The 71,821-nt window shown below is 41.1% G+C and overlaps 2 protein-coding genes across 3 annotated transcripts; both read left to right on the top strand.

The window, feature by feature from the left end:
* Window positions 1–21,158: 21,158 nt before the first annotated feature.
* Window positions 21,159–40,436, top strand: NMNAT3 (nicotinamide nucleotide adenylyltransferase 3). 2 transcript variants are annotated; one of them, XM_059854903.1, is made up of 5 exons: window positions 21,196–21,321; window positions 28,483–28,619; window positions 34,813–34,996; window positions 38,376–38,482; window positions 39,790–40,436. In XM_059854903.1, exons 2-5 carry the CDS (start codon window positions 28,511–28,513, stop codon window positions 40,179–40,181), a joined length of 792 nt encoding a protein of 263 aa, XP_059710886.1. In that variant the 5' UTR covers window positions 21,196–21,321; window positions 28,483–28,510; the 3' UTR covers window positions 40,182–40,436. The 2 variants fall into 2 exon arrangements, with proteins under 2 accessions (XP_059710885.1, XP_059710886.1); XM_059854902.1 differs by lacking the exon at window positions 28,483–28,619 and having other exon boundaries at window positions 21,159–21,321.
* Window positions 40,437–41,360: 924 nt separating this feature from the next.
* RBP1 (retinol binding protein 1) lies at window positions 41,361–58,281 on the top strand. The gene is made up of 4 exons (XM_059854904.1): window positions 41,361–42,676; window positions 43,294–43,472; window positions 54,729–54,830; window positions 58,008–58,281. The coding sequence occupies exons 1-4, from the start codon at window positions 42,604–42,606 to the stop codon at window positions 58,059–58,061; spliced, it is 408 nt and encodes a 135-aa protein (XP_059710887.1). The 5' UTR covers window positions 41,361–42,603; the 3' UTR covers window positions 58,062–58,281.
* Window positions 58,282–71,821: the final 13,540 nt, after the last annotated feature.

The raw sequence follows: 71,821 nt of genomic DNA on the forward strand, positions 1-71,821 counted from the left end.
TGTCTAGCTGTCCTTTATTTAGGGTTGGACTGATCCTGCTGCATCCCACACTGAGGGAATAGAGAAGACAACGGTAATCTGAACAGAGATTCAAAGTCTCTCTTACTTACAGTTATTAAGGGCAGCTACAGGAAATTCTGTCATCTGTCCTGTTAGCCTTTCATATCACCTTCCTCCACTTTCAGATTAAAAAAAAAATCCAGAATGCAAATGGATAAATTCAGTGTTATCCAGCAGATATGACAAAATGATTGGTTTTCATCTGACACAAACCACCTATGGATTATCAACATTTAGCTCCAATTGCTGAATTATACTCTGCGATTTGGAGGATGGCTTTCATCAGTCCCATCTGGTCTTCAACTTTTCTCTGTCAGAGGAATCAGGAGTTACAGACATCCTCAACAATTATCAAAAGGAACATGAGGCGTGAGTTACTTAGTGATATAAAAATAAAGGCATCTATTTCTGGGTTTGTGATAACTCCAGAGACTATTTTCCATGGCTAAGGATCCTAATTTCCAACTCGAGTGTGTTTTCTGTGTCAAACTTCACTTGCATCACCTCAGAGTATTAGAATTTTCTGTCCCACTTCTCAAAGACAGGAAATTTCCATTGTGTTCCGTAGGGGTGTGGGCACCTGACAGGGATCCTGATCCTACCTGAGTGACACCTTCCTGGGGCAACTTAAAAACAGAGGCCAGACAGAATTAAGGCAATAAAAAGCAGTTCTATTTATTGAAGGGCCTTCAGGTGCATTTCAGGCAGATGAAGCCCCCCAGGGTCTACACCCAAAAATGGATGATGGATCAAGGGGTTTCACACTTTTATAAGTTTGGTTCTTCTGCATACTGGGGGTTAATCTGACAATTCCAGCTTCAGGTAATGAAGCCATGTACCCCCAGTTTGCTCCCCCCAACTCACTTTTGTTTCCATCTCTCAGGCCTGAGGCAGTGAGGTGTCCTTGATTACCACGCCTGGAGAGGAATTGTTGTGTCTGCCCAAAATGGGAAAGCAGCAGCTCACACTGTACATGGAGTTTAGAGTTATACACTAAAGAACTGCAGGATTACAAATACACAGAAAACACTAAAGCTAAAATCCCAATGCATCATAAGGAATGAGTATTTCACTGTCAGCCCCACAGTTCTGGTGAGGACTCAGACACTTGCAGAGAGCTTCAGCCTCCTGAGGCTGAAGTAGTCTGCAGTCTGGGGTCCCCACTCCAGCCTCCCACCCAGGGAGGCCCTAGGTTTACTACAGTGGAGCTGCTGGAGCGCAGCATTCCCATCTCTCTGTCATTCAGAGAGATTTTGACACAGCCTGGTGAAAAGCAGCAGCTAACAAATGCCTGATGTTGCAGTAAGTGGAACTCTGTTTCCTGCCACCAGCTGTTCAGAGGGAAAACCCTTCCTGGCATGGCAGAGGTGGCACATACAGAGTGTAAATTAAAGCCCCAGCTTCTCCCCAGAAGGGCTGGCCCAGTGACCTGTGCCCTTGACCTGAGCACAGGAAGGAGAGAAGAGATGGGAGGGAAGGACAGGGACAGGGCACAGAGCAGGGATGAGCAGCTGGGTGTGCTGAGATGGCTCTGGAGCACCCAGGCTCTAACCTGAAAGTGAGTTGCACTTCTGAGCACAGAACCTGCCAGACTGAAATTTATTTAACCTTTTAAAATATAAGTGCTGTAGTTTTTGATTTAGCAGTATTTCAGAATCTGTAAGAGGCAAGCTATGTACATTAAAGTATGCAGCTTTGTGTTAGTATTTGGTCCCCTAAAGCAGCACAAGCCATACAGAGAGCTCTGTATACTCAATACCAATGAAAACCAACCAATATGCAAACAAGAATCAACTTCTGATTTCAGCTGCAACAGGACAACCTCACATAAGCGAGATGATGCCAGATTCATTCTGACATCAGAGATATGACAGATCAGATTTGCTGGCACAGCCCAATGGCCTGAGCCCCTGTGGCCATGCAAATCACCCCAAATCCAGAGAGGCCAGGCACGAACCAGGACTGGCTCCTCTGAACCAGGGGAGCAAAGCTGCAGCAATTTACTGGTGCCACTGAGATTACACGAATTTCCTCAAGAAACTGAAAACTATACACACTGAATGCAATATTTGCTGCAGCTTTTGTGTTTCATATTTTGGTGTAAAGCTGGAACATTTCTTGTGTTTTCCAATATAGGCTGTTCCCTTCTGCAGGCCACCTCATTATGTATTTATGAGACTGCCCTGTCTGCTTCTCCTTCATCTCTTTTGTATTAGAAGGGACTTAGTCTCAACACAGTTCTCAGGGAGAGGGAGAAAGGCACAGTGATGCATGAAGGAAGTTGAGAACAATATGTATTTTCAAAGAAAGAAAATGGAAAATATCTTTACAAAGGTCCCAAAAGACAAGCTGAAATAAGCTCTTATTTGCAGAAGACAAAATAGACTTGAAGTCCTTCCTCCTTTTATGCCATGATCAATATTATTAGTTCCTATGGATCAGAGTAGTGTTTCTTCTTCAGAGAAAATAACATGGTTCTTACAGTATTTCCAAAATTTAGAATGGAAAAATATAACTAAATGCAGGAACATCCTTAGAATTACAATAGATAATTTTTGCCTCTATCTTTATAGAAATCTAATATATTTAAATATTCCGAGTATTTTAATTTCACATACATTAATCAAAAGTACAGGTTAGCATATGACACCCTTCCTTTTACTTTTGAGTAATTTCTCAGGATATTCTGAATGTTTTCAGCCAGAAATAACCTGAACAACACATTATGTAGTGAAGAAATTCTGACTTTTAAACCCTGCAATAGACTTTAAGTACAATCAGACTTTTCCAGTCCTTGTTCTACAAAGGTCCTTCCCCACATTTATCACAGCTGCTCCAGCAAATTGCTGAGGGATGGCCTTTGAAATAAAGCTTGCAAAAAGCTCCAAGGCTGAAGCAGAAGATCTGCAGCTGAATCTGAGATCAGACAAATGCCAGAGCAGTGCTGGGAGCTCGGCTCTGTGCAGCACCCCCAGTCCAGCCACTGATCCTGGCATGCTCAACCAGCTGTGCTGAGCTTCTCAGCCTGTGGAGCAGCTTTCAGGAAGCTGCAGCAGGAAAACACTCACAGCAAAAGGGGATATTTCCACCTCGAAGTTGCTGGGTGCACACAAAAGAGGGGTAAATGATTTCCCCAGGTGACACCGCTTGTTGGGCCAGTTTGCACCCCTGCCTTTGTAAATGTAAGTGAGAATCTGTGACGAGGTCGCTGGTGTCGAGATGACTCTGAGGTGTTAGAAAGTCTCTTTTTCTCAGTCTTGAGACTGAAGAAGAAGACAGAATTCTTTGGCTTTCGTTCTCAAGGTTGTTTATTTGCTCTTATCTAGTACATTGTCTTTTTCTGACTTGCTGAGATCTGTCTAGCATGTCGGTTCATGGCACACTGACCGCCCTCGGGGCAGTGTTATCTTTTTATACTGAAAATGACGTGTACATTATTTACAATAATTTTCTAATACCTATCACCTATGTTAGACAGTTTAGTCTGTCTCTAAACTAATCTAAAAGTGCTACCATCACAGCAGAAGATGGAGGCTAAGAAGAAGAAGGAGAGAGACAGAACATACTTAGATTCTTGTATCTTGCTTCTTGAACTCTCATTTTAAAAACTCAAAAATTCTACTTTTTCATTCTGTGATAAATTCACTAACATTTTACTTAAACTTTTGTGTCTTGTAACTCTTCATACAAAGTTGGTAATTGTTTCCATGGACTAAAATCAAAGGCACAGGTGTTTTTGACTCTGTGCCAAGGTCTCTGAGCTCTTTGCTAGGGTCTTGAATCCTCCAGGGCAGTCAGAAGAATATTCTGGACTCCAACAAATCTGGATGGATAAGGCAGGAAAATCAACATATTCCAGCTTTTCAGATAGGGAAATTATATTAAATAGCTCAAAAAGGAAGAGATGAATATAGCTATAGCTCTTATGGCAGGACTGTGCCACTTGTGCCAACTCCTTTGTTACAGGAATGGGAACTTTCCAGTGTCAACTGAATATGAAGTCATTAACAGCCTGCTCACACACATTTATTAGGAGCACAACATATTATCTGCCTGGTGAAACTTATGATAGAGGGAGAAGTACATCTGTGACTCTTGTGCAAGAAAATGGCTGCTGACATCAGATCTGGAGAGAAAAAGTGGAAGACCACACATTGACAACAAAGAATCTCTAAGTTTGCTGGTGTCTTAGGAGCTCTCTCTATTTTCAGGGCAGATTAACCTTGTCCTCTCACTTTGCCTTCCTTTTCATACATTAACACAGCATATCAGCAAGGCCAGCTCTGGCACTCACACTGAGCTGCATGAGTATCTGTGTAAAATGCAAATATACTACAAAAAACCTTATCATTATTTTTTGTCCCGCTCGCTTGGGCAACAGCAGGTTTTTGCTCACTTTTAATATCATGTATTTCCAATGCAAACACCAGAAGTTGGTTATGGAACAGCACATAAGTGGCTCACAGGGGACTTCATTTTGGAGCACCAATGCAGAGCCATAAAGGGCCAAGCCCCAGACCCTGACACAGGAACCCACAGCAGGAATGTCAGCTGAGCTCTTTTCTATTTGGCAGGGAAATGCAGGCTAAACACCACATAAACACTCTCCTCCTTACAAAGTAAATGCATTTTTGCAAACCTATATTTCTCATTTATTCAGTCTTTTCTCAGAAGCAGCTTATTAGTGCTCTGTTCTCCAGTGTGTGAAATCTGGCTTTTCCCTGCTTTGGATTTCCTTTAGTTCCAGGCTTTTTGGAACAATTGTATGGATTTCTTATTAGCAGTGTCAATGTTTCCTTTAAAATATAACTAAAGCCAATTCTATTCTGAAAGTGTGAAAAATCAAGCTGTCATTTCCCTGCTAATCTAGTAAGTGTATCTGAGGAGTAAATGATCACTCACTGGACTTTCTGTGTAGGGTACACTTCTGGCACCATTTCAGTGCTAACAAGGAGTTTACTGATTTATACTGACATGTATTCCATTACAGACTCTACAGAGGCATTCATAATACTGGTAATTTTTTTTGGTTTCTTTCATTGTCACTTACAGACATATGAACAGAATTACATTTTTTAGACAGTTCGGTTTGGTAGGCAGTAGATAAAGCTGCAGAATGATACATTTCTAGGAAGTGCCTACCAATAAGTTTCATCCTACCAATCTGGTACAATTTCCTACTAATTTTTATATCAGTTGCTTTAACTTTTCATAGTTTCTCTCCCTTTTCAGTATTGATTTAAGTATGGTGCACACACAGCTTAGGGAGAGTATTGGATTGCATGGATCAAGAATTCATTGACTTATTACTGCTAAAAGGAATGGCATGACTCGGTTATTCTTCATTGTGTTCTGTACTTCTGGATCTGCTTGTCAAATCTATTTTAACCCTTTCTTTGACAAGACAAGGTCAGTCACATTTTACAATAGGTGCATTATATTTTCTGAGATTCTTTCCTGCTTCTAAGCCCATCCTGACACAGCTTATTTTACAATAGGAATTTTAAAAATCCCTCTTCGGAATTACTTTAAGAAATTATAGTTATTCTGTTCAAAAATATTTTTATCATTTGCTAAAGAAAAGCTTCATAGGAAAATGTAAAGAAAGCATTTTTTCCTGATCCTGATGGCATCAGAATCAGAAGGTGACAACCTTCCTGCAGAGAAGCCTGATACCAGACAGCTAGAGAGCTTCTGCAGGGCATGGAAAGTCCTACAGGCTTGGCCTGAGACAAAAATTTGGCATTCTACTCTTTCAAAAAATTCCTATTTTACCTTGGCCAAATAACCCAAACTCAGGCCTTCTAAATTTATTTAGATGCTTTATACTAATCCAACTTAATAGAATCTGTATCCTTCTTCTCCTCCTTCATTTCTTTTTTAAGAAGTAAATCCTTATCCCATATGAATGGAAAGCTGACATATTTTTAAGACCATCAGTTTCTCTGTAACAAGTGCCAGTGATTGATAGCAGAAAAAGTTACCCAGGTTTTTTGAAGCATGTCTTTTGAAGAATTCTTATTCTAACTTAAGGGCAAATTCATTTCTTGAATAAAGCAGTGCCAATGTCATTAACCTCACTGAATTGCAAGTCTTGGCAAAAAAGAAAACCACCTTTCCTACCACTTCTTTGAGGGTAATTATTCATGATTAAAGAAAGCCAAATTAGTAGGAAATGTGAATTCAGTTCCATGAAGCAATTTCAGAGATACAAGCAGCTGCACCTTTGCTGCAGAGAACTGTAAAAGAGAGCCCTTTACTGCCTGCTCATAATTCAGAGCTGCTGTGCACGGGCTGAGGAAGAAGAAAGGGAATGTTAATTATGTTTCTTTTAACCTAACTCTTCTTTAATATACCTTTTTCTAGGAATACCATATCCATAGATGGTTGAAGTGTTCTTGGGTTAAGAAGCTTTATTTCAGATGTGAAAAGATTGAAGCCAAGTATTTCCTAGCTATTAATTCTTTCTTGTAAATTTTTTTCCTGAGTATTTTTTGGAGTTTAATACTTCTCTTAAGGAAAGTCCATTAGCTATGTAAGGACATCAGACATACTCATCCTTCTTCAATCCTGTTCACCTCATTGGGCCATTTCCTGCAAATAGCAAAGAAATTGAGTCATTCTAAAAATGGCAGTACCAAACTCACTGCCTGCATTTCAATGTCAACATACATTCAGGTTTTCAGGGATATTTTTCCTCCTCTTTTCTGCTGGTTTACTGTCTGACTTCCCTTCCTTTCTGAAAGAGGCCAGTCCTTTCTGAAGTTGTTTAGCTGTATATCTTGTATTCATAAACAACTATTAGAGGTTAAAGACACCAATGTTTTAACCTTTCTGCATGTGCAAGTAGTCCTTCCTCCAAAGAGAGACAGGATTCCACCCTGCTCTCATCATACACTTTTAACCAGTTCTTTAATCAGTGCCATGCTTTACCTTGACAATTCATAACTTTTATCTTGCAAAGAAATCTCTCATTGTTTCCACTGGGGTTTACAGTATTAAATTCCAAAAACTGAATTGGTCCCTTATGCAACTCCAAGGGCTCTGTGTTGGAGTCACAACAAACCATCAAACTACCACTATGTGGGGAATGCAGAGAAACTGCAAACAGCAAGAAATCAAATACCAGCTTCCAGCAGTACAGAGGGGTGGAGCTTTAAAAACAAAAATCTGCTTGTGATGAGTCTCAACACATCTGCAGAAAAGTCTGGGTAGGACTGGAGAAAGATGAAGGGCTGGCTTTGCACATTCTGTTCCCCGCTTTTTCTGTAAACTGAGCAGCACAAAGAAACGACACCACAGCAAAGTTTGTATCACTCTACATAAGGCAATCCTGACTCTGCAGGCTCCAGCGAGAGGAAGACCTGGCCCTCATGGCCCTTGTGGCCCAGGGTTAGTCATGGACAGCAGCAACTGCACTGAAGCTCTGCTGAGATAGAGACACTGAAGTCTGGAAAAGCTCAGGGGATGAGGGGACAAACAGAATCACTGCTTTGGATTTTTGTTCATGTGAATTACAGATGCCTAAGGGTGAGAAAGAAACAAACAAGTGTGCTCTGCACTTCATGAATGTTTTCAGCAGAATTACTGTTTCCTTTTCCCTTCCTTTCTAACCCAAGAGGTATTTAGGAAAAATCTTTTACAATGGGCTGAACTTCCTTCTCCTGCTGCTGAAACAGCTACTAGCCAAACACAAGGCTTAGCTTTTAATTCTAACAAACAATGTATACAAATCACGATTTTGTGTCTGTATTGCTGCATTAAAAATCTCACATATTGTGATTGCCCATTTTGAGAAGTCTTCTTATTATAAACATCTCCTAGATTAGCAGAAGCAGTCATTAGAGGAAACAGTAAAAGTGCTCAGTAGAGCAGGAGGAAAGTGAACGTGAAAAGAACAGCAGAAGTAATGTCGACTGGCAAAACCATAAAGCTCAGTGAAAAGGGGGAAAAATGCAAGCACAGTGAGAGCTGAGCTAAAGAGGAGTGCTGAGAGGTCTTTTCAGACTCTCTTGGGTCCCCTGGAAACAAAGTTTTGTGCAGGGGCAGAACTCAAGCAACCACTTTGCCCAAGAACAAAAGGGGCAACAGAAAAGCACACAGATTCCTCATTAAGGTGCAGAAGGAACAGGTCACATCTTCCCTTCCACTCTCAACTGAGGCACTGAGGCCAACATCAGCACAAACACCTGAGGCTGTTCCCAAACATCTGAAGTACCTCAGGACTTGCCCAATGACTCCGTGAACTTGGGAGTGGAATTGCGTCTTTTCTTTCAGAGAACATGACAGAATATCCATGGGAAAGCTTTAGCAATAGTGTCTCCCTCCAGAATGGCTTTTATGTAAGAGACAGCCATAGCCTGAAGTACAGCTAGGCAGATGTGGCCTTATTCTGAGGTTTATACTTGCAGCTACAAGAATACAAGCAAAAAATTCTCAGAGACTGAGATTCCTTCATACCCTGATGGTTTCATACTGCAGACAGCTCCCCCTGCACTCTGATCACAACGTTAACCATAAGGGCCCCATAGCTAGCCAAATATCCTCTTCCTCCAGAGGTACAAAACAACCCTGAAAGGTCAACAGAAGGAGCAACATGAATCATGACAGCAGGGAATTACACCTGCTGCAGCATCAACAAGGTGCTCAGAAGAGCACCTTGTTGGTTGATCGATGCTGGAGCAGGGGGATGAAGGAGGTGACTGACAGCTCTGGCAAAGCCCTGGCTGCAGGTGCCTGGAGTTGATCCCTGGTAATGGCAGCTTCCCCCCACAGAATCCCAGAAGGGCCAGTGGGCAGTGACAGAGATCTCTGCTCAGAGCTCTGCTGGTACACTGGTGCACTGATGGGGTGCTTCATGTTGAGGATGGGGACTGGGAATTTTAACTGCACTCATTTGCTAAATCCTTGTTAAAATCTTTTCTTAAAGTCTGCTCCATTTGAGTTAAGTTCAAGAAGTTCTCACAAGGTGTCAGACACTGCAGGTAAGCGTTTCCAATGGCTGAGGGTGGCTGGAGCCCCCCAGAGAAACACAAGACACAGCTTTTACAGTCCCAGCCTGTGCCACTGCAGCAGAACTCCACCTGCATCATCCACCTTCAGATTCATTTACACACCCTATGCAGAAATGGAGAAATGCTATCCCACCTCCACTGCAAACTTTTCTTCTGCATCAAGTAATTCAACTAAGAATTTTTTTGCACATAAAATCCTTGTGGTCTTAAGCATCTCTCACCAAAGAACAATCCTGCAGTAAGAATTGACAAGAATCCCCCAAAGAATTACAGATTGCAAAATCAAGAACTACCTTTTGCCTTCCAATTCTAACAGAAATTCCAATTTCTAGATGAAAAGGTACCTCTGAAAGCAACATTCAGTTTTCACTTCTGAATTTCTGCCTCTCTGTGTCTCTTCTTTCATGCGGAAAAATTAACTTGTCTTTGTCATCTTATTAGCCAAGAAATCACTGCAATATCTTACATTTACACAATTTCTGCTTTTTCTTTTATGTTGGATATATCAGTTTAGACATATAAAGTCTCCATCACTCATATTTCCTGTTTAATATACATGAAGTATCAGTAATAAATGGGTGTCATCTCACATACTGTCCAAGTGTTTTTTGAAAATAAATTATTGGTGAACTGTTGAATCTCACTAAAGGGAGATGTTGCAATTTTTATTACAGCATGCAAATAACTGTAATTGCTTATGCCACAAAAAATATTAGTAAAAAGTATTTTTGGAAGTCACAGAGCAGAAAATATCTTTTTAATTTTTTTTAAATATACCATGAAAATATATACAGGAATATTGCAATCAACTATATTCATAATTACATTTAATGCAACTGAGAATGAAGTTTTCCTAAACCCCACCTGTTTGTTGATTTAAATGGTGCCTTTCACACACTGCAATAAATCTGCAGCTTTCCTAATGCCCATCAAAAATATGCAATAGATGAATGGTCCAATGCAGCAATCATGGTACATGATTGCAGAAAAATAATAGACAGCCACAGCTTGAATAATGTTTCTAGTTTGATGACAATGCAACAATCCAACAGCCAAATACTTTTTCTCCTGAACAAAATTTAGGGAAGTGAAAAATACTTAAAACCTCCTGCAGGTGACATTCATTAAGCATTTTCCTCATTGTTCAGCAATAACTTCCTTTTTTTATTTTATTCAAACAAGTCACAGTGTTGCCAGGACATTTTTGTGAAAACATTTACCTTCACATATGCTTGTCAAAAACATTATTTCTCCACAAAACAGAACATTGCAAATTGGATAGACTATTTCTTGAGGGCAAGGAAAATAATGTTGTTTACTGTTATTTTTTCTAGGTTTGTACATATAATAAGACTCTGAAATTAGCTCATTGGGATGGTTAATGAAGTCAAGTAAGCCCATTTATTGTACAGCAGAAGCAATAACTTGTTTTAATTCCATATTAAAATAATTTCGCCTGGATTTTTTTTCAAAGAGACCAATTCTTCTCCATTCTGGAGCAAATTATGTACTCTGTGCACATACTGAGCATGCCTTGATAACCAGAGATCCCATTACATGTTTAATAATTGACTATTCAATAGAGCATTGATGCATTTTTGTCTGGAACTTATTCACCTTTGTCTGTGTATCAAGAAGAAAGTACAGTGAATTACAGATACGGTCTTGAAATGTAAAGGCCATATGCTTTATTCATCTCAGGTCTTTTAAACTCCATATTCATGACAGGCACTGCTTGGGAATTAATATCCTGACTTGGATATGCCAGTATATATACAATATGATTTATTAGAGCAATGATTCATTGAAAAGCACCTTGAACCTCTCAGGTAGGCAGCACCTTCTGTAGCAGGTTTGACCTCACAAATAAATCACTCACCGCTGTATTTGCAGAGATGTGTGACGTGTCACACTTACAAATAAATCTGCGAGTTACAGTATTTAAAACATCAAGTTTAACAAACCCACCAAAAGTCTAAAAAATCCACACACAAATGTCGTTGTGGCAGAACAGTAAGCACAGGAAGATCCCCTCTGCTCATGCAGAGTTGTCATCCCATCACTGCCAGCTTAGGAAGAGAAGATCTTAACAGAGGGCTTATTCTCAAATGTAGGATGTTTCATCTCACCAAAAAATAAGCATCTCCAGCACCTCCATTCTCACCAAACAATTCTAACAAAGGTCAGTCAGCCTGGGTGGTTTCAAGCACACATTCACTGATCTAGGTCTCACAACCCCATTGAATTCAGCCCAGAATGAAAAATAAGACTGAAGAAAACAATTTCTAAAATTTTCAACAAATGGCATTCAATCTCAAGGAGAAAGAGCAGTCATTTTCCTCCATTGGTAAACATTCTCTCTTAGCTGTACAGTAACCAAACTACTTTCCATGTTTGGAGGCTGCATGTCTAAAGGTGAATTTGTTGTATATTATGCCATTTAAGCCAGCATCTTCAAGAGCAATAAATTCACATACTAATTATTTTTGTCACTTTGCCACAATTGCACTACTGCATATATCTGGATTTCCTCTGACTATAACCAATGCCGAATCCCTCCCAAGAGAAACAGGAATGCCCTGAAGTAAAGCATCTGTTACTTTTACAGGGATTTGTAAAGTCACAAATGTAGGTTTGTCACCAACCAAATCTGGTGAAGGGTTTTTTCTATCTGATAACTACTGCAGTCCAACTCGCTGTGATCCCAAATCCTGCTTGGCCGGGGAAGCATGGCATAAAATAGAGGAACGGGAATGATGAACTTGCCCAAGAAAGATTTTTAATAGCAAAATAACAAATGAAGAAACCTCATCATCTGAGGGGCAAGATCCAAAGACCTGTGGGCATGGCAAACGCAGCCAGGCACAGGGGTATCTGAAGGCAAGGGTCCAGCCACAAACTCGGAACACGACCTTATTTGTAACAGCTTCTGAACTAACTGAGAACAAGAGCCAGAAACATGACCTAATATAGAATAGTTCCATTAACATCCCATTAACATACTGACTCTCATGACCCCACTCTTCTCACCATTACCTGACTAGGTGCCTCCCCTTCAGTATCCTGTTTCCCATGGCCTGAGGTTGATGTCCTCTGTAAATGCTACTGAGGCAAAAGTCCCAGCTGGACACAGTTCCACAGATAATCTCACCTGTTACACTACCTTGTGACATATACAAACTGACATAAATCTTGTCATGGAAAAAACCTGATAATGTTCAATTTAACATTTTAAGAGATTTCAGATACAGACTCTGGTATTACTTCACCATTCTTATTCTTAGGAAGTGTTTATCTTCAGATCTCTACAAAGTAGAAAACCATTCCAGACACCTCTTTACATCTGACTTTAATTTTTGCTGTCTTTGCAGCCATTCCTCCAAATATTTGGGGTTTATCTCTAAATGTGTTCAAACCGTAACAGACTTTTCCCTGTACTTGGCAGTTGTTTTCCCTCAGAGAGTTTAAGAACACAAAGCACCCCATACATTTTTATCCACTAATACATAGCTATGTTTTGAGAGGCATTTATCAAACAAGGTCAGAGTTTTGCCACAGCCATGACCGACCCTGTCGCAGTACGACATGAAATGAATGACACACACTGAGATGTCTAAGGTAAAAAAAGGGTTAGTTTATTTCTGGACCTCGATATTTATAGAATTCCAAAAGTGACCATGGATTGGAGGATGAAATTGCTACCTCTCCAACCACACTGGTCAAACTAACAGTCCATCAATTCTGTCCTAGTCCAGAAATGAATGCTAACAATCATGATTTACATGAAAAGTGTGTGAGAAACTCCATTACAAAAATGTAAACATCAGAAGGCTTAGAAGAACTTTAGAAGAACAGGGTGACAAGACCCCACTACACTGATCACTCTGCAGAGATCCCAGATGAGTACACTGTTCCCAAAGCCCCATTCTGAGGGTGCACGATCACAGCAGTCACTCACTCACACAAACCCAGGGGATCCCCAGCATTTGTTAAATTCTGCTTGAGGAAATAGCTGCAGACACACCCTGTATTGGATAAATGACTCTTCATTGCTGCCATCAAACCCAAAAGTGAGAGTGTTCTGCTAAGTAAGTGCTTTTCTCACCCAACCACCCTGTAGATGCTGATGAGCAACAGAATTTCTTCCCATCTCAAGAAAGAATTTCAAGTCATGTCAGCTACAAACCATTGGCTCAGCTGTAAAGGTTGGGCCACTGCAAGTACCCCACTCTCCTTTAGGTCTGGAGCAAAACCAAAGTAAAACACTGCAAAGACCTGAACTATGATTTTTAGGAATCTACATTCTTTGCTTTCTAACACATTTGAAATGTCTAAATTTCATTTCCCTGTGGACTGTGGGTTTGACTGCACAGCTATCCAAGTGTTAAACAACTTCATTTGTGATTGGATGCTGGCCTGTGATTTCATTTTATCTTTTACCGATGGGGCCCTTGACAGGCAAAGTCAATTTAGTGATTTTCTGAAGCAAACAATAACTTACAAGTAGGAACTCAATTCACGGTCCAGTTCAAGTGTTGGGTGATCTCTCCACCTGTTTAATGTGGTTCTGCTGCACTTGGAAATATTTCCACTCTTTCACACTCTTCTTTGTTGAGAATACCTTTGGTAAATACCATTAATTCCCAGTGATTTATTTACTTCATGTTTATTTAACAAGATGTGCTCTTTACCCACTTGTGTGGTGTTACAGCCCTGATATGCTGCACACCCACAGCTTCACTTCTGCTTTTGTTGGGATTGTGATCACAGACACATGGGCAACAAAGACAAGGGACACTGAAGATCTTAATTACAGAGCCTGTTCTTCCTTGTTTATTTCTTCAGAACTAATAATCATTTATAACACAGACAGATGGGGTTTTTTTCTGTTCCCACATAACTGTTATGTTGTCACTGCATTCAGTAAAATACACCTAGTGGAAATGCTTTCCATTGATGAATTCAGGAGATAATGCTGGTTCTGCATTAGCTAGAAAATTACTGACATTTCACTGCATGAGGAATGCTGTTTCCTAAGTGGATACTTCACCTTTTAAAGGGCTTATTCCAAGCTTGGCTGTAGGCTGCACCATTGCACACAGTTTTTGTCTTTCATCAACAGCAATGGCAATCACCAACACTGCTGTGCAGCTCCAGAGACACTTCAGCTGCTCATGGCTTCCAAGTGGTGAAAATAACCAGCAGTTTCTTGTTCCTGAGTTATCCTGTGTTTCTCATAGCTGGCTCTCTTGGTTCTCTGGATGCTGTCAAAATAAGTCAAATGCCCCATCCAGGACTAAAATGAAAATGCACTCAGAAATATGTGGGAAATGAAGATTTTTATGAAAACATTAATATCATTAATGAAAAATAGACAAAGCTCTACTTATTTCTGTCTCTTTTTAAAATATGCATATATTGTCAACTGTTAGCACATCACAACCAGCTACACTATTTTACAGTAATAGCTAACAATGACAGTTACACAAGATTTTGTGGCTCTCCTGAAGGAAAAAATCTTGACACAGCAGTTATGAAAAGTAAAACAAAAACAAAACAAAACCAACCAAACAAAAACCAAAACCAACCAAACAAAACAAACAAACCCAAACAAAACCCCACAAAAACAAAACAAAACAAAGCAAAAAACCACCAAAAAACAACTACAAAAAAACCCCAAACAACAAAAAACCCTTATATCTCCTTTTCTCAGAGCTTCATATAAAATATTTTTCTCTGCAAGGGTTCATTTCAGCAGTGATCTCTGCAGGAAGAACAGAGCTCCAGACAAAGTCAGGCACTGCTGCTGGATTCTGAATTGCCTGAGTATGGGCAAACCAATTAGTGACTGGCAATAAGTCATCAGGTGCAATTGAAAGGAATCTGCAATCTGGCTTTCCCTTCTCAAGAGGCACTTATCTTCCCATCCATTGCTGCTAGAACTTGAAACTCCTCTGCAGCTGCCATCTGGCATGCAAGTGTGGATGTGGGCCTAAATGAGGAACAATAAAGATGGATAGAAGCCTTGATGCTTTGTACTGCACAAAAGGCTTTGTAAAAGATCCTTTATATTAATTGATACTGAAATCAAGAATTTAAGCATTATGACTATGCCTCATTGTATCATTTCAAACTTATATAACACAGATTAAATAATCTTCTAGCCAAGTCACTATAAACTAAACTGGTTAGGGATGAGAGAAAGAAATCTTCTAGCTGATGAAGATAAAAGAAACACTAGTAAAAAAATGGGTAAAATGTGATGTTTGTGGCACATTTAATTTTTACTCTCTAAAGTACGATATCACATGTCTTAAAAAACGTGTACAAATATGAACAAAAAAAATAATTTATTTCTTTTTGAAATTCAAGCCATGTTGTGCTTCAGTAGTCCTTGAGGAGGATGGCAGTACCAGGTACCCAGGGAAGGCAGGCATCTGACTGGCAGCGAGGGACCTCCTGCCATGGCCTGGTGACATTGCTGAGAGCCAAAGCACCAGCACTGTGGGACACAGAGGGAATTCCTGGTGGGAGCAGTGACCCTGCAGTGCCTCCCCAAAACACAAACCCCACACTCTCCTAACCACTTTGTTTGTCCACATAAATCCCACTGTTCTAGCTGGAGATCAGTTCTAGGACAGTAAAAATTCTCTCAATTTCCTCCTGACAACCCCAGGAGAGGAAAAGGAGGTTAAAGGGGGGGAAAACCTGTAAGTATGGTTTGCTATCAGAAAATAGCAACAAACTTGAGTATTTCAGCAAGCCTGTGTGGCTGTAGCAGCAGAATCAAAGACCGGAGCACCTCCATTTCTGAGAGTGGGGAAGTGATGTGGCTTTACAGCAATGCCTCTCAGAAAAGCAATAATGAAAGCCATATATCATACTCAGTTTTTCTACATTACACAATTCGGTTTTACAGAGAAGCTACTCTTAAATTTACAGAGCTCCCAAAAAATGCCAGCTCTGGTTCACAACAAACCTTCAAGGTTTGAAATTAGTCTTTGGTCTGCATTGAAAGAACACAAAATCCTCTCCATATCTTTCCCAAAGGAAAATGTGTCAGATATCAAATTTTATATAAACCCAAATGCTTTCCAGTCCTGGACTCTTCTCCTTTCTCTGTGCCCTACCTGTGCAAGGGATCAGTGAACACTCTGCAGTCAGGAAGTTATCAGAACAAACATGCCACCATGATACATTTCCATATTGACTCCTGCCACATTTGATCTCAATGCAATTCAATTAAAATCATCAGCACAGGGCACACAGAGATCTAGCAAGTGCCAGTGTTGGACAACACCCCAGAGAGAAGTTCTAACTCTGCTGGCTATCCATGTTCCAGCTGGAGATGTTACAGCACCTTTGCTGCACAGAAATGTATTACAGATTACGGTAGCAGTATTTTTTTATCTTGGTCCTTTCTGAATTAGAACAGAGTCATACCAAGAAAACAAGAATGGTTTCCTTTTGGTAATGGCATCATTCCCACTTTCAGCTCAGCAGAACTATTACATCTCAAACTTCCAATGATACAGAAACTTTAGGTATAGGAAAGCTGACATTTGACAAAAATGGTGTTGTGGTTGTTAGTAAAATTATTAGAAATACCTGCAGTTAAATTCCATAGGTTACAGAAGATAGCACCATGCTAATACTCACTACAGAAATCCCACAAAATGCACGAATGAAAAGCAAGGTCCCAAATACTCTCATAAAATCCACTTGAAAAAACAATATCAAACTTATTTTATTAAGAAATAGATTTTAAAATTATCTTACAAAATTTCTCTTGGTCTTGTTATATGTTGTTGTTGTTGTTGCTACCTCCAGACACAACCCTGCAAATTGTTTTATATTGTGATTAAAATACCAAACAACTGTAAGATTTTATCAGCCAGTAATACCACTTACTGTGCTGGATAGTATGGAATGGAAGCATTATGCAAACAAAATGAGCTATTTTAGCTCCACTAAAATTTAAAATATAAGCAAGTAAATGAAATGACAAAAACAATTGATACATATTGACATAACTTTACAAACAGTGGAGGATTAATGAGATGGATAAAAAAAAGAAACCAAAGCAATTTAAAATGCACATCTGAGAGACTCTCTAAAAACAGAAAGAAATGAACCAAACATTTCATTCTGTTCACCTGTGACCAAAATAAAGACTGTTTTGATGGTCATGGAACCTAAAACAAGTGAAAAATTTTGTTTATCTCCCTTTCTGTGTTTATATTTTATCTTCTAGATAAGCCTTCCTTGCAGCCAAGTGTAAAAGTTTTATGATTGTTCTTTGAGCCTTTTAAGTTGGTTTGGGTTATTTCTTGACTTTCAGACAAAGCTTTGTATTCTGCCCTGTTTCTACCTCAGCTCATTTATCTTCTGTGACTTCAGAGGAATCTGCACAATGGAGCCTGCTTTGCTTTGTTTCTGTACTGCAGTTTAGCCTTTTGATTCCTCCTGCTTGCCTCTGTAATACTGGATTTGCTAATGTTTGCCTTTAATTCCAACAGCAATCAACCAATGGAATGATTTTCATTTGCAGGAAGTCAACATTTACTTGCCCACTTGTATTTATGATATTCGATGTAATGTTCAAAGTAGCTGTAACTGCTGCACTTAAGTAAGTTCAAGATAAAAGCTGTGTATTTCCTTTACTTGTGCATGGATGAAGCCATGGGAATATCAGCAAAGCTTCAAGCTAATGCTCTCCAATCTGCTATGGAGGGGAAAGGTTAATGAACACTTCTCTCATGCCTCTGTTCTCCATCTCGTCCCAACAGAATTTTCTTCAGATCTGAACTACACAACAGAACAGAGCAGATGCCAAGAACAAAAAGATTATTTATTAATTTACAGTTACAAGCCCTAATTCTACAACCTCAGTGTGCACAAACTGTGTAAGACCCTGGGAGTTCTGCATCTCAAGAACTGCATTAAATGCCAAATTTTCTTCACAACATCTGGAACAACTTTGGCTTGGAATTCCATACTCATAGTTTCACACCTTGACATGGGTATTCTGATTTACATTTTACTTAATACTAGTGTAAGAGAAACAAAATAACATGTTGCTCCAAATTCCCCCTGAAACTAGGCCAGAAACCCATGAAAATAATTCTGTGATAAAGAGCAGAAGTCAGTCCAGTGACTACCATTCTCTTTAGGTGATTGTCAGAACATGACCTGATTCTGTACCAGTAACCAGACAGGTTTTAATTAGCCGATCTTTCACGTCGCTGGGGGACTTTCTGTGGTCATTTGTTCTTCCCTTGCAGAGAAGCATCTCAGCGCTTCAGCTCTTGGACACCTTCATGTCTGGTGCCCACATCATCCCTTTACACCACTGTACCTCAGGCATGGTTTGCAATTTCACCCACTTCCAGAGGGCTCATGGAGAACTCAGCTTAGGATCACACTCAGCTCTCTCTTTGTTACCTTCAGAAAATTACTCTCCGTTCTAAAGCATTTTATTTATGAAACATTTTCTTAAAAACTAATGTGAAGTGGAAACCTTATGTTTAAAGACAGCAAGCCAGAAGTGCACACCTGTGATGCAGTTTACAACAAAACTGGTGAAGGACAGAACCTCAGCCAGCACAGAACAGCTCCCACTGGGACCAATGGAGCCTCATTATTTTGTGCCCACTCATCCTTAGTTTTTAAACCCAAGGCACAAGATTTAACCTTTGGATTGGTTGTCTTTTCTATAAATGATATGTTTCCTTTTATAAGGAATCTTATATATTGACAAAATATGTAACAGGAATTCAAACTCTAGAAAGAGGAGCTACTACTTTTCAGGAAAAGCTTTATATGTTTAGTAAGCATGGTCAGGCAAAAGAAGTGGTCCATTATGCACAGGATGTCAGTGTCATAAAGTTTTTAAAAAGGACTTTTGTCAGTCAAAGGGAGTTGGGGAATTACTTTTTCTACTAAGTTCTAGATCCTTTTGTACGAAAGATTATTTATACACACATTAGTTCATTTCAAAACTGCTAATCTGACTTTTCAGCATTATATAATCTCACAGTTTTTAAAAGTTAAGCACCTATGGTCTGGACTCCTCACGTATAAGAAATCGCTTGTGTAGTCTCTGTCCAACACTCTCCCTGTTTTAAAAAATGACAAAAGTCACCCTGCCACTAAGAATAATAGTTCCCTAATATCACAAATTGCAAGTTGTAGAAGAATGAAACTTGATGTGAACAGAACAGGACCAACGACAAGCGTGGAAATGTCGTGGAGAAATACACAGCCACACACAATTTCAGTTCAGTTTCAGCATTTTCCACACTGCCACTTTATCCCCCTGAAGTTAAACCTCAAAAGTGCAAACTCTGCTCCCAGTCTGAAACCAAAGTTCCACTGCCAAAACAATCTCTTGGCCAGCTTTCAGCAAGGGCAACAAAAGATCTGAAGTTACATCTCATGGCCTCTGTGCCGGAGTGAAGCTTCATCATTTGCATGTGCATTTCACACAGTAGAGCTTAAAAATGCATTCCACAATCCTATTTATTACTTACCATGATGTCAGACCAGAGGAAAATTTGTGTTTCCTTTCATCAGTACAAAAACCAGGATGTTTGTGGTGGACTCTAAACCTAGCTGGTGACATTTTGATGTCTCAAGAAACTGGATTTTATATGCCTGAAAATTAAAGAAGCAAATTATTTAAAACTCTCTGGACTTCACTTTTTGCAAAATCTATTTAACACACTTTTCATTACATTGGCATATTTTGAAAAATGTTCCATAGCTGATGGAGAAGGAGATGACTTTGTGAGGCCATTGGACACAGAGAAAGCTGAGCTTCGTGAAAGGAATAAGATGACTGTGTGAAAAACGCCAATCACTTGTTTTTAAAATCTTAAAAGTTTAATGATAATAAAATTGTTTTAAAAATAGCAATATAATTAGAGTAATAATAATTTGGACAATTTGGATTAGGACAATATGAGACAATAAAAACAGAGAGTTATGGACAGTCCAGGTACCTTTTTCGCAACATAAACCCAAAGAAGGACCCACGTTAACAGAGGATTAACCCTTAAAAACAACAGCCTGCTGCATATTCATACACCTCATACATGATGCATAAATTCCCTTCAAGCACAGGATTCTGTCTGGTCAGTGTCAGCTTCTTCCTCTGAATCCTGATGGCATCTTCATGGCCGAGCAGGCGGGAAGAAGTTTGTTTCTTCTGATAAGGGAGCAATAAATTATTTTTCTCTGAAAGATTTAGGTTCCCTGTGGCTGCTGTCTCAGTGCGAGTACCTCATTCCTTTCTGAGAAAAATATCTCACATACATGGTTTCTATTTTAACATTATGTTATAACCTAAACTATATTTAACACACTACTTAAAAAAATTAATACAGCATAACTTTCTAACATAACACATATAATATTCATTTTAGTATTTGTGAAAAGCCAATCATAAAATCCACATTTTTCACAATTGTGAATTTGCAAACACGCCGTGTGAAACTCCTTGTAGACAGGACTCACACACCAGGAAGTGATGGAAGAGACTATCAACTCTAGAAAATGGTACTAATTGGCACAGACTGCTGCTCAGCCAAGGCCGTGGTAAATTCCTGAACTTAAAGAACAAAGACTTAACAGAATTATGAACATAGTTTTGTTACATAAAAGAACAAAAGAAAGGGGGGTACATAGTAGAGAGGGACATAGAGTAGGAGATGCATGAAGTGTTTTGTGAGAACCTCGGCCAATGGAGAAAGCAAGAGCGTGATGCGGATGGGAATTAGGGCAAAAATGGGGCTGTGTCCCCCAGCCATGTGAAAGATCTCATGGGAAATGCCCCATGGCCTCTCCCTTTATTCCAACGAAGTTACAGGACTCCTCTGTCTCCTTTTCGGACACAAACCTCTGGCGCTGGGAATTTTCCCACAGGTTCGCAAGCCGACCTTCCCCAGCTGTCAGCACAGCCCTGGCGCCGCAGGGCCCACCCTCAGTAACAGCGGGAAGCCGAAAGTTTGGGAGGTCACCCTCAGGTGAGAATAAAAACACACTCACTGCCGTGTAAGGAGGCGAGGCTGCCGCTGTGGAGGTCACCCTCAGGTGACAATGAAAACACACTCACTGCCGTGTAAGGAGGCGAGGCTGCCGCTGGGCAGCGGCGCTGGGGAAGGCCCGGCCGCGCGGGGCCGGCCCCGAGCCTGCCCCGAGAGCCGGGGACAGCGCTACCAACCGCGGGGACCCCGCTTGTCCTGCGGTAAGTACGGAAGGAAGGAAGCAAGGAAGGAAGGAAGCAAGGAAGGAAGGAAGGACGGACAGACGGACAGGAGGAGGGGAGTAGCCGCCCGGACCCCGCCGGGAGTCGGGAGCGGCTGCGGGCTCGGTGCGGGGGCGCGGAACGGGCACTGCGGGCATTGCGGGTAGGCCTCAAAGCCCCGGCCGCGGCTGCTGGGCTGGCCACGCCACGCACGCAATAAACGCTTATCCACCACCATACAGACATATATTATATATATGTGTGTGTGTGTTTAACACACAACGCTTTTTTCCCTTCTCCCCCCTCCCTCCCCCAACACCTAGCCAAGTGCAGTGAGGGTTAAAGAGGACAGCAGATATGGTTACTTTGTTACTTTTTGTTTATTTCAATCCATCTGGCTTTCACCGCGTAACTTACTCGTTTTTACCCCCGGCTTTAAGAGGGTGCAGCAGCTGCTGTTTGATTTTATAAACAATGCACGGTGTTTGTTTTCTTTAAGCTTTGTAGCAATACAGTCCATGTGAGCTCATTTTCCAGGTGCGATTTGCTACTGAAGTCTGGTTCCACTGTGTGTACCAGTAAACTGCCTTCGTGCCTTTAACTTCAGAAATGCCAATTTTAGGATTTAGCCTATCTGTGACAACCTAATTAGCATTGAGATTATATCAAAGACCTTTGAGAAGTCCAGAGTGGTGTGTGGGGAGCACAGAGGACACAACAGGTGACAATCCTCTCAGAGGGGAATTTGAGCTTGTGCCTTTTAAAATAATTTAATGAAACAAACTGGATTTGATAGCAGGGATGATTTCCGAGGATTTAATTCATGCAGTGTTTCAGTCGCAGGTGAAGCTGTCAAGGCGCAGCTGCCTGCCCTGGCCCAGTAGGTGCCATGGAGACCTGTGTGTGTCCCAGCAGCCAGCCCCACCGCGCTGCTCAGGGTGTGCAGTTACCACTCAAATGCTGGTGTGGATGTCACCCTCTCACCAAGCACTGTGCATTTTTCTGAACAATAATTAGCAGAAATGAAGAAATTTGCCATGCAGGGTCACGAAGTATAATGGGGAACTTCAGAAACATAAGAAATGCCATCCAGCCCAGTGATCTGGCACAGGCAGGTCTTGCTCTGTGTTCTGGAAATCCTGCCTCATGCCATGGGTGCTATATATAATTATTTTGCAATTGAGCGTTCTGCAGTAGTACTGCTAGGGATTTCATTAGCTTTCTGCCTTGTAAAACCAGCTTTATAAGAGCTGATTTTTGTGATTGAAGATGTTTTCTTTACTACTTAAATTTATCTTCCATTTGTGTGTGAGCTCAGTTTCTGAAATTTGCCTTAGGATATGCTAAGTGTGTTTTGCTAGTTGAAAGAAAATTACAGAAGTGTTGATAGACAAAAAATCACTCTGAATATCTTCTCAACAGGAACTCTTGAAGTTTTAGCAAGAGTTTGTTTTGACAGATAAGTTGGTGCTTTCACTAAATCAGCAGTTTGTTTGCTTAAAAATAGGCTCCCGGAGCTGCAGTTCGGCGTGAATCCTCTTTTTCTGTAATTCAGTATATTGTGGATTGTGGATGACTGACTCGTACATGCAAACAGAAGGAGGACTTAGAATAGTTTAGACAATTCTTCTGTAGAAGAAGAAAAATGTGATATTATTATTAATATTAGTGTGATATGGGCACAAAGAATAGGAAGGGAGTTGAGTGTCAGATGTTGAGTGATCACTAGGATTATTGGAGCAGTAATTATAAAGATCATACTGCAGGAAATACAAGATACAGGAGATGATCATATTCTCTTGAGTTGTGGAAATGCTGCAAAATGTTCAGGGAGGGGTGTTGTGTGAGGCCAGTGAGACCCTGCACTACCCAGCAAACACTGGATATGAGGTGTTGGTCAGTCTGGTCCTTTTTTACTTATTTTCTGCATGGTTCTGGCTTAGTGGAGTATCACTGGCCTTGTCACCAGATGAAACTGGTGCAGAGCTGTCTAAGTATTGCAAAATGTTTTATGAATAGTTAGAATATAATTAATGCCTTTTGTATAAAATGGGATTATTTCATTATTTTCCCTGATACAGAAAAGTAACATGAAGGACGTTATGCAGTGGTTGTCTTTACATGTTTGCTGTCTAAGGACAGCAGAAAATCTGAAATAACCTCAGAATATTTAGTAAATGCACAAATAGGGATGTTAAAAATATGGTAGTTTACTGTTGATGTGCAGGAATAGTGGTTTCTGAATTCCATGTTGCTGAGCAGTTGTATTCCTTGTTGCTGTTCAGGCAATGGGCAGCCTGTAAGCATGATTATTTTGCAGGATGATTAAGAATGTTAGTAACATATAGTATTCTTAAGAATACTCAGAAAAACATATAGGATATTATCGTGGGAGTATCTCTGTGGGTTCTTTAGTGGCTGGACTCTGGGACCCGACACTCTTGTACCCCACTGTAGTACAATTAATTCTAGTTACAAACTTGCAGCAACTCACAGGCTAAAAAATGTGTTGTTCACTTGAATTCACAAGCGCTGTTTTGTGTGTGTTGAGAATATAATCTTTGTAACCTTGTGCTAAGACATAATTCTGCTCAAATTTTTCAGAGTACAAAATTGTTGAAGGCAATGCTGTGTTCATTATTAACTGAAGGTTCAATATTTGCATGTATTTCAGACTGCATGAGTCCTGTGTTCAATTTATTATTTATATTTGTTGTGCTTTGTCAGTGTGTGCTTTTTGTGGTGAATCTTCTTCTTCAGACCCTTTAGACTGCCAATTCTCTGTAGCGGTGGAGCAGAAAGAGTTGAGATTGGAAACTGAAAACAGAGAAGTAGTTTCATTCAGAAGAAAAAACTCCAAGTAAATGGAGCCATAAGTCATGTTTAGGTTGATTTTAGAGATGTAACTGATGGAGAAGTTTTGTTGGTTCTTCTGTGGAAGGGAATGCAGCCTGAAATAAAGGAATGGTGAGAGTGAAGTGTACTGTGATTTGAAGGATTATAATCTCAGGAGAGGAGGAGACACTTCTGCTGAGTCTGCTTTCTCTGGTTGCCACCAAGGCACTTGGAATTTGGGTCACAGGCAGTTTTCAGTGAGGTGACTTGTTCACAGAGAACTTTTTTTTTTGCTGGGAAAACTGCTGCCTGGACAGAGAGGAACAAGAAATAGTGAGTATCCCCAAAGTGAGCAGGTCTGTCTCAGGCAAACCCCCCCTGTGCATTGTCAAAGGCAGCATTTGCTGTGTTTTGAGCCATCTTCTGTGTTACACATGAAAAAGCCCAGATGATTTTTATAGGCTTAGATGAGTTGCTGCTCTGGTGAATACTGCAGTGAGGGGAGCAGATCTTGGGATTTTTCTGAAGCTGCAATGGGACTTGTATTCTCTGACTAAAAGTCTGGTGTGGGGATTGGAAGGAGTAGCTTCAAGGTTCTGATATGGTGAATTTGATAGAAATTATGTATCCTGTCATGGCTTTCAGTGAAAGTCAAATGAATGGGGTCGACCTGAATCACTGGAATTTAATAATAATAATAAGACTCACCATGTGGCCTTGAAAAGCTGTTTTGGAGGGTTACAGCATCATATTGGGCTGTGTATAATATATATGCCCTCCTTGTAAAATCCTTCGTGGCTGGAGTGAGTAACTTCTTGATGAGTAAATAAAATAGTGCCCCAGATTATACATTTTCCATTTTTCCTCACCCAGGTGCATATATTCATTATTAAAGGGAAGGTGGGGATATACAGGTAAATATTTGTCACTGTTATGGAGGATTGCTTTTGGTCACAGCAAATGCTGGGAACTTACTGACTGGAGTAACTTCTCTATGGCAGCAGAGAATTATTAACAGCATGAGGAACTCTCATATCCCATCATATTTTTAGGGATATTTGTGTACTGTGGCTTGCTATGATTTGGGTCAGCTAGTAAATGTAGCTTTATTTCCTGACTTTCAAAATCTGTCTCACAGCTCTAATACTCTTAGTGTCACTTGGTGTAACTCAACTGGTCCCATTGCATCTGCATGAATTTATATGAGGGGATGATTTGGCCCAGTAAAAGAATGGAATCAGGCAGCTTTGAATTTGTTCAAATATAAATTTCATCTAAATTAATCTAGATTCACCCTCACAGGAGGAGATAATGCTTTAATCCTGTGCTAGGATTTGGTTTATTTCTGCTTTTTGTAGGAATGTTCCCTCAAGGGGGAGTGACTCATAGCATGCACGTATCAGTGTCTTGTTCTCCAGTTTACTAATTTAACAGCTCATGAATCAGACTGTGCTGCTCAGCACTCCATTCTGCTGCTGGTAATTAATCAGATACGGCTCTAATTACTGACTTTCAGCAGAACTTAACTGTTGTCATCTGTAACATCATCTTTATTGACATATTGTAGGAGTATAGGTACCAGGGAAAGAACTTGCAGGAACTATCTAATGAAAGTCATGATGCTTTGTCCATCATTAAACCTTTTTTATACAGCTTGAGTGTGGCCTCCCCATCTGGAGGTGACTGCCCTTTTCTGCATTGCCACACGATGTCCCTGTTGGAAGCTTCCCAAGCTGCAGACTGGCATTTCTGGGAATGCACTGCTTGCCTAGGGCTGCTGGAACGTGGGGCTGGAGCAGGGTGCACAGACTCTGTGTTTAAACTTTCCCCAGTGTTTGATTTCTCAAGGGAGCTTAGCTGAAAAATCAGTTAACTCTCTTTTTTTCTGTAACTTTGAGTGGTGTTCTAATTATTTGAAACCCCTCAGGTAATTAATACGAGCTGAGATATAGCAACTGAATCAAAAAGTTTTGTTTCAAAAAGTTTTGTTTCAAGTTGTCCTAGACCTGTTGAATAGGTGTAGGGTGTGCCATACTTGAAATTTTTATATATATATATATATATATATATACACACACACACACATATATAAATGAGGTGTTTGTGAGTTTATAGATGCATAATACCTTGTGAGATACTTTTTCATTATGTGTTTATTTACTATTAGTACAATCTTGGTTTGTCGTGGGGGTTTTTTTCTGTTTTCTTTTTTGCTTTTGTTTTGTTTGGTTTTTTGGTAGTGGTGGTGGTTTGATTTTTGAATTTCCATTGTCAGTATGTCAAGTTATTAAAAATCACAGGTTGAAGTCTTTCCATGGAGTTTCCAGGGTATAAATGAGTAAGAGCTGCAACAGAACTGTCCAACACCTTTGTTTCAGGTGAGGAGTAGTCTGTAGAATTAAAAGGAAAGCAAAAGAAATGATTCAGTTTAGATGGCAAATAAAGGAACAACTGTGGAAATACAAACTGCACTTGATCAGAACTGGAGGGAGCACAGGAGAGCTGTGAGCCAGCAATGAGAGCTACATCCAGATGCTGATGTTTTGCTCAGTTTCAGGGTAGAAACACCTTCCCCAACCCCATGGAGATACATTTAGAGAATTGCTGATACTGAACAAAAGAACAGTTTTGGTTTTTTCTGACTAAAGAAGCTATACATTTTGCATACAGTTTTCATGTGTAAGTTTTTGTGTCTGCACAGGGACAGTAAACCAGAGGAGAGAGCAGGGTGCAGTGAAAGGAGCTTCCTCCAGCTGCTCCCATCACAGACCATAAAACTGTTGCTGTCTTTCAGTGGCTCTACACCCAGCAAGTGTTTTCTCCCCAGTATGTCTCCCCTAGTATGATGGAAGGTATGAGAAATGAGGAAAGTAGAATAAAAACATTATAAAACAAATTTTGTATTCAGTACTAGATACTGGAGGTACAGGTAGCAATGCTTCAAAGGATTTTCTCAGTAAAAGGGTTCAAAAGTCAAAGGTTCAAAAAGTCACAAATGACAATATTAAGCAACCTTGTTGCTTGGTGCACTGAGTGTTGTTCTGTGATACAGTCCCAGTCTTCAGGTTGTAAATCCTCCATAAATTAACTGATCAGGTTGGCAGCTATAAAACATGGACTTGACATGGATTTAACCATTATTATTAAATTTTTCTAAGTCAGAGAAAGGGGGGAGGGAAAAAGGGACTGTAAGAACTGGGAACTATAAGAGGTGGACTCTGAGCTACAGCTGCAGTGCAGAAGGAGAATGAGATTTGGCTGATCAGACCACACAATCTGTGCTGGGTTTGGTCTGTTATCCCAAAACTGGGTTCTGAAGTTTGGGATGAAGGTGTCTCCTGCAGGAAGCCTGTTCTGTTAGATGGGGGAACTGGAGGCCAGGAAAGGGAGGAGAGTGGTGTTTGTATGATAACACAGGTGTGAGCAATGTAGAGATTTCAAATTCTAGGAAAAGACTTTGGATTTGCAGACATGGATGTGGGACACAGTTGTTTTTATCATGCCAGTTGTATTCTGGATTAGTTTTAAAAATAGTTATAAATAGCTCCAAGCACAGTGGATTTAAACTGATTTTTGCTACATTTTTAGTAGATGACTGACAGCTTAACCAAATTATGTCAGGGTTGTTTGTAAACACCCCTGCAAGGCTCCTCATAGCATGTCTCCCTATGCATTCCCCTGTTCACAGCTTTTTAATGCCCTGGGGATTTCCTGACACAGCTGTGCTTCCACTTCCCTGCTGCTCCCTGTTGTTGGTGCACTCTCCATTGCTCTGCAGCCCAGCAGAGAAGCCACACATGCCAATGCTGATCATCTGGCTGGAAGTGTTTGCCAGTTGGCTGATCCCCAGTGCTGCCTGTCCAGCTCCCAGGAAGTCACACCTTAGGATTGGGTGCTGCACGTGAGGTTTTGTCACGTGTTGCAAAGGTTCATTGAAAGAAGTTATTTTTAAAAAGAATTTGCTTTTCTAGCAGGCCTCTGGGTTCTGACGTTATCAACTGCCACGAAAACAGAACAAAACATTTCTGTCTAATAAAAGCAAGTTAAAAATTGAAGCAAAAAGTATTGTCAGGTTTTAGTAGTAGGAATGTAAATTCCTAGAATATGTTGTAGCCATGTCTGTGTGTGGGGAAGCAGAATGTGTTGGTGTTCTCCGAATTAATGTCCAGGAACAGCTGTGCCGAATGCTGGGCCAGGACTGATCTCTGGAGACTGCGCTGGTGCTCCAGGAACACCCAGTTTTGGAAACAGCTCCTTTTAGTTCAGGAACCAAGGGCAGACTCCTCTTTCTCAAGTTTGTCTTTTGTTTTAATTTTTTTTCTTCAGGGAGGAGCTGTAAAGTTTTGCTGTCAGAATGAGGAGCAGGATCCCTGTCATCCTCCTGGCCTGTGGCTCCTTTAACCCCACCACCAACATGCACATGCGTTTGTTTGAGCTGGCCAGAGACCACCTGCACCAGACAGGTCAGTGAGGCCTGGGAAAAGCAAGAAAGAGTTTTAATACTCACTTAGATCAGCTCTTACTTTATAGCTGTGTTCATTTTAATATTCTGTATTGATATTAATGTAAAGCTTTCATGGGATTTTCAATATAGAAAGTCTGGTGTTACCTCAGTGTATAAGCAAGTAAATGAGTGCTCATGCAAAGAGAGTAAAAGTTTTATCAGCAGTTTGAGGATCCTGCTCATGGCACTGGCTGAACCTTGTGAAATAATATGGTTAATAATTTTGAAACTTAGAGAAATCTTTTATGTTCCAGTTCCATGCTTTTCTGATACAATGTGTTTCAATACGAAGAAGAGTTCCAGATTGCAGTTTTGACAGCCAGAGGAAATTGGAGAAAAGATGAAACGTTAATTATTCATTATCTGTCTTCACTAAGAGGCACTTTATCTATCCTAAAAAAAGATCAGAAAAGCAAGATGCCACAGGCTAAAATGTTTTGGCAACAAAAGAGCAAGGTGGTAACATCAGGAATTTAGAAAGAATCAGAAATGCTACTGGAAAGCCTTGAACTCTAAGCTTGAGCAGCTCCTTAGTTGCTCAGGGATTTTTATTTTTTTTTTCCCCATCTGCAGCTAATATATGCAGTTATGTTTCTGGAAGTGGTTGGGAGGGAATCATTATTTATTGGAATCTGACAGAGAAGATCCTAGGGAGGTGGTTCAGTAGGAACCTAAACAGCAAATAATAGTAAAAGGAATTTGGCTGTCAAATTTATCAGGGGGAGAGAACCTGGGAACCCACTGATACCAGTGTGCAGTAAAAGCAGCAGCTGCATACTCAGAATATCCTGTGAGGAAACTTTGACTGTCATGAGGAGGAATTACACAGCTGGCTCTGAGAGCAGCCTCTACAAGTCTCTGTTTTCCTAGAACTAACATTATTTTGTTGCTCCTGCAGGACTAGAAATAAAGGGTTAAAAAGAGATTTTAATTTACTTTTTTCACTGTAGTTTTATAACTGAATTCTGCTGCCCAGATATGCAAAGAGTAGTATGAGACCATCTGGTAATTCTGTTTAAGTCATAAATTGTAGTCCAGTAACATTTCTCTTTGCCTTTAAAGAAAGACTGAACTGGGAAATTAATTATTATTCTATCTGAATCAATTTAATGTCTGGGCTGCCCCAGGGTCAGTTTAGAAAGACTCCACCCCTTACTCAGGGTAGCTTGCTTAAAATCTAGTAATAATCATATTAAAAATGAAATTTTGAAAGGTTGAAATGGAAATTGTGCATTATATTACACCTGATGTCAATGCCTAGTTCTGGGTAGGGTGTGACTTGCCTTTTGGCTTCTTATTTTAATTTGTGAAGCCTTACAAGTACAAGGCCTTTCTGCATTGGATAATCCTTCTTTGGTGTCTGGGTTGCCTACAGCAGCAGTTGTCTTTGCACTTCCTGAAAGCTTCACCCAGCGTGGCAGCAAGGTCAGAGCCCTCAGTTTGCCTGCAGAAGCTTTACCCATCCTGAGCAGAGGAACTCCAGGAGCAGCTGGATGTGTTTGTACTGTGTGTGGGGGTGTATGGTTTGTATGTTTGGGCACTCAAGCCCCACCTGTGGCCCCTCCTCGACATGGAGCGCAGTTTCTCAAGCCGAAGGGGCTGGCAGCATGCTATAAAAATGACTGATTCTGGATGCCTCTTTTATAGCAGAACCATTCTTACCCAGCAGATTTGTTGGTCATTCTCTCATGGTTTCAGCCTTGTTTCCACTTCTGGGGTTTGCAAGGAAGGAGAGGAGAAATTGGAGCTTATTTGCTGAGAAGAAGCAGCAGCTGGAGCCTGGGAGCTGATGGGGGAGCTGGAGAAGAGGGGTTGTCTGACTTGAGGCAGCAGTGATTCCCTTTCAGAGGGAACAGTGCACTTTGGAGCTGACATCCACGCTGGGTGCCTGAAATGAGTGAGGAATTAATTAATTCGTGTGAGGGACGTGTTTCCTAGGCTTGGGAATGGCTTCATCCTCCAGCTGCTTCAGTAGTGCTTCTCCATCACAAATCAGGCTGAAATGATGAGGTGGGCCATGGCTTGGCTGGAGTTCAGTCACCAACCCTGGAAGTGTTCAAAGGACATGTGGATGTGGCACTTGGGGACATGTTCTAGTGCTGGGTGACTGGTTGGACCCAGTGATCTTAGAGGGCCTTTCCAGCCTCAGTAGTTCCAGGACTGTGTGACTTCAGAGGCAGGTTTCACTGCCATGAATGATGTGACTATCCCTGATGTGCATCCTGACTGACATCTCCAGTAATTCTGTCTGCCAGCTTATTGTATATCACGTCAGTTTCTAATGCTGCCTAATCTTATTTTTCATACATCCCTATTTTAAGTAAGCCATTTTATTGGGTTTCTTTAAGTGCAGTTTCATTGCCACATGTCAAGTAATTCATCCTTTTTCTGTTAATATCAGCCAATAAATCTTGTCATGCTGCCTTTTAAATACAACACACATAGCTGTGTGTGCCTGAATGACTCAAATCATTCTCTTTATCTGGATTTTCTGTCTACTCATTTGAATCTGGCACTTCACACATCCTCAGACAAAGCTAAACTTTTCCAATATTCAGTCCCTTGTTTTAAATTAGTTTTTTGAAACTTGCAGTGACTGTGGCAGATGCCTTTAGAATCTATGAATACCTAATATCAAGCACTTTTACTTCTCTGTGACTGTATTCCTCGTTTGGCCATAAAGACCAAAGAGATAGTACTAGCATCAATCTGTCTGAGATATTTTTACATAATCTTGTTTCCCAAGTGTTGCCAGTGGAGGCTACTTACATCCCCAAGCTTCCAGGTGAGACCAAAAGTGATGCAGGTCAAAGGAGGAGGGTGTGAAAGACAAGATGTTTTCTCTGTGGCAAGACAAATGCCAGGGGAAGGTGAAGGATAATTAGTTATTATCTTACAAAAACTGGGGAAAATGGGACACCATTACTGGGATGCTGTCGCAGTCTGGCTCTCTGCAACCCCAAGTCCGGTCCAGCCAGGGGGAACGTGGCAAAAAACAGAGGGACAGGAACAATGGACTTGCCCAAAAATAAAGAACTTTAATAGCAATATAACAAACACAGAAACCTCATCTGAGGGGCAAGATCCAAAGACGGGGGGATGTGGAGACCATAACAAGATACAGGGATATTCTGAGGGTGAGGGTCCAGTCACCAACATGAGCTCAGAACATGACCTTGAACGTGACGGGTTCTGAACTGACTACAAGAGCCAGAAACATGACCCAATCTAGAATAGTTCCATTCATGTCCCATTAACATCCTGACTCCCATGAGCCATGACCTGACCAGGTATCTCCCTTTCAGTGTCCCACTTCCCATGGTCTCAGGTTGATGCCTCCTGTATATCCTTCCAAGGCTAAACCACTGCTCATCCCAGCTGGCTGCATTCCTACAGCTTCTGTCGAATGCATTCCTGTTCACTTGGTAGGGTAACACCAGGAAGCTGCAGAGCTTCTCTTGGGGATTTTCCCTTGACACTGAGAGGAAAATGAGTAGTGAGCAAGAGTTCAGTGTATGAAAGTGTTTAATTTATTTGCTTTTCTGTAGTGGTTATTTACTTTTGTTATTGACTTCTGGCATAATTTCTCCCAGTGAATTACAGACTTACTACCAGAAGAAATTAATCTTTAGAAGTGCCACCAAAATACATAAACAATTTTGTATGAATTGACATTTGATAAATTTGCTTTAGTATTAATAAGCTAATTAAGCATTACAATTTGTTAGTGTTTGTGACAATTTACAGTGATGCCTTGATAACAGAAAACTAAATACCTATTTTCCTTAATAATCTCCTTTAACATGTTTGAGGGAGAGTCTCTGTTTCATTCCTTTTGTTATATTTAGTTTTCTGAGCACTAGCCAGTTCTCCTAAACAGTTCTTAGATAATGTAAGCTCATAGGAACAGAAACTTTTTTGCTGCTTTTGGTAGGTATATTTTGAAAAACAAGCCACTTGAGGGCCTGGAGGACTTTTACACATATTTAGGGCAAGCAATAATAACAAACTACATGATGAAAACAAATAGAATTCCAGAGAAATAGAATTTGAAGATAATTCTGGGCTAAGGAAGGTATGAAACAACCTGTAATAATTTATGGGAGAGAGAAGAGAATTGCAATGGACATTAATAAAAGCCCGAGGTGACAGAATTTAATTATTTCATCTTCACACACCTGCCAAAACTGAGGGGTATATTTGAACAAGTGAACTTCTAAATTACTGAATTGGAAAGAAGTTATTTAGAGCCAGTAATAAAATTATTTCCTATATTTTGACAACTAAAGCTTGTGTTTCTATGTGGAAGGCTGTCATGCATCCTGTTTGCACAGTGCTGGTTACTCCATCGAGAATCTTCTCAAGCCATTCCTGTGTTTGACTCTCTGAAGTGTTACCAGCCTTGCTTTTTCTCTACCAGTTGGTTTCATTTCTGCTTGGGAACAAGGTGATACGGCACCAGAAGCTCTTATCTCATCTCATTTATGCAGCTCTAGGGCAGATTAGAGACTGAAATCTTTCCATCTCAAAGGATGTGGCAGACCCATATGCTTGGTTAGCATGAGCTCACAGAAGTATGATTTTTTTCATTTAATATCTTCATTTAAGTTATAAGGGAAGAACTTATATCCGTAGAAACGTGAAGAAACTGAAACATGGCAAATAAAATCATCATGTACGAAAAGCCTTTTAATAAGGTTAACGTAGTAGTGAATTCAAACTGCACTTTGGAAAAAAGTTTCCTTCCCTTTAAATGAGAAATGAATTTAAACTGTAATTTCTTTCCCTTTAAATGACAACTTGTTATAGCACTGTATAATACCAGAGTATGAGAGAATAATTGTTGTTCATAAATCAAGTGGAATTATTTCCAATTTCAAATCAAGAGATGGACTTAATTATATACACATCTCTGCATGATTCTGGAAAATTTTATCTTGCTCATTTTGCCTGTAATGAGAATATATTAAAACAGAGGATGGTTTGAACTGGCATCTTAAGAGGGTGTAAATCTCATTACTGCTGGTGTAAGTCCGATTCAGTGAAGTTCTTTTGAAAATTTTATTACATCAAAATAAATGTGACATTGCTAGAGTGACATTTTCGTGTTGGAATATTAAATTGTCATGTACCAGTATCAGAAATGTCAGGGGTGCTGTTTTCCTTACAAAGCAATAAAGGTAGCATGCTGCATTGAAGTGTCTCTGTTAAAATAATGAATTAGAAAAAAGGAAGAGGATTTTTTTCCCTCTTCAGTATCATATTTATCATAGTTATTTAAAATGCATGTGCTACATAAGAAATAATTTTGTTCCTTTCTGTTCAGTTGAAACACTCTTCCTCTCCTCTCAATTTCTCAAGGCTTGCAGCTTGTGGTGGTGCTTTATTTTTGTTTCCTGGTTAGGGGCCAGAACTGCAAAATCTGACCAGTCTGTTGTGTTAATGGTTATGTTGTGTTACAGGGGTAGAAAACCAGGGTCATATTGTCAATTGTATTTAACATGGTCAGCCAGATAGAAAGGCATTTAGTGGCTGCTGAGTTGATGTGTGGAGCACAGTGCTCCAAGTCTTGTTTTAGACTCCATTAGCCCCATCTTTGTGCTTGAATCTTCTGATCTGTCTGAATCACATCTATCACAGCTGCAGTAATATGCTGTAATTCTTGCTTCAACAGAAAGAAAGACACAATGTTGCTGATAAATAGCAATGATCAGGTATCTAAGAACAAAGAAGTGGTCACTTAAGTCATTCTTTGCTCTGGCTACTAACTGGACTATGAAAATTAATTCTGTCGAACAGTTTTGATAGTGTGTAACATCAATTATGACAATGCCTACATGGTTTAAAATGGTCTGTTTACTCAGCTTTCCTTTTTGGATCATTTATTAGGACAAACATGATAGTAATTGTGAGCAGTTCACAGAGGAACAAAACATTTGCATTTTAATTTTGTAATTGCTGGGAATGGATTAATAACAAAACCCAAATCAAATTGTTCATAGCATCTCAAACCTTTGACCTTAACCATGACATTCCACTTTGAAGAGGTTGGAGTAGGTGAGCTCCCAAGGCCATATCCACCCTAGATTTTCAAGATTCTGTGAAGAGGACTTAATTTTCTTTTTTTTTCTTTTTTTTTTTTTTTTCCAAAGGAAGATATCAGGTGATTGAAGGCATAATGTCTCCTGTCAGTGACAGCTATGGGAAGAAAGGCTTGGTGTCAGCAAGGCACCGGGTGGCGATGGCCAGACTGGCCCTGGAGACGTCTGACTGGATCCGGGTGGATCCCTGGGAGAGCCAGCAGGACACTTGGACAGAGACAGTGAAAGTATTAAGGTGATTACATTATCTTCTTCCTGTCTTTATGAAATTACTGACTGTCAAAAATCTGCCACATCAACGCACAGAACTTGCTCCTCTAAAACACCCAGGCAAGTCAGGACTCCCCACCAGGAATCTTTCATTTGCTTCCCCCAGACCTGTACAATACTGCTCTTTGGAAAAGGTGCTACAGAAGGTAACAGATGCCATTAAACTGGAAGCCTTCATGGAAGTCTACAGCAAATGTGCTGTAAGAGCTATCACTGATTCTTCATTTTTATACCCATTTTCTAGGTGACTTTCTAAGCGGAAGCAGGTGTTCAAGGGTCTAAATTGTGCTCTCCAACAGCTGCCCCAAAAACTCTTGCAGCTCTTTGTGAAAACAGTTAAAAGCCAGACCTGTTACTTTACAAAAACATCCATTAGAATTCATTGGAAACTTACAAGACAAAGTAGAGCCTTTTAGATCTGCTTTTATTTGCTTCCTTGAAGGAACACAGACATCCAGTTGCTCCTTTTGCCCCTTCCCTCCAGGCAGCAGAGCAGGATCAGGGTGGGAGGTTTTCTATCTTTGCAGAAAACTCTATTCTTTCTCTAATCATAACTGTATCTCCCAGTTTGAGAAGTCACCAAGTACTGTCCTACAGTACGGCCTGGTTATTGGGCTTTTGTCCTAAACTTCAGTTCAGTCAGACCATTTTCCTCCAGAGAAGCAGCCTCAGATCTTGCAGATCAGGTGATCCTACTTTGGTCTAGTACAGCTCCAACTGAAGTGAGTACTGCTTGCAAGACGGGGTTTGTAAATTATAAATCCACTTCAGAGTTCTTCAGGATAAGAAATCAGTAAGCAAAACCTGTATGAATAATTTTCTGCTCAGGCAATGTGGTATGAACAGCCTAACTTCCCATCTGCCTAGAAAGCGAACCTCTAGTTATATTAAGAAATCCACAAAGCGTTAAAATGGCTGCTTGTTAAGGAGAGAAATGAGCTTAAATCTTGTTTTGTCCACAAATGCCGATGTGTATTAATGAGCTGAACCAGTGCCATAATCCAGTGCTGAAACTTGTCCCTTGAATGGGGAAGCAGCATTTTGATGAAATGCAGGTGTTTGTGCTTTACACTGTATTTTGAGTATCACAGGTGAAAAAAAAGATTAAAAAAGAGCAGATCCTTACTAAGTATAAACAGGCAATAGTTTATTGTAGAGTTGTTGTTCTTCACATGCATTCAGAGTTAATCTGTAGGTTTTTCACTCCTCAAAAAACCAAGGACTAATTACTGCCTTCACAATAAGCTCCTTCAGGTAGGAAACTTCAGTACCAACAGAAAGAGATTTTCCCATTGCAAGGCAGAGGAAATCATTATTGTACCTAAGTGTCTCTTCTCATCTCTTCTAGTAGTTTGAGTTGTACACTTACCTGCAGTAGAACATTTAGTCCTGAAACACATGAATGTCCTTTTCTTACAGTTCTTGTTTTAACTGAGTGTGATAAAAATGTCACATCTCATCAAAACCTGTGGATTTTGCAGAGGATCCCAAGTAGTTGTGACACAAAAGAATTTAAAGCAGCAAAGCTCAAATCCCACTTATGGCAGTGCTATTAAATGAGTATGGAAATCTTGGAGACTATCCCAAGGCTTTTCTTAGAGACGAGAAGGGAACATAAAGGAGCTGTTTTCCACTTAGCTGCTGTTGATGAGCATTCCTAGACAAGGAAGCAGTATTGTCAGTAGGCAAAGGACCACGTTCATTGCTCCTATGGATTTGATTGGCATGGAGCTACACCACACAGTAATTAAAAATTGGCAAAGATCTGCATTACCCAACTTCTGTTGAGTTGTGTTTGTGATTTAGCTCTATAGTTACTCAAAGCTTCATACACAGTTCAGAAAACGCTTGAGAATCTGGCAGATAGGTTTGTCCTTTTTGCTGTGTCTAAGGTAATGCAGCCCCACTTGCTCCAGCCCTTGAGCTGCTGAGCAGACCCGGGGCAGCTCAGATTTTGCAGTGTTTGTAACGTTGGTCCTGCAGGGAGCTCTTTGCCAAATGTTCTTGTTTTTGAATCCTGGCCCAAGAATGTCAGAGCACGACACACAGTTGGTGTGCTTGGCTATACATAGCAGCAGCCTGTTTACAGCAAGGCAGGGTTAAAATTAGGTATGTGGGAAGGCACAGACCAAGCTCCTGGTACCCACTCTCTGCTGCCATATGTGCCTCACCTCTTGGCTGTGCAATTTTTCTGGCCTGTGGCTGAGCACCAGAAATCAGTGGAGGCTGCTTTGCAGCCTGCCTGGGTGTAGGTTCTTGACACATGCAGCTTATTCCTATGGCTAAAGTGTTTGCACAATTAGAAGAGTGTACTTTTAAGTCACTAACCTGTGAATTCCTTCCTTACAGCAGACATTCTGAGGCTCAGCTGGGGCTTTGCACATGCACTGGATCCAGACTGTTCCTTGAAACTAAGAACGTTTGTGTTGCTGTAGTTGGATAAGAGCTGATGGTCATTGTGACTCTATACATGCTGCACTGAAATTGGACACAGCCTTGATTCTGTCTGCTTGTCCTGCCTGACCAGGAGCTTGTACTCTTGAAACAGTGTTGCCTTGTGTAAGTGTGAGCAATGCTTAGGCCTGGCTCAGGATGGTGCAAGGCAGGGACTGTTCTAAACAAGCAAGGTTGTGCTGATTTGGGAAGAAAAGGCCACTCCCATGAGGTAGAAATACCATTATTGCAGGGGGGCCCAGGGATGAGGAGTGATAAAGGATAAAGTAGCAGAAACCTGGAAAAACATGCAAAGGGATCCTTAACTGCCTTCCTGAATCTGGACTCAGTAAAATTAGAAGGACAGCAGATGTCAAAAATCTTATGAGAATTTTTAGTTTCTTGGAATTGTGATTCTTCTAATTAAAATAAACAGGAAAACATCAAGGTAAAAAACTCACTGAACATATTTTTATGGAGAAGAGGAGGAGAGGGAACAAGGATGTCTCCTCCTCAAAACAGAGCACATGCTACAAAAACACTATCATGAGGGTTGTATTTAGTCAAGAAATTACAGCTAGTGATTGAAGTGAGATTTAGTCCTGTTTCAGGCAAAAAAAAACTCCTCTATGTTTTAAATGTAGTAGCTACCAAAATTGCCATAATGGTAGAATTTCAAAAAGAATTTACAAACCAGGATGCTATTAAGGAGGATGCATGTGAATTCCACAAAATGTAACTACATTGATGCTAATCTCATGGCAGCACGAATGTGCCAAATTCCTAAAAAATGGTATTCCAATCAAAAGGGCATAAAATCAGATCCTGTTCTGGAAGGGGAAAGTGCCAGGTAATCACTTTGTTGCATCTCTGAGAATTACCTCACACAGGAGCCTTTATTTTAAGTGCAGGCACCATTATAATGAAGCACTCAGAACGTTCCAGTCCAAGGAGTTCACAAGAAACAAACATGCCACGGAAAGCTCCATGGGGGACTCCCTTTCTTGCCAGCAGCCAGGTTGGTTCATGACTGTAAACATAATGCTGTGTTTATCATTAAAAACTCTACAGATTTACCAGATTAGTAGTGAGAAAATTGAACATAGTAGCTGGTGAGTTTTGAGGGTTGGAGCTGTGTGCCAAAACCAAGCCATGCCAAATGGCAACATAACTGCTGGGGCAATTGTTCTGTACTAGCTCCCACACAGATAAGAGACCCTGGAGTTCTATTAACTCTTGATTTTATAAGCAACTCTTTACATCTGTCAGAGATGTACATTGTGGCCCTGCTTGTTTTGTAAAGCACAGATTTCATTAATAAAAAATACGAAAAATACAGGGATTGCTTAGAATTCTACTTCTAGTGTTAGACAATGGTCAAAGGGCATGGATAGCACAGTAGTGATGCTGCCATGTTGATGCTTGCTGGCCAGAAAAGCTCCTCTTGGCAGTAGAGGCACGGCAGGCTCTGGAAACAATGTCAGTTTTCAGTTCCCTATCTAATAATCTTCCCTAGCCCTATGGCTTGCCAGGATGTTGCTGAATTTCTGATACATTGCCTCTTTCTTCTACAGTTGTAGCATCTCTTGGACATGAATAATACATTTCAGTTGTTCCTGGTTGTTAAGGAGTTGTATCTTTACAGTTGGTGGAGGAAAGAAGTCACATTTTTGACACATCATCACTGGAATGTTTCTGAATGTCTCCTTTAAGGTGTTTGTAGAAGACTTGCAGATGTGCTAACCATCAAAAGAGTGTAAAGTGAAGGCAAACCTCCATCTTTCCTCTTTATTTCACGTGAATACAAGGCTGTGAAGCTACCTGGTCAATGTTTGTACAACGCTCAGGTGGAATAATGATGAGTGCTGTGGAAGAAGTTTGAGGAAAGAGTTCTGTGCTGGGGCTTAGGCAGGGAACAGCAAATAAGAAAGAGAGACAATAAATAACAGCAGGGCAGGATGGTGTGGAGTAGCCAGGTTCAACCAAATCTAATCTTTGTGCTAAATTATTTCTCTTTATTTCCTTCTTCCTTTTTATGGATTGCTTGAGTGGAGTAAAAATTCTCCTTTAACTGTGTACAGATAATATTCAATATGCTTTGAATGATGGTGAAGTAGGTGATAAAGTAGTTGTGACCAGACACATAAAAACCTAAACTGAATTTTTCTTGCAACCTTCTGAAAAAAACCTGGAGTAAAGGTAAATGATTTAAAAATAAATTTTATTAAAAAATCGAAAGTGATGAGTTAAAACTGATTTTGAGTATAAACTTCCTAGAAGCCTGAGAAAGGATAAGACATCTGTTATTTCCTTTTGTCTTTCCAGTTCTACCAGAATTAAAGCTGCTGTGTGGGGCTGATTTTCTACAGACATTTAAGACACCTGATCTCTGGAAGGAAGAAGATATCAAAGAAATAGTGGGGAAGTTTGGTTTGGTCTGCATCAGCCGGGCTGGCTCTGATCCATCGCAGCTCATCCAGGAATCAGACCTTTTATCTAAATTACAACACAATATTTTTCTAGTGAGAGAGTGGATCCAGAATGAAGTCAGTGCAACGCAGATCCGTTCTGCCCTGTGCAGAGGGCTGAGTGTGAAATATCTGATCCCAGACTCTGTCATTGCCTACATTGCCCAGCACAATGTCTACACAGCCGAGAGTGAGCGCAGGAACCAGGGGCACCTGCTGCAGCCCCTCAGGCTGAAAACACAGCAATAAACCCTCTGAGGGACTGATTTCTGCACTGTGTGCTGTGTCAGACCACCACCCTTGTCATGGAGATTTCTTGGGAAAGTTGTTTCTTATTAATAATGAAGGGAAAGTCCAAAATTTCTTGAAATCATGTGGTATTTTAAATCCATGAATCTGTGTGTAGTAGTGTTCAAGAAAATTGGGATGATGAGCTGTGTAGCTTAAAATACACAAAGAATAGCTTCTTTGTGAAAATAAAAGCAAGGAGATCTTCACAATAAATATTCTTAGTATTTCAATAATTTCAGTCAATAAATATGATTTAAGGGTCAAATATAGTACTTTCCTAATTTGTAATTCTGCAATCCTTACTGTTCTAAACCAGCAAAATACAATGAACCATAACTTGAGAGAGATATGTTTAAATATATATTACCTCTAAACTTTGACTTTATAAGACCCTGAATAAATTTTTTGATTTTTGGTGATTTGGTCAAAACATGGAAATTAATCTTTCTTCCATGCAAGTACTAAAAAATGCACGTGCTACTGCTGCCACTTCTAAGGCTCCAGGTTCTCAAATGACAGGCAGTCCTCATTCCCACATTTAAAGCGGTGTCTTGGTTTGAAAAGACAGGTGTCTTTCAAACTCCCTCCCTCTGAATTAATATGAATGTGAAATTAAAAGGCTCTCAGGCAAAGATAGGGGAGTAGTAGTAACAGTTCTTTACTAATATGTATAAATAATAAATTAAAAAAAAACCTAAAAACTACAACTTAATAGGGAAATGAAAATAAAATGTAGTAGTATGAAAACACTGACAGGGTCAGAATAGGAGCTGCCCCACAGTGTGTCAGGGTGGTGGCACAGTCCCATCCCAGGGGGGCTCAGGGTGGTGGCACAGTCCCATCCCAGGGGGGCTCAGGGTGGTGGCACAGTCCCATCCCAGGGGGGCTCAGGGTGGTGGCACAGTCCCATCCCAGGGGGGCTCAGGGTGGTGGCACAGTCCCATCCCAGGGGGGCTCAGGGTGGTGGCACAGTCCCATCCCAGGGGGGCTCAGGGTGGTGGCACAGTCCCATCCCAGGGGGCTCAGCCCTCCTGCAGTGCCAGCTGTGGTTCTGCTGGAGCAGGGATCCTGCACAAGGGGGGAGTTTTCCTCTGCAGCTCCAGGGCTGCTGGAGGTGGGCCTGCTCTCCCTCTGGGAATGCAGGGCAGCAGAAAGCTGCTCCTCTGGGAATGCAGTGGGCAAAGGCTGCTGGGCTGTTCCCAGGGCAGATTGGATCCAGGTAGGAATGCTTGGCTCCTCCCCTGGGCGGAGCATCTCCCCATGGGATGCTGGAATTTGATCAGCCATGCAGGGACACTCAGTGGCCATGGACAGCAGAGATCTCCTGGAGGGAGGGTTGGCTGTGGGAGAGATAAAGAAAACTGCCCCACCTGGTTTTAACAGATGGTGATAGAATACACACTTCTGGTTACATCTTGCATTGCAGCCTAAGACAAGTGGGTTTCTTTTCTTCTCTGTTCCAGAGTCTTCTCAAGAGCAAGTAATTGCTAAAGCCCCAGAGTAGATAAAATATCCAGTAGAGGCTTTAGGGATGTAATTCCACAGTTGTACCATCTGCAAACATCTGAGAGGCTCAGTACCTGAGCTCTGATGTTAGTGGGGAAAATCCATGCTCCTCTCTGCTGGTTGCCTGTTATGCTGATTGAGTGTCTCTAATTTCTGACAGGAGTCACTTTCAGAGAGTACAGAACTCTATAAATGCTCCCTCTGTCTTCCAGTGCTCCTCAACTGAAAACATTCATGCAGCATTTATCACTGTACGGAGTAACCACTGCTTCCCAGTACAAGTTTCCACCTAACTGGTGCTTCTGAGCCCCCAGCTGGCCAAGCAGCTCCCAGGGTGGTTCTTTAGGATTCAGGAGCTTGTGGAACAAGTTAGAGGAATACCAGACACAAATGGCTTTGGCTGAAAGTGTCTGTATGATTGTTTTCTTGAAAGAAAGCATAAAGTAGCTGAAATCTATTCAAGAAGAACAATTTGGCTCAAAAAAGACACAAGCACTTTTTTAGTTTTGGCTAATATCCTAAACTAAAGCTATTTGAAAGGGGTTTTTTTTCTGAGTGGCAGGAAGAATGAAGAGTAATATGGTAAAAACGGATTTCCCTTACACAGTGATATGAAAGGTGAATCTTTCATTTGTTTCAAATCAAGTCATCCTGCTGTCATGTTAGAAATCTCAGAGGTTCAGCCTTGTAGAAGGATTTAAAAGCAGCACTTCAACAATAATCGGATTAGAAGGACTTGCATAGCTCCTTGGTCTAAAAAAGAGATAAAAGAAACCAGAGTTCAAACCTGCCACAAAGCAAGGCAGTGAGTTGTGTGGTGCAGAATCAACTCACAGCTCTCAGCCAGTGATTTTGACCATCACCTGCAGCAGAGATGCCTGCAGACTTCAATGGGTACTGGAAAATGGTCAGCAATGACAATTTTGAGGAGTATCTGAAAGCACTGGGTAAGGTTCCCTTCAAACTTCTTGAATGAATAATCAATGCTGCCTGTCTTATTCTTTATGTGAATCTATTTTTTCTTGTACAGTCATAAGTCCTTTTTGTGAAAAGTATTTTTTTTTCAGAAGTGCACTTTAAGGGTTGCCTTAAGCAAAATTGTTTTGCCTTAAGCAGCCTCTACCTTTTACCATCTTGAAGCTTACATTAACAGACATTAAACTACATAGCTTGAAGAGGTATGTGGTGGATTCCAAACATAAAAATCTCCTATAATTTGAAAAGCAGTAAAATTTTTATATTTAATAAAGATTCAGTGTAGATCTCAATGCAATTCTGTGTGTTTGTATTTGATGTTGTGTTAGTATCTCTATAGGAATATTGGAGGCCTTATTAACTGTCAAATACAAATGCTATTTTTTATAGATTTCACATAATCGGAAAATTGAAACATTAAGTTATTTAGGTTATAAGAATTAGGTTACATCTTTTTTCTGGATGGGAAGGCTGGTTTGAAAGATTTGGACATCTATTTATCTTTGTTCATTTCAGTTCTCCCTAGAAGCGACAAGCTTCTTCTTGTGGAAGGCTTTCCTGGATAAAAATAACTCTTTTTCTTTTTCAGATGTAAATGTTGCTGTAAGAAAAATAGCAAACTTGCTAAAGCCTGACAAAGAAATCCTTCAGAATGGGGATCATATGATCATTAAAACACTAAGCACTTTTAGAAACTACATCATGGAATTTGATGTAGGAAAGGAGTTTGAGGAGGATTTATCTGGGGTGGATGATCGCAAGTGCATGGTAAGAAGCAGAACTTCAACAATGGACAAAATGAATATTGATAACCTGAGGCCTTTCACAGAACACATCTTTTAACCATCCTGGTGACTAGTCCTGAAATTATTTCTGTACTTCTGTTTGCCAAGAGGTACCTACAGTTTTGAGCATGCCTTTAGATTAGAGGAATGCTAATTTTAATCAGGAGCACAAAGCAATTTTATCAATCAATGAATAATAACCTCAGTGAAGTTGTGCTCATTTATACTGGGATGTTTGTTAGTCAAAAAGACATCTAGGGTCACTTTCAGAACCTCTTTAATGAGTAAGGTTTTACAGTAGAGGAAATCCACTGATTGCAAGGTCAGGCACTGCTCCTGTGTTAGAATGGCCAAGTGCTTAAAGATTGCCTGGGTGTTCTTATTAGAGTACACACTTAATTAGCCCACTGGAACAAATCTCACTGAAATGAATAAGCAAACACTGGGGACTTTGTTTTACAATAGCTCTGTTTTATGAGCTCTTTTTGCTTTTTAATTTAGGACTGATAAATATCAATTTACAGAGGAAAAGCTTGAGAATAGCAAGTTCTCACCTATTAGTTTGGCAGCATGACACTGGCAATATTCTACAGTTAGGAAGTTGACAAATAAAAGAAAATTATCTCGGGAGCGACTCTAGAGGAGAAATCTCATAAAAGAGAATTAATAGGTTTACATCCTGAGAAAGATAGTGCTATTTGAAAGCTATACTTTTCTCTCACACTGAGATTTGCAAATTTGCTTTTGCTCTGATTGTGGCAGGAAAGGGAAGAAATGTGAAAACCAGAGAAAAAGAATGGTTGGCTACTGAGTGCCTCAGCAAATCCCTCTGTTGTCCTTGTTCCAGAGGGTACAAGTTTAATGGGAGTACAGAATACAACATTCATGGAAGGAAGGAGCAGCTGCATTTGTGTTTAGGAAAGTGCCCAATGGCATCTTGTGATTTTGGTTCTTGGAATGCTCTTAATTAGGATATTGAGGTCCAGATTCACTGAACAGTTATGAGCCCAAGAAAAGATTGAAGACTGTGTTGATTAAATTACCATCAAAGATAGCAATGTTCAAAACATCTGCTCCAAAGGTTTGTGTGTGCACAGAACTGTCCATGTGTAAGCATTATCTGTACTTGAATATCATTAATTCCCATCTGAAGGAGAACTAAACCATCCTCTGCATGGTGGAAAGAAATAATATTTTATTATTTTTAACAAACCAAAATTCTCTACCCTGTTTTGCTGAATTGAGCGATAAGGGAAGGATTCAAAATGTTAAACCAGAAAAAAGAAACTAGAGAGAGAGAATTTCAGTCACTACAACAGTTGATTGATTTGACATAGAAGCTAGTTCAGCCTACTTTCAAAGGTTTCTCAAACATTTCTCTTGTTTACTGTTTAGTGGGAAATGCTTATTCAGCCTTGGAAGCAGAAGGTATCAGCAGCTTCCTGCCTTTTGCAAACAAACAGACAAAAACCCCAAACAACCAGGGGTAGTCACTGTCTCTGACTGGGTTTTTTTAAGAAGGATTTAGGGATGTAACTCCACAAAACCCCCCAGAGATCTCTGTGTCTCTCTGTGTCTCCAGCTGTAGCTGGACAGTCCCGGTCACTGACCACTGGTGCTCCATTTGCCTTGTAGCAGCACATCATGCTTTATAGTTCGATTTTCTCATTAAAGATTTCTACATGAGACCTCTGTTTTGTCAATGACAAAACAGTACAAGAGTCTGTCTTGCTGAAGTGACTTCAGTTCAAATCTGATTACCATAATGTCAGGCAAAATTTGCAGTTGTTGAGCAGTAAAATTACTCCAACAGTGCAGAAGGAGTCTTGCGAGAGAAGAGTCATGGAGCTTATAAGAGGTACTGGCCCACTCCCTGTGTGGTGTTACAAAGAAAACCACCATAAAAGCAAATGTTAAATATCATTCTTGGTGTTCCATTTGTTCATGTAGAGCCTGTGGAACTGCATGCCATAAAAGGCTTAATCATTAATAGGCAGCCTGTGTAATGGGAAAGGTTGTGAATCAATTATTGTGATTTATATTGTGGACTGAGTAGACCATGGGGCAAGTTTTATCCAAGGAGCTCGATACATAAGCAGTACAAAGTAACATGGATAAGACAAATTACACATTAAACATTAATCTATACAGCAGAGTAATCATCTGGAAACTAACAAAACCTTAGAATTAATCCTTCCTGGATGTATAGATTGTTTTTTCTTTTAATGAAGAATATATCATCTAGGCAGAGTTAACATATCTGTAAAAATAATATCAGCACAATGGATGGGTTAGATCCTATGTGTAATTCACTGAAATTGTGTTCACCTTTCAGTTGTAAAACATATCCTTGAGCTAGTCAGGGTAGAGTGTAACTACAGTAATTCCAAATCAATGCTGTCCATGAGCAGGAAATGCTAAAAAGTTTTTCTGATATTTATTTTTGATGTTGGAGTTTTGACATTTGGAACTTGATAGTCTTGTGATAGTGCAAGCCCTCTCCCCCTTTGCAGTTAGGGTTTTTTTCATTTTTGTAGTTAGTCACTCCTGGGAGCCTGTCTGAACTTGCTTGATCAGAGAGTTAATTGAGAAGGCTAAACCTTAGCAGTTTCAGTTTGTCCTTCTCCTGACCCTCAGCCTGGCTTTCTTGCATGCACATGTTTTTGGGTGACTTCACTGGAGGGATAGAAGGAACAGCAGCTGGTGACATCAGGTCCTTTAGGATGTTGTTTCTGTTGGGAAGTGAAAATTTGTGACTTTGGAAACTCTAAAGCCCTGCAGTTTAGGTAAAGATGCAGTTTCTGTGTTCTGCAAAACCAAAGATGGGGATAGGGGATAGTTGAGCACAGGAGAGATCACGAATGACAGTTGGTATCAATGCTCCTCAGGCTTTCCACCGAGGATTGGATCTCCTGGATAAAAATCTATTCACTTGGCAATTTTGTGAAAGACCTTTCTGCAACTTCAATCATAGTTAGCTATCTAGGGTTGTTAAAAACTTGGCAGCTTCAAGTACAAACGTAAAATGAAAGTTCAGGAGCATCTTTCATTCCTTGCAAATGTTCCAAGCTGTACATTGGATGGTGTAGAAGGAAGTTTAGAACATTAATTTGTGTTACATTTTTTCTCACGTGATCTGAATTGGAGCATGTAGTCAAGTTTCTACTGCTTTGAAGAGTTTGTTCATAGTTTTAATTGGCAACATATTATTAAATGGAGAATGTACTGAGACAGAAATTTAAAGTTAAATTGAGAGTTCTGGCTTTGGTATTTCTCACACTGAGTCTTTGATCCTGCTGTCTTAATTCTCAGTGAAGCTCCAGTCTCATAATGAAATCTCAATTTTAAAGGAATTTCTACAATCTCAAGTTGTGATTAATTTAGCATCTCAGGTGTTGCTCTAAGTATGAAACTTTGTTTCACATACATAAACATTACTGCGGAAAAAATTTACTGTGCAGGCAAGAGGAAGACCCTATTGAAACAATTAATCCAAAACCATCTCTGAAAGTATCTCTCATTTATCAGCAGATAGTTGTGCTGATAAATGGGAGTCCTTTTTCCACTGTCAGTGATAGCCAGTGAAGCTGGTGAAACACCTACAGTGTGAAATATGTACCAGCACATAGGAACAAGGCAGATAAGCCTTCTGTACCTTCACAGTGTAATTTACTTATTGTTTAGTAAAGAAATTATGAAAAAGTTAACTGAAAAACCTTCAAATGCTAAAACAAAGGCTGAAGTTTCACTTTTCAAGCCTTGCATCCAATGAAACAAAGCAGATTGAAAATTGGGTAACTCAGATGCAAAAATCACTTTCTTAAAACTTTTAGTTTTCTAATGATTCTGCTACTAAAGTCAGAGAAAGCTTTTGCATTATAATTATTCTCTGCTGTTCAGGCATTTGAAAGACTGAATTCCTTTATCTTACCCTATTAATTAATCTATCTTATGCGGAATTAATCTCTTTTGACAGAAACTAAGGGCAAGTGATGTTAAAAAATCAAGAAAGATTTTATGTTCTAAATATAGAAGAGCAGAGTTGCTTGGATAGCTGAGAAGAGTTGTGTCATAACTGAGTATCTGTCCAAGCATATGAGAGGTGCTTTGGTAACTCAGAACCTTGTGCTCTCTGGTACAGTAATTTTCTTCTTCCATTGAAGCAGGAAATGAAATGACAAAGGCAGGGAACTGGGAAACAGAAAATGCAAGAATTTTAAACTGAATGTGGAAAATAATACATCTTAACCATTTAGCTATCAAAACCTGAGTACAAGTGGGATATAACCATGAATAAGTTATCAAGTGGGTGTTTCAGTTTCCTTTATTGGAACTAACAGAACTTGTAGTCCTAGTTAAGACTTGCTGGGGTGGGGTAGGGTGAGGAGGATTTGGGGGTTGTGGAATTCCCACATCAGATCTAGAATTCCTCTTACCATGTGAAATGTCAGTCAGTGTTTGAAACAGCCCCACAAGGACTGTTCACAGACACCTGAGTGTGCCATGTCCTGCTGAAGGGAGGGAAGTTGTTCAAAACTGATCATGGCTCTGTTTTAATTAACAAATGTGGCCAATGTGACACTGTTTCCTCTCAGGTTTGTACTCAGGAAAACTGCAGTGGAGGTAGTTGTTCTGGCCATAATTTGATTTATACCACTGCAAGGTCAGAATAAAGCCCTATTACAAAATCACATGGTTTGTGAAGCTTATTTAACTATTTAGGCAGGTTCCTCTGTCACACAAATGGAATTCACAGCTGTTAATCTAGTTCTGAGCAGGCTTGGGAATTAAGACTTTGCTGCCAGAAAAACACCAACCAACAAACAACATTCCAGTACAAGGAATTGCAGGAGGGATCTCCCACAGAGTGAGAAGATTCAAAATAAATAGTGCCTGTCTAGTATGATGCCAGCTCAGCAATATGACTTTACTTGATCCCTCTGATTTAGCTTAGCTGATTTTATTTCTTTACCCTTCCAGTGCTGTTCTTTTGGGCTTGTAAGTATTTTCTCATACATTTTGGTGGAACAAGCATTGTTCTAGAATCATTGTTTCTGGGGCTGATCTTCTCTCAGATTCAGTGCCTCCTGTCTCTTTGCAGTACTGTACTTTCCCCAGCTCCTCATTGGCATAATCCCTGATTTTTTTTTTTTTATTTTGGGGGGAAGGGAGGTGTAATTTAAAAGAGGTAGACTTTATGATAGTTTTCTGTTGGTGATTCTGGCCCTTTACAAACTGCTCTCAAAAAGAGATGGAGAAAAGTCCTCCAGTCAACCCTCTGAGGCTCCAGAGAGCAGAAGTCCATCCTGGGCCCATCTCAGGCTCTGTCAGAATGGACTCTGTTCCCTCTGTGTGTGCCTCAGTGAGCAGGAGCAGTTTCCTTTTTCCTGCCTTGTCCCACCCTGCTTGCTCCTTGGGCATTAGTCCCTGCCTGTAAGTGATGTGCTCAGCACATTTGCATGGTGATAGCAATGAGATGATTGGAATCTTTGGCCATATAATTGTCATAAACTCCACATTTTGCAGGGCTGGATTCCTGTCTAAACCACGAGGCTGATTAGAAGTTTGGAGCTGGTTATTCACAGAACTGCTGCTAGCACAAGCAAGCTCTTCAGGGAAAGTGGGTTTGGATAGGTTTAGCAATTCAGCTGTTTGTGAACTCTAAAAGCTCTGAGAACTATGAATGGAGAAAGAGCAGTCAGAATCTGCTGAAAAGCTGAGAACCAGACTTAACAAATCCAATTTTGAATGACAAACCATTAGTGTTATGTACAATTGAATCTTGCCAAAATTACACAGGGGATAAATCAGTTGTAGCCATTAATTTAAACAGTAAGTGTCTTAGAATCGATTCTGATCATTGCACAGAGTGAATTGGATGTGATGGGTTTTACTTTTTTTTCTGGCATGGCATATACACAAGTTTTCCTATTTTTGTATTACTTGTGTACAATTTTATTTCAGTAAGAAAAAAAAAGCCACCATTCCTAAGAAATAAAACAGTATGCACTGTCTAAAGTATTGATTCTCCTCCTCCCCCCATATATTGTCAGCTGCATAGCCCAGAGCTTTGCATCTTCACTTTCCTACTCCCTGGAACATATCTTGTCTTTGCTTTGCTCTGTTGTTCTTATGAGCAAGGATTCAAAACAAGGAGTTGGAACATTTAGGATCTGATCCTATCTGACTGCAGCTTACCTTTCATCTCAATTTTTTCAATCCAATCCTAAGCCCCTTCTCTAGCAGTGCTGCCCCTGGAGATGCTGACAGTGACAGAAGCAAAGGACACTTTGCCATGGCTGAGCTACAGCGTGGCTAGATAGGTTCAGCCTTTGGCCAGCACCAGAATCTGGAGATAAAGGGCAGGGATCCTTCCAGGAATTGGTCTGTTGGGTTTGCTTCTGTTGTAGTTTCTGTTGCTGAACTTCCAGATGCAGATGTGATGAGACACAAGGGGTTTCAGGGGAAGGGGACAAAGCTGCCCATGGGTGTAGCCCCTGGAGCAGCCTCCTGCACAGAGGCCATGGGGAGTGACCACATGGCAGGATTCCCTCTCACTGCTATTGGACTTTGTCTGGGACATCAACGTCAGTTTATTCTATTGACACTTCATTTTTTCCCCAAAAAAGCTGCTTACAAGAGGTTTTTATATCACTTTGATACTTAGTACAGATGAAATGGTTTATCTTGAGAAGTTGTTAAATACCTTGCTGGAGATGTGGCTGTGTTTGATCAAAAGTTCTAGGATATTTTCTTTGGTGTTATTTACAAGACACAGCTCAAATTGGATTTTTCTGTTTCATCTGACCTAAAAAAAAATTACTTTCCACTTTTAAATCCTTCTTAGATCATAATTACAGTTGTAAAATGGGCTGTCATCCTCCCAGGCAGGGACTTACTGGCTGAAGATGGAGCAGGGAGTGTGGTGCATGCCTGGCTTTGCAGTCATTTGGTGCTCCATATATAGAGACAGCACTGAGGGAAGCAAGAGAAAAATAGAACTGATGCTGCTGTGTTTGTGCTACAGATAGGAAATCAATAACATATTTTTGATGAAAGGTGGGAGCTGCAATTCATACTTGTAAAGGCAATGTGTCAAAAATCCATCTAGAATTAACAAAAAATGTTCATGAACTACTTGGATAAAAGTTATTTTCTTCCATTCGTCTGTAAAATCCATTCTGCACCCTCAGCTGCAGCCCCTGACCCAGGCAGGCCCACAGGAACTGCCAGCAGGGGAATGAGAAATATTGTGCAGAGCCAGCACAAAATGTCTTTGCACTTAGACCTCGGTGGGAAATGCAAAGTACTGTGATCACATGTTTGATGACTATTTCAGTAAATTACAAAAGTCACTGTCTCTGCCTGTGTATCAGGATGATTTGCCACTGGAAGCTGAAATTGTGCAGCATTTCACTACAGTTGCTGCTACTAAAAACAAAAGCAGATATGTAGTCAAGAATTTGTTTAGGCTTACCAAATATTTCATTTAATAAATCTACCTTGCCTCATAACTGGAAACAGTAATGAGAATTCTTTAATTATCATTTCCTCCACCTTTAATATTCAGGAAGATTCAGGCGGTGCTGTGCATATGAATTTAAAATTTTATAACACAAAGAGATTAAATCACTAACAAAAGTATATGGATGCCTAAGGAATAAAAGGAGAATATCAAAGTACACAAAAAGTGAAACACTACAGAAACCATACCATAAGAGTAAAGAAAATTTGAACATTTTTTGTGTTCTCAGGCTTCAGAGGCTTTTCCACTTCCCAGAAGAATTCCATTCTCTAGTATTGCACCTCAAGAACAAAGTGTACATAACCTGAAAAATGTGCAGTGTTGGTGGTTGGATTTTTTAGGAGGAGTTAAATTGAGGCAAGACTCCCAGGTTTTTACCTCACTCCATCCCCTTTTCTGGTATTCCTTTAGTATTATTGATAAAACTGCTGACTAATTGCACCTATCACCATTCTCTGCTGAATTTTCCTCCAGAATTACATGCACATGGCCCAGGAAGTGTTCATCTTAGAGTTAAGTATGAGCAGGTGGTAAGTAAGCAAGGGTCAAGCTTGCTTATGGTGAGCTAGATTATGTACTGTGTAGTTGAAAGGAATAAACAATGGCTGCTGTTTATGATCAAGTAGTACAAGGTGCCCAAAAAGGCAGAGTTCAGCTCTAGAGAAATGCTCCATTTTCAGCTGGTTAGTTTTGTTACTGGAAGCTGCAGCTCTGCAGTGTCCCCTGGGTCTGACTGCCTGTCCCCCTCCTGTGGAGGAGGATGAGCAGCAGGAGCTGAGTGCCTGGGCTGCCCTGTCCCCCACCCTGGGGAGGATTTTCCATCCTTCTGGGCAGGTGGCAGCAGCTCTGCAATCAGGCAGCCCTTAGGTAATGGTATTACCAAAATGGGGGCAAACAAGGCTCCTTACAAAGGCATACTTTGCTGAGAAAAGTAGCTTTACATAAAAGGTCAAGTGTTTGTTTATCTTGGGAGCGTGTGCCAGGAGGAACCAGAGGGTCACACAGAGCTACCTTAGCAGTGTGCAAGCTCCTGATTATGCCATGGCAAGATCCTGAGCCAGTCCTCAAATATAAATCCTTGCTCTTTGATACAGCAAGAGAGATTATACATACAACATTTGCTCTACAGTATTTCTGGAGTATTTTTTTTATGTTCTGATTCATATATTTGAAAATGTTGTAAAGCAAGTGTTGCTCTGGTTTAGGTGTTGTAGAGGGTGGGATGTTGGCAGCAGCCAGTGCACATTAACAGCCAGAGCAGCCTCAACCTCAGCTAACACTCACTGTGTGTCTCAGTAGAGGTTTTTGAGGTGGCAGGACGTATTTTAATCTGAGTTAAAAGAGAATTTTGTATTTTGTGTACTAGTTTAATAAAAGACACATTGAGACATTACAGTTTGACCTAAAGAAAGGATCCAGATGCCACTGATTAAAGTGCTTTTTTCCTGCTAACAAAGAAAATGACATTAGGTTCTCTTGCAATGTATTCTACCCTTTATAACCTTCAGAGGAAAACAGCTAAGTACAGAAATCAGGAACTGTGTGGTTTACTCATATCCCTCAGTATTATATATTTCTCAAAGGGAAGGCAGAGGATACCTGAGAATATTGTCTGATAAGACAGCTTGGTTAATGTCTGTTGGTTTAGACTCTTCGTGGTTATCACCAAATTGCAAAAAGCAATTTCTAATCTTGACTGGAAAAACAAAAAATCCTGAGGAAAAAAGTGTGTTGTTTTCTGAGATGAAACAATTTCAGTCACCCTTGGAGGCTAAAAAGTTAACACTTCCTTGTGCTGCTACAAATATTTCTCTATTTCCCCCAAGTGTACTAAGTCAGTGTAATACTCTCAAGTGACTTTGAACATTAGGACCAATAATGTTGGATCCTACTTTATCATGGTGTTTTGCCTCTGAATTCACATCTAAACCCACCAAATTTAACCATTAAGCTAGACTAAAGATAAAACTCTGCTGAGCTAATACTCAATGGATATAAATAAGTGGAGTTACTAAGCAAAGTTCCACATACAAATGCTTAATTCCACAGTATCCCTCACATCTACAACTCACCATTCATTGTCTGTTACGTTCATTTTATAGAATTTGTTAAGTTATAGATGTTAACTTATAAATTAAACATTATTCCCTTTGACTCCTATAGTTTGTTATCTTCTGTCTCTTCAGTGGATGTGTGCAGATTCAGACATGGGAGAGGATTTAGGTTATGGTGACCCCATTAACTACAGTTTTACCCAAATTTGTTGTTCCTTCCTGCATTAGCATTTTTTGCATTAAAAGGATATGGTTTCATAAAATGTTATCTACTGCTTGGTTTAAATACATCACTTTACAGAAGAGAACAGAAGAATTTGTGAGTGCATTTTCTAAATTAGAGAGATTTTTAGCTAGGACACGTGAGTTTGTTTCTCAGAGCCCCCATGTGGTGCAGGCAGACTGATGGGATCAATCCCATTGCCTTGCCCATGATTATCCATCCTGGCACTCTGGAATGATTCATTTTCCATGCTGGTTTAGTCTAAAGCTTCCCAGGGGAGGAGGCTGCTGCCTGCACTCATTCAAAGGCAGTGCCTGTCGTGGGTATCATTTAGGAATTGTTTGTGACATACACAGATTAAATAAATAGGACTGGATAGGTTTTGAGTCTTGAACTGGGTTTAATTACCAGAAGGAAGAATGTAGGCTGACTTCTTCTCTTAGGAGCCACACAGGATGGATGCAGGAATAGTCCTTTAATGACAGATCAGAATTCTTCATCTCTCCGTATCTGACTGCTCAAGCAAGTAGTGGCTGAAGACTTTTACAAGGTAGACATCAATTCCCTGTTTAGTCCTCAGAGTGCCTTCAAACAAGCTGATTTACAGGCCATGTGCTAATATTAATGTCAAACTATCCTCATGGAGCACAAACTGTCACCACTCTTCCCTCTTTAAACGTTTTACAGAGCGTTGCTTCTCTTTGTCTTAGGGAGATGGGAAAGGCAAATTGTCAGTAAATGCTGACCAGGGGAACAGGCTGCACTGTCATTCAGTGAAGGAATCCTATAAATCAGGTTTTCCTGAACCCCCAGGGCAGCACCAATATTCACACAAGTGCAGTATGGATTATTGCACCTGACTCTTGATTTACTCTGCCAGTCCTGGCTCGAGAAGTTCCCCAGCCTCAGTTGCAAAAAGCAGGATGCTGCAAAGTTCCCAGCTTGCTGGCACTTCCAAACCACTCTGCTGGGTGAAGGAAGGCAGGTTGAGAATGAGGAAAAGCCAGCCCAGTATTCAAAAGCTTTGTTCATCCACAGGAAATGGGAATTGTTCTCAGGTAGAGCAGCTGGGGAGTCATTCTTAGGGTGAAAAAACCAAACTGGATCTTAACTTTTCTTCTCCTTTTGCACATAGAGTGTTAGGCTGAAGGGCCCTTCTGCTGCTGCATTTTTCAGCAGGGAGAGAGGAGTGTGTTTTACACAATGGTTTTGATGGTATTTTTTCCTTGCTTTATCTCATCCTTCCAGTTTATGGCAGGCAGTTGGGCAGCAACTTTCTATTCAAGCTCATTTCTTAGGTAATTATCCTAAGTGGTACAACACTATCCAATCATTCTTTTTATGAGATACACTCATCATTAGAGATAAGTTTTGCTTCACAGAAACAAATCATATCAGAGAATATTACAGTAATCCCAACCATGTCTGTTTTGTTAGACCACTGTGTCTTGGGACGGAGATAAGCTGCTGTGTGTGCAGAATGGAGAGAAGGAGGGCCGTGGTTGGACCCAGTGGATTGAAGGAGATGAAATGCACCTGGTAAGATCATGCAAGAGGTTTGGAATGCCCCTCCATTCAAACGGTTAGCTGTAACACAGCAGGGAATGTGCTGTGTCATTTTGGCTTACCTGGACATCACTGGGTACTGGTGCAGCGTTTGACTTGTTTCTAAAGCAACAATTTCATTTGGAGCCATTATGTTTTTATGTCCCTTTCAAAGCCTTACCATTTTGAATGCTCTTTCTGTGCTCAGTGTCTGTCCAGACTCACCAGGCTGAAATCTTCACATGAGGAAGATTTTACCAGAATGTCCCTCACAGTCTGTAAAATGCTCAGTATGGGAGCTGTGAAACAGAGCCCCCAAAAACAAGGAAAAAATACACAATTGTTCTTTAAAAATAATTACAGGCTGCACTACGTTATAGCCTAGAGAACTAAAATGGCAATTAAGCTTTTGAAATTGATGTTTTTTTCAGATCATCCTTTTTATCTTTCTAAATTAACAGGACCTGAAAGAAGATGCCTGTTCTTTTGTCCTATATCTCTTTATAGCATCCTCACTCTCTCATCAGCGTGTGTAAAAGGCAGTGATCCTGCTGGGATAATAAACTCCAGCCTCCATTTCTCCTCACTGTGCAGTGCTATTAGCATTCAGCAGTCTAAATGGATATATTCTAAATGTTCAAATCAGTAGCAGAGTTATCAAACCCTTGCAGAAGCACCTCAAGCCCCTTATTACTAAACATGATTTTGAGGAAGTGTTGGTGGTTCCAGAATGCAGCTGAGGAGAGGAATGGCTATGACAGATCTCCCCACCTGGCCCTGGTGCAGCACAGGCAGGAGAAGGTTGTTGTGTAAGTGAGGACACAATGGCTGAGGCCATGGGCTCACCTGGAGGAGGGGAGGCAGCAGTAAAAGGAGATGCCCAAATTTCCTGTGCAGGCACACTCCCTCCAAGAAGCCCCTGTCAGTATTTCCACACTGCTCCCTCCCAGCTCACACAGCAGGGCCATGGCAGCTGCACAGCCCTCCCAGCTGCTCTGCTGGGACAGGTCCAGCACCCATCCAGTGCCTGCCCCAAGTTCAGCTCACAGGCTGAGGGCAGCCCTACATCTGCGCCTTCCCCTGCACACACAAACAATGGCACCCATTGCACTTGGATTTCTCTGGCCTGGCACCTGCTTTCTGGCCTTTGCTAGCTCCCAGGCATTATCTCTTCCCATCTTCTGGCCCCAACAGCAGTTCCTTCAGCCCTGGTTTCTGTTCTCCTTATTCTGATTCCTGCTCTGGCCATACAGCCTGGCCCTGGCCCTCCATGCCCAGAGCACTTTCTGGACTCGCCCTTGTCAGGAGGTTGATTTTAGAAGGCAGAAACTCAGATTTTGTTGCTCAAATACTTGTGTCTAGCGCCAGTTTAGGTCGCTCAGGGTAAGCTGAGTTCTCTGATGCTGCTTTTCAGAAGGCTGGGAGGAATTCTGGATCGTACCTGCCAGCTCATGCATTCACTCACTGGCACTTGGAAGATTTACCACAATCTGTCTCCCATGTGTGCAGAGTCACTACAAAATTAATGCATGCAAAGGAAGTAACCAAGTATTTTAGAGCCCACTCCTCGATCTTTCAATTTTCTCACTTCTGTTATTTCATGGATTTCAAAAGATGAGCTCTTTATTTCTCTAATCCTTGTCAATGCAGCTCTCTCCATTAAAAGTACAGTGGAGTCCCCTTTAGTATCTCATTTCTGACCAGCTAAGATTACTAGGTCCTGTCCTTTTGATAGAGCTTTAATACAATGAGCAGTTACCTTTAAAGAATGGATACTTCAATACCTTTGTGATCCTATTGAACTTTACACAATGAGCCAAGTGTTAATTTATTCTTTTCACAGTTCTGCAGAAAGTGGGACCACATCCTTTAGTAGTTTATCACTTCCTATTTCCTTCATCTCATTCTGTGGTCTGTACCTTGTAGTTCCTTTTGGATTTTATTTTATGTGAGTGACTTATTTGACCATTCCCTATTTCCTTTTGAGTTTTATTGCCCTTTTCTATTGTACTGATTGCTTCTGCTCCATAGTTTTTGTCACAGTCAGCAAATCTCTCAGCCATTATTGCACACACCTTCTTCTGAGTTACCTCTGCAGGAGTGAAGAGAACAGGTCCTGACCAAAGTCACTGCCTCAGTCTGTTGTTCCACCAACTCAGCATGAAGCACTTTCTCTTACTGGGGTTGAGCAACATATGTCAATTAAGATTATTGACCTAGTTTAAGGTTTTTTAAAGTAATTTTATCAAAGTCCCCCATAAGAAATATGCATAACTTCATTAAAATATTCTGGGAGCTTTAGAAAAGTCTCATCTTGAACTGGAAAGTGTATCCCTTCTGCTAGGTCATGCATGAACACTGTCTTCATGTCCCTTAAGAGCTTCCACACTCTTTTTTCTTGCACCTAAACCTTGCCCCAGGCACATGCCCCAGGCACACACCTGTGTGCACGTCCCAGGTGGAGCCTGAGGAGTTTCAGGAATGGGGATGGATGAACAGGCAAACAGCAGCAGCAGCCTCACAAATCCCAGCCCAGGATGGGAACTCTGCCCCTGCTCCTGCCCAGCTCACAGAGATGCAGAGATCAGCAGGGGGGGCTCCCAAAGCTCCTGTGGAACTCAGAGAATCAGTTTTTTGCATCCAGGGTGCTCAGGCTCAGTCAAACCCTCTGTGCTCTGCTGGTGGACAGGCCTGGAGCAAATCTGTACAGCCACCTGCCTTTGGTAGCCAGGAGCTCTGTGTTGCTAAAGTGAGCCTGATTTCTGAATTTGCAGGCTTGACCTGCCAGTTGTCACCACAGAGATTCAGAGCTGGGGAGGCAAATCCATCCCCACTGCTTTATGTGTCCAAAACAGAGAATGCCCATTCCAAAGGCCTAAAGCAGTTGCATATTATTCACTGCAAATCAAGAATGATGCACCAGGAATGTATTTGGCCCTTTAAGATCTGAGATCCCAAAATAACTTCCCTTGTTCCACCTTTTAGCAGAAAACAAACCCAAAACAGATGTTTTCTTTTAGGATGAAAAATAGCCTAAAATATGTACAAGCCTCCCAATTTATTTTAATAGAAAATCATGGATTCAAATTCAGCTGGATTACACATGAATCCACAAAGTTTGTGTCCTAAGTAAAAATTAAATTGTGGTTTCTAATTATTTTCTCTTCCTAGGAAATAAGAGTGTGTGGAGTCACGTGTAAGCAGGTCTTTAAGAAGGTGCAGTGAGCTACTGCTGCTACAGGAGTGAAGAACAATAGAATTTACTGACTTGCCAGCAGCTCTCCAAATGCTAGTACTGAGCATCCTCAGGAACAAGAGCAAACACAGAAATGAAGATCACATTAGAACCATAGAGTTGGAATAAAATATTTTTAGAGATTGAAAAAAATGACTACAAATAAAGCTATTTTTAGAAATGCCAATTAAAGATACTAAACTCTCTAAATGTGTGCATACCATAATTCTTGACTCTGCCAAAAAAGGACTGTATGGTATAAAACAAGATGCTGGAGGTTTAGACCTTGTAAGCTGGTTTTTTACTCTCAGTAGACATCACCCTCTCAGAGCCTTAGCCTTGTTTTAAAATGGTGAACTGCAGTTTAAAGGAAGCAAATGAGAGCTGTAGGATGCAGCTTGCACTTAAATCCTGAATTTACTGAAGTCAGTAAGAATGTTACCATTGGCTCTGGTGAAACAGATCTCTACTGGAAGTGTTCCATCAAAAATAAAAATCTGATTTCTCAAAACTAGTAAATTTATAGATCAAGATTTTGGAAAAAACAGTGCTTACAGAAGCATGGCTAAAGGGCAATGCTTTTCCAAATGCTTTAGCCAATATCTGCCCATGCATTTTTTTATTGTTGTTGTTCTGGAGACACTGAGAGTAAGGTCATAGCTAGGAGCTGTCTGTAACTGTACACACACCACATAGATGATGAGACCAGCATTGCTTTGTACTGTATCATTTGCAGATATTTTATGCCCATCATAGTCCATGTTCTGGTGCAGACTGGGAGCCTTGGCCTGGAAGCTGAAATCAGAACACTGATTAAACCTTAGTGAGGGGAAGAATACTGCCAGATTTTCAGTCCATCAACACACTGGATACAGTGAGCACCACCAGGTCACATCAAATTCTAAAAGGTTTAAATTCACATAGTTTCAGCTGTAACCTGGAATTCCAGGAGTCTCCTGTAACAGCTGTTATCAGCCATTTTCAGGGACTCAGTCAGTGGGGAAATCACCAGGGCAGAGCCAGCTCTGAACTGGGACCATCCCTTTCCTGCTGCTCTGCACTGGGACCACCCCTTTCCCTGCTCTGCACTGGGACCATCCCTTTCCCTGCTCTGCACTGGGACCATCCCTTTCCCTGCTCTGCACTGGGACCATCCCTTTCCCTGCTGTGCACTGGGACCATCCCTTTCCCTGCTCTGCACTGGGACCATCCCTTTCCCTGCTCTGCACTGGGACCATCCCTTCCCTGCTCTGCACTGGGACCATCCCTTTCCCTGCTCTGCACTGGGACCATCCCTTTCCTGCTCTGCACTGGGACCATCCCTTTCCCTGCTCTGCACTGGGACCATCCCTTTCCTGCTCTGCACTGGGACCATCCCTTTCCCTGCTCTGCACTGGGACCATCCCTTCCCTGCTCTGCACTGGGACCATCCCTCTCCCTGCTCTGCACTGGGACCATCCCTCTCCCTGCTCTGCACTGGGACCATCCCTTTCCTGCTCTGAACTGGGACCATCCCTTTCCTGCTCTGAACTGGGACCATCCCTTTCCCTGCTCTGAACTGGGACCATCCCTTTCCCTGCTGTGCACTGGGACCATCCCTTTCCCTGCTCTGCACTGGGACCATCCCTTTCCCTGCTCTGCACTGGGACCATCCCTCTCCCTGCTTTGCACTGGGACCATCCCTTCCCTGCTCTGCACTGGGACCATCCCTTTCCCTGCTCTGCACTGGGACCATCCATTCCCTGCTCTGAACTGGGACCATCCCTTTCCCTGCTCTGCACTGGGACCATCCCTTCCCTGCTCTGCACTGGGACCATCCCTTTCCTGCTCTGAACTGGGACCATCCCTTTCCCTGCTCTGAACTGGGACCATCCCTTCCCTGCTCTGCACTGGGACCATCCTTTCCCTGCTCTGAACTGGGACCATCCCTCTCCCTGCTCTGCACTGGGACCATCCCTTCCCTGCTCTGCACTGGGACCATCCCTTTCCCTGCTCTGCACTGGGACCATCCATTCCCTGCTCTGCACTGGGACCATCCCTTTCCTGTTCTGAACTGGGACCATCCCTTTCCCTGCTCTGCACTGGGACCATCCCTCTCCCTGTTCTGAACTGGGACCATCCCTTTCCCTGCTCTGCACTGGGACCATCCATTCCCTGCTCTGCACTGGGACCATCCCTCTCCCTGCTCTGAACTGGGACCATCCCTCTCCCTGCTCTGCACTGGGACCATCCCCTCCCTGCTCTGATGCAGCTCCTCTACTCAGCCCTGCTTTTGCCTTCCCAGGGACTCAGTGCTGACTGGGACAGTCCAGACCTGTAAATGGAGCAAATGCTGCCATCCTCTCTAACCAGAGGCTGTTTGAAACGTGCACTGTTATTAATCCTGCTTAGGAAAGCTGGAAGCCTGGTCTGATATGGAACCCCAGAGTCACAGAATGGCCAGGGATGGAAGTGCCCTGGGAGATCCAACCTGCCTGCCATGGGCAGGGACACAGCATGGAGAAAAGGAGGCTCAGAAACAGCCACTGTAGAGTCTAAAGTTAGCACAGCAGGGATGGTAAACTTTCTGAACTCTGTTATTTCAATGGTACTGTATCCTGTGGGAGTAGCACCAGATGTGCTGTAACAGACATCCAATTCAATTTTCTAAAGTTTTGGGGTTTGCTTTACTTCAGAAAGTACCCAGAAGATATTACTCACAAAGACTTAAGCACTCCCCTGTGATAAACAGGTGAATAATACTCTCTGTCCATGTAAATTCTTGTGCCAGCATTGCAACAGCTGTGGATGATAGCCCTCAGAATTGCAGTCATGCAATGAAATTATTTATTTAAATTCCCCTGTAATTGTTTTTTCTTGGTAATACTTATGGCTAAGGAAGTCTCTGGGATATATACTTGAGTCTGATCAGCCAGGTCCATGCAGAAGCTGCTGTTCTCTCTTGGAAGAGTGTGTTAGCCAGCCAGCTGTGTGTCCATAGCTAAATGGATATCCCAACAGACAGACAGAGCACCAGCTCATGGGGATTGAGTTTTCTGGTACTTGGAGTGGGACAGATCTAAACTGGTTACGATTAAATGAAGTAGAAAGGTTGTAAGAGAGGGAAAGAATCAGAAACCTGTGGATCTTGGACTAAAAAGCTGTTCTGCTTAAGAGAAATTGCAAATATTTGCCTATTTAAAATGCTTTTTATCATCTTACACAAGGTTGAGGAAATCCCAGCTGCCAAATTTCAGCACATCAGTCATTTGTTTTTCTTGGAAGATGATTGGACACACAAACTTTTCCTTAAAGTTTCTAATTATTGATTTCATAATCATGGACACCCTCCAAGTATCTTTCCACTCCTCAACCCCAAGGAGAGCAAGAGAACAAACAAGTAACTGTAATAAAGTGATGGCTCACACCTCCATCCCCTGATAAACTTGGCAGGATTTGTTTTTATGCTCAGCACTGACAAAGACCTTTTTGGAAATGTGGTATTCCTCCAACAGAACTTGGCAGTTCATAACCCTTACTTCACCAGCTGTCTTCTGATTTTTGCCTGCAGTTCTCTCCAGTCTTGTGTAACATTAAAGAACTCTTTTTGCAGGAGGTTGTAAGTGGATCAATTAACATCTAGCTAAGTAAATCCAATTGTTAAAAGCTATTATTATTGCAATCAAACAGACAGCTTTTCCCCTTTGGGTCATTTGGTACAAGGGCAAATTTAGCACCATGCTAATAACTAATGGTTTATCAAGCAGAAGCAATGTAACCTGCTGCTAATTATGGAGGAAAGGCAAGCCCACAAAGCACTTCCACAGCTCATGGATGGAAAATACAGAAACTTCAGAAATGTTTAACTTTGAATAGATTCTCTTCAAATCATCTCAATTGCTTGTCATTATAATTGTAACCTCTTATCTCACTGCAGCAACCCTTTCCCTTGGAAAAGGAAATTATGTTCATCCATTGCTTCCACGACAGTGCTTTCCAATTAATGAGTGTAAAATTAACCACGCTGTTTCCATGAACCTTTAACAACTGTTATTGTAAATGTAATTTTAAACTTTCTCCATAAAATAGATACTTACTGAATGTATAGCATTCAACAATTATTTGACAAACATCTGCCCCCCTGACTACTTAGTAACCAAGACCTTCACAGGGAATTCATATCCAGATTTGCTTGTGATTCAGGAATCAAACTTCATATTGATTTTCTTGATCTTCAACAGAATTTCAGCCATGGTTTGCCAATATCCACTCTGTATTTCTACAGAACTGCAATACCTTCAGATGATGGACATCTTCTATTTTGTTAGGAAAGACCAGTGCCTACAGAAGCAGTGTGAATGGAAATTGTAAACAAAATACTCTCATTGTTGAGAAAACACTTTTTCTTTAGGTGAACCTGCAACCTACAGGTAATTACAGTGTAATTCCTCCCACCAAGCAGCCATTCCCTGTTTTGTCCATGCCACTCAGGTTTTCTTTACCCCTTCCAGTGTATAAACTTGGTGTTCCCATCTCTTACAAGCTAAGCCATGGAAACCAGAACTGAAAGAAGAGTTGGGGTTTCAGTCTACATTTATTCAACGGTCCAGCTGTGAAGGATGGGGAAGAGCTCCTTAGGATGATCTGTGTGACACTTTGATTGTAAAATAAACAAGGGCTGAATGGCAAATTCCTCACAATAAGAAGGAGAATCAGATTCCCAGAGGGTCCCATGGGACTGAACTCTGGGGCACAGCAGAGCCCTGGCATGGCATGGATGTGCTCCCCTGGGTACATCCACTTCCAACAATGTCTGTCATTTGCTCGGCTCTCCTCTAGGAAACCTGACAGTAAAAAGCAATAGTTCACCACTGCAACATTAATAAAACTTCCTAGAACGTATCATTTTGTATTATACTCTCATTTAGGCAGCCTCATCTATAACCACAGAACAGATTCCCAGCTATTCATCCTTTCACCGTCTAATTTGTCTTGGATTAATACCTAGGTGGTACAGCTATTTCTATTTTAAGAAGTTTTTTTCACCACAAAGCAAGTGTTTATTTAAATAATTTGCTCCTTTGCGCACAAAAGCAGAGTCCCTTCAGTACCATGGATTTTATTACCAGGGCAAGCTTTTTCACTATATTAGTAGCTAATAATAAGAATCCACACTGAACAATTAAGCAAAATGGCATTTCAGTTCTACACCAAACCCTTCAATAAGACTGTCTGGCAATTAAGTTTCTGCACCACAGAGGCAAAATAAAATCCCCCCTTTCAATGGCAACATTCTTATTAAAGGAAGGGAGGAAAGAAGGATAGGAAACAGTCTGTGATTATTGACTCTACACTTATTTACATAACAAGAGACCATTTGTCTTGTGGTACACCCCAATCCTAGTGCTGAGCAAATAAAAGGTCAATATTGTGACAAGAGCATTCAAAATTGAAAACCTTTTTTTTAAATGTTCAGCTCTTTGGCATTTCCAGATTGGAGCAGGAGCATGAGCAGTTATTTATGTGTCCATCAGAATTACAGAGTAGCCAACATTTAAAACTTGTGTGTGCAAGTGCAGAACAGGTGGTTACACAGCCCATGGTTATCGGCAGCACACTGCAAAGACAGGCACTCCTTTAAATGCTTTTAGCCTCACTCCCAGAGCTTTCTTGTGCCTGTTTGTTGTGCCTGTCCAGGGTGATGCGGTGATGCTTGTATTCCCATTCAGGTGTTCTGTTTATGCTGGATATTATGTTCTGTGCCTTCAGGACTGGCTCTGAAGAGTGAAAGTTTTGTTTTGTTTTGTTTTGTTATCAGCCGCTCCCCCACGGCTGGTGGGACACATAGATGGGGCAGTACATAGTGCAGCTTTTGCTTTTTGCTTTGCTCTCACTCTTGCTTCTGCTTTACTCCTGCCTTGCTCTTGCTTTTTGCTCCTGCTCATTAGTCAGTTTAGCTAAGCAGTCCGAATTCTTCCCTGGACTGTTTTTCCTTTCCCATTTCTGGACCCACTTGAGCCTGCTCTGGACTGGGCCCTGGCAAACACCCAGAGTTGGCACCTTGAGGCTGCAGCAGCTGCCCCAGCACCGGAGGGACTGATAACAGAGCCAGCACCCCAGGAGAGGCTTTCTGAATTTGTCATCTTTGTCAGAGCAGTGACAGAGTGGTGTCATCCAGTATTGTCCATTTTGTGTGCTGGGGTGCTGTGCCTGTTAAATAAACAGGTTCTTTCCACTTCTCTCTCAGGAATCCTTCCCAAAGGTTTGGGTGGAGGGGCTGTGTGGGTTTGCTTTCTGGAGGGGCCCCTTTGGAAGTTTTCTCCCAAATTTGCCCTAAACCAGGACAGTGCCTTTTTTTCACCTCCCCTTCCAGCTATAAAAGGCAACAGTGCAGAAGAGCAGAGGTGAAACACAAGGAGTGATGAAGCCTTAATGCAAAATTGTACTGAAGCCTGGAGTTAAGCAGAAAGGTTCCTCTTCATCCTGATGTTCCCACTGAATTTTCTCTCATGCAAGTCAGGATTTACTACGAAAAGGAAGAATTTATAACACAGTGCAGTCACCATTGTAATTTGGTGAGGCTTAGAACCACAGCACATGGGGAGAACTCACTGGAATTTAACATTCCATCAAGTGCAACAAGGCTCACAATAGTTCCTTGCTCCCCTTCTCTAATTTGAAATCACCATGATTTGAGTTACATTTTATTACCAAGGCACTGATGCTTGTCATCCATAACCATTTCAATTTTCAACACTTCTCTCCAGCTGGGCATGCTAAGGGCATGCAGAGGAGGTTAACACAGCTCAGTGGAACTTCTGTGAAATGACTGTGTGATCTTTCACCCATCCTGGCACCATTCTTGATGCCGGCATTTCCAAAGTTATTTTTGTAGAGTCAGATGAGAGAAAAGTGCCATTTTATGTGTGTTACAACGACACAGAAAGAACTTAGAGCAGTGAGCAGCTCCTCCACACACCCAGCTTTGGGTCGAGCAAGATAATGCAGTCTCTCCATTGCCACACTGATGCCAATGTTGATCAGAGACACTTAATTACTCAGGACAGCCCTTTAGGGCAGCACATGCTCTGGAGTAGCCCTGGCTGGAAAGCCAAGCCATCACTGCTGCTCCATTCCAACACGTGTTCATTACTTCAGCTACAGACACTCAATTCCTCTCTGGAACTGGTAATAAATTCCTACTCCAAAAGAATTACTTGGGAGTTTTAGACCTATTATACCTAAAAAAGCAGCCAAAGGCACAGAGCAGGCTGTCCCAATGCTCTGCAGCAGTAACTCATCATCCCAGCTTTGCCTGAGCTCAGCTCAGCCAGTCTGAGACACGGGGGCTGCAGGAGCCAGACAAACAAGAGCTGCACATGAGGTTTCACACCTCAATATGATGCAGAAACTGATGATTCATTCCCTATCAAGTCAAACAAAAAAGAAGTAGAACATCAGAGTTGCCTAGCAAAATAACCTGTGAACACTCCGGTTCCACCTCCTTATGGACTAAAAGCCCCAAAATTCCACTAGAAGCTTTCTTTGTCATCTTTTGTGCCATTGAACACAAGGAAAATGTCTCCCAAACACAGATGCAGAATTATTTCAGATAACTTTTTTTTTTTCAACATATGTTCAACCCTTTTTAATGTATTTTTCTCTCACAGCAAGTCCACCTTGTAGACATTTGAATTACCACATTACACAAAATTCCATTTCTGGTTCCACCTCTCAGCATGGAACCATCTATTTTTGACTGTCTTTCCAAATGTATTTTGGGAACCAAAGAAACAAGGATGTACTTAAACTGCTGAAGGTCACTCAAAAACCTTACCAGGTGCTTAACTTTGAGTTAAAGCTAACAGTTAAAAAGTACCTAATTTACTTGAAAATCCTGTGGATATTTTTAGGAGAGCCTTTTTGCCTTTTCAGCCACAAAAAAATGCTTTGAAAAATCTGATTAATGTCATGCAGTACTTCCCACTGCAGCTTGTGTAACTTCAGGGACATCTAGGTCCTTCTCAGTCACGTATTCCCCTGAAGTGATTGGTTTTCAGCACCCATTAGACACTAGAAATTTGAAAGGAAATGTCCAAATCTTAGTCAAGCGGAGGTAAATGTAGAACAGATCCCCAGACAAGTAATATTGTTCTTCTTTTAAGTCCCCCCTGCACAATGAAAAGGGAAAAAAAGGCCCCACAACAGCAAAATTATCAATAAGAAAATAAGTACAGCTTTCAACCACAGAGATGACCAAGGGCTCATTGCAGCTCATCTCTGAAGCATCAAGGACACTGGATCATGAGGAAAAACATAAATGTACCAGGTATGCACAGAAAAGGGCCCTTTTCATAAGAGATATTTCTTTGTGAAGTAAAGCTCTTCCTGGACCCACCACAACGTTTTTTGGAGTGCATTTTGTTTTGTTGTGCAGCAGGTGTGTTCCACTAAAACTAAACACTAAAAATAATTGTTGATGAAACAGCTGGGCAGAACAAGATTTTTCCTTTTTACATATTCCCTTAAGTACTCCTTAATTTTATAAAATTCATTTTTTTAAAGATGTACCATGGGTCATTTTGGTTCTTATTTGCTTATAATTTTGCTTTTTCACAATGAAAGTACTTTCTGAAATAACATTTTTTAATTTATTTTTTATCTTTTGACAAGACAACAAAACTACCTGTAATTTTGCCAGGATTTCAAAAGTAGTTATTTCCATGTTTAAGACTGATTACTTAACTTCCATGTTAAGATTAATGCAAGTATGTTTCCTTGTCCTATTTAAATATCTAAATTCCACCTACTGACTACATTGCAAATGCCCTTGAATGGATTCTGCAAGGGACTAAGATCTCTGCCTTGATATGGGAGCTGTAAAAGCACAGTGCCATCACTGTGGAAGAAAAAAGTTATATTGATGTGCTGAGGAGATAAAAGGGATATTAGCCAGCAGCTGCTGGTCAGACACTAATGAAAATGTATTAGTGGGGGAAAAGGAACAGTCTTGGGCTGCCTTTGATAAATCTAAACTTCCAAAGCATCCAATTAGAGACTGGCTCTGGGAAGTGTGTGTATACCAGCCACCAGGGAAAGGTTGTGATGATGATGTGATGTGTCCTTTGAAATTCCAGCTACACCTGATTGCCAGGCAGCAGCACAGCCCTGAGCTGTGAGGGAAGGATCTGTTGGGCAGAAGTGGCAAACCAGCCTTGGAGCACATTCCAAGGGTGGCAGGCTCCAGGCTCTGCTCCCAGCTCTGCTCCAGGGCTTCCAGCCCTTCCTGCCCTTGGTCACTGGCACTGCTGCTTGAACCCTCAGCACTGCTGGCTCAAGATGCAGCTGTAGTAGTCACCAGGAGGAAAAGGAATATTTTTTTCCTCTCATGCTGAATATTGTTCGAACAGACCTTTTTTTCTATCTTAAAATGCCCCTGGTTTCAATCTCCTGATAGCAGAGCTAATTCACCCAGCAGTGCTCTCCCCAAAAGTTCCCCCCATCTTTCAGCTGGCAAGCCATGGAGCACAGTAGCCTGACAAACAAGACTCCTCTTTTCCCTGACAGGATTGTCTTTTACCAGCAACAAAGGCCATGATAAACATCACTCTCACAGATATATAGCTTACTGCAATGACTGCTTTATGTTTGGTAAGTTAGAAAAAACTGCCCAGTTATCTGTATTTTTACAAGTAACACATTTCATTTCAGCACAGGACTTTGTTTTCCCACTGCCATGAAGGGAGACTCCTCATGAGGTGCTAATGGTGCTGAAGAAATACTGCCCAGCGCAAACACCTGTTTCATGGCAGAAGTCAGAGCTGACACTTCACTTGTGCTGCTCCCACACCCCTGGCAACCTGTGGCCGTGCTCATGAACAGGAGACTCTTGTATCCATATTGGGTTTTGCTCTGATCAAACCCCAGATCACCTGGAAATTTCCATAAAATCATGATAGAGCCAAAAACTACGGCAACTATAACTTCAAATACAGTCTAAAAGGGGCAGGTGGGGGAAATCTCTAGAGACCAGAGTGGACATTTCCAAGTTGCACTAAATAGCAAATTATTTTAGCAAGACAGAGGTAAACATGGCTGTTCTGCCTTCTCCATCCAGCTTTCTTAAGTTCCTTTTGGAATTATTCTAGGCAAGCTGGTTTTCTTTCCTTCCTTCCTTCCTTCCTTCCTTCCTTCCTTCCTTCCTTCCTTCCTTCCTTCCTTCCTTCCTTCCTTCCTTCCTTCCTTCCTTCCTTCCTTCCTTCCTTCCTTCCTTCCTTCCGCCACTTCCTTCCGCCACTTCCTTCCGCCACTTCCTTCCGCCACTTCCTTCCGCCACTTCCTTCCCTCCCTCCCTCCCTATTAGTTTATAAAAATTCACTTGTTTAATTCTCCAGTTTCTCAGAAGCTTTTAATGTAAATTTGGAAAAGTAAATTTTGATGCTCTGTTGAAAGTGACTTGTGACAGGCCAAGCTGGCTGGTGCTGGGCAGTTCATTGGGTTATAAATAAGAAACCCAGTCCAGTTCCATGACCCAGCCCCTGGGTTGGCACACAGGGACTTCACCCTATCCTGTTCCATCCCAAGCTGCAGACATCTCACTGCTCAGAGAGCTGGGAGCTGTTCAGACCAGACCAATGAGCGTTTTAGACTGGGGTGTTTCAAACCCCTGTATAAAGTGAGATCAAACAATAAAACCTTCTCTGTGCCACGTGGACTTTGGGTGTGTGTTATCTCTGTCTCTGATCCACCCCCTCCACATTACTGTGACTCTCCTTATCAACTGATTGATCTTTTTTTCCACATATAAACTAGAGAAACACATAATAAATATTACTCTGAACCTCTGGGGAATCCTTTCATAATCTGAGATTATATTTAAGTCTCAGGTTTTCAAGTTTCAATCATTTTTCTCTTTTATTTTTCTCTCTAAGTGAAACACAGCTTGCCATTCTCTTATATATAGAGAGATATATGTATAGGTAAATCTCTATCTAAATCTATAAATTTTCATCTGAAATACAGAATTTAGGAAACTTTATTTTCTCTTTTATCTTCTTCTATATTGAATGTACTTGGTAAGTTTTACTGAAAAGTGAAATTACCATATTTATCAATTCCTTATTTGAATTCAGTTTTCCAGTGGCAATGTCAATAAATCAGATATAAATGCTGCGTCCCCTGCTTTGCATGCACGTGCATCCAGTAACTGAAACCACCTGGCCTCCCTGCTGTTAAGAACCAATCCTGCCATGTGTCTGGGAGAAATCTCAGCTTCAGCAATGTCTTGGATTGTCCTGCTTGGCCCATCCCCAGGAGCTGATGGATTGCACACATGCCTTAGGAGCCAGCTTGCAGTGTCACATGTGCTGCATTTTAACTCTGTGGACAAACCCACTGAACTACTGCAGACAGTATTGGGATTTTTCGACTTAGGTTTTTTTAAAGATTCAGTTTTCATCCTAAGTACTATTTCTATCAAATAATTGCCAACTTAGAGCCAGAAATTCACCAAAAGATCAGACAGATATCTAGATGCCACTGCTAGTATAAAAAATTATTTTCCAGTGTTCCAGGATGCCTTGGGGAGTTTCACTTGTTCATTCCTCGAACAGCATGGGGTAGAAGGAAGCCAGAGCCTTTCTCACAGAAGGGATGCTGCTGTGGGGCTGGAGATGCAGGCAGAGAAGAATTAACCACAGAGCTCTGTGAGAGGAGCAGATGACTGAGATTTACTGCACTGAGCATCCCCTAATCAACAGGAAATAATGACCTGACTTCTGAGAGGCGCAGCAGCACAGGATGAGGGTACTCACAGCTACCCTGATTTGCTGCAGCTTCTCTGAGCTGGTGGTTTTTTCTGTCTGAAGCACTAAAAGGGATTGATGGCAAAAAGAAAGCAGAAATAGATACACTCACCTATCCAGGAATTTTCCTGGAGAGGGCTGACAGCTCTGGAACTGCTCTGCACTGCTAGCAGCACAGTGAAGGAGCACAGTGAGTGCTGGTGGGGATTTCCATCAGTAGCTCTGAAGCCAGCTTATAGCCCTCTGGGACACTGCCCTTAAGTCCTTGAGTTACCACAAGAATGGTTCTAACCTTTTTCCTAATGGCTACAGTGAACCCCAAACTGGGCACTAATTGGAACAGCTGATACAACCTCTTCTCTTCATCAGGATTCTAGAACTGGAAGCAAAATCTTTCTGTCATTGAATTCTTTTACTTAATGAGTTATGTGGAAATTTGAGGTCTTAGATATTTGAAAGTATTTCTAAAAGTGTTATTCAGATGAAGTAGAGGATTGTTTCTGTCTGACAAAACTGAATCTTTAAAATATTCTTCTAATGGATGAGAGACCCTGCATTAAAATGGCATTTCAGCTTTTATGTCAGGCATGACCAAGCCAAAGGAGATACATACATACTAAATTGTTGTGGAAGTATCAAAGAAAAAACCTCAGACTTCTTTCTTCTTCTTATAGATTCTTCTAATTCAAAATCCATCATCAGTATTCCAGTTCAATGTCTAAGTAATACAACCTTTATCTGATAGAGATAAGAAGTGGCAGCTGCAATTACAAAACTTTGCCACAGAATAAATAAAATTAAGGTATAGATTACAGTTACAGATATTAATGCATAGCTCATGCAGGGAATTCAGGTCCTGAAAAAAATCTTTTAAAAGAAAATTGAAGCAGACTTAATGGCAATGACAAAGCACTTGAAGGGGTTCAGACTTTCCTTCCATGCTGGAGTTAGCCCAGAAGGAAGCAGGCTTTAGTGCAGAATGTAAAGGGTTCTGCTCATGATTGCTTTGCCTGGTGGCTTCTTCCATGACCTTGGCCAGACAATGTTGTCTCCTCAGTTTTTCTGACTTCACAAAGGCTGATTATTTTTATCTGCTTCCTCGAAGCCTGAATAAAGAGCTTTGAATAAGTGCTCAGGAGAACCACTAAACAAATAAATTCAGTATTCCCCATTCCCCGTTTCAGTATTTTGAAAATCAAGGTCGGTCAGTTCTATCCACTGGCTAATAGTTCTCTAGAGCATAATATTTCAAAATGTAAACCATCTTAATAAAAGTGAGTTCTCAAGACAATAGAGTCCACTGGATTATATTTTTTATGTTATCAGTAACACAACCACAAGTGGCATTATGAAGTCTAAAAGCTAAGCCAAAGTCCTTAGTTAAGAGAGGAGGGAGGCTTTTGATTAATGTTTGTAACATCTACATCCAACTCCATCAGCAAAATCAGATGGAGTAGAAGAGGTGGAAATGACTGAAAAAAGACAGAACCTCAATGGCTCAAAACCAATTACTTTATTTCTAAGAGTGATTTAAAGCATATTTTGTGCATCTTTGCTGAAGTTGAAGGTAAACACAAAATGTGCTGAAGTGGCATAACTGACATTTGTGTGCCCTGTGTACACTGTTGCCTTTTTCCCAACCTGGAAATGAAACTCAATTTTAGTAATGTCAGAGCAGATCTTTATTTGAAGGCCTTCAGGGGCAGTTATGGAAAGATGGCCACAAAAGGCCCCCCTACAGAGATGAGTACACGGGTATAGGTTTCAGGGAATTAGCATAATTGATAAAAGCACCAATTAGAAGCACGAGTGGTGATGCAAACCCCCCCAGGTCAAGCCCCTTCTCTGGACCCCTGGGCACAGGCTGTGCTCTGTCCATGACAGGGATCTCCAAGAGTTGCTCTCAGCCTTGGCTCCCAGGAAGAACCAAGACAGCACAGGGGCCTGGTACCTCCCAGGGCTTGGAG

This window comes from Haemorhous mexicanus, chromosome 10 (genome assembly GCF_027477595.1).
Source record: "Haemorhous mexicanus isolate bHaeMex1 chromosome 10, bHaeMex1.pri, whole genome shotgun sequence".
Taxonomy (NCBI): domain Eukaryota; kingdom Metazoa; phylum Chordata; class Aves; order Passeriformes; family Fringillidae; genus Haemorhous; species Haemorhous mexicanus.

Coding starts and splice junctions, on each gene's coding strand:
- RBP1 (XM_059854904.1), top strand. CDS start 42,604: ATGCCTGCAGACTTCAATGGGTACTGGAAAATGGTCAGCAATGACAAT. Junction 42,677..43,293: donor GGAGTATCTGAAAGCACTGG/GTAAGGTTCCCT, acceptor TTTCTTTTTCAG/ATGTAAATGTTGCTGTAAGA. Junction 43,473..54,728: donor TGGATGATCGCAAGTGCATG/GTAAGAAGCAGA, acceptor CTGTTTTGTTAG/ACCACTGTGTCTTGGGACGG.
- NMNAT3 (XM_059854902.1), top strand. CDS start 21,174: ATGAAAACACACTCACTGCCGTGTAAGGAGGCGAGGCTGCCGCTGGGC. Junction 21,322..34,812: donor GGGACCCCGCTTGTCCTGCG/GTAAGTACGGAA, acceptor TTTTTTCCAAAG/GAAGATATCAGGTGATTGAA. Junction 34,997..38,375: donor GAGACAGTGAAAGTATTAAG/GTGATTACATTA, acceptor TTTTAAGTGCAG/GCACCATTATAATGAAGCAC.